The sequence below is a fragment of the Pseudochaenichthys georgianus genome, chromosome 18, assembly GCF_902827115.2.
Source record: "Pseudochaenichthys georgianus chromosome 18, fPseGeo1.2, whole genome shotgun sequence".
In the NCBI taxonomy this organism is placed as follows: domain Eukaryota; kingdom Metazoa; phylum Chordata; class Actinopteri; order Perciformes; family Channichthyidae; genus Pseudochaenichthys; species Pseudochaenichthys georgianus.
This window is the reverse complement of record NC_047520.1, coordinates 15,411,210-15,480,533: the sequence shown is the minus strand read 5'-3', so window position 1 is coordinate 15,480,533 and position 69,324 is coordinate 15,411,210. Positions and strand designations below refer to the sequence as shown.

General features: G+C 40.7%; 4 protein-coding genes and 1 long non-coding RNA gene across 5 annotated transcripts in view; 2 read left to right on the top strand and 3 right to left on the bottom strand.

Annotated features, from left to right (window-relative positions):
* Positions 1-3,078, top strand: part of prox3 (prospero homeobox 3) — a 12,197-nt gene extending 9,119 nt beyond the window's left edge. The window contains exons 6-7 of the mRNA XM_034106269.2: positions 1-54; positions 1,256-3,078. The exon at positions 1-54 is cut by the window's left edge and continues 52 nt beyond it. Coding sequence (XP_033962160.1) covers positions 1-54; positions 1,256-1,429 — 228 coding nt within the window. The 3' untranslated portion in view covers positions 1,430-3,078. The remainder of the gene's footprint in view (positions 55-1,255) is intronic.
* A 2,351-nt stretch (positions 3,079-5,429) lies between these two features.
* On the top strand, positions 5,430-10,316 carry tmem179ba (transmembrane protein 179Ba). Its single transcript, XM_034106197.2, has 5 exons — positions 5,430-5,808; positions 6,585-6,781; positions 7,875-8,012; positions 8,428-8,506; positions 9,122-10,316. Exons 1-5 carry the CDS (start codon positions 5,545-5,547, stop codon positions 9,320-9,322), a joined length of 879 nt encoding a protein of 292 aa, XP_033962088.1. The 5' UTR covers positions 5,430-5,544; the 3' UTR covers positions 9,323-10,316.
* Positions 10,317-18,329: 8,013 nt separating this feature from the next.
* Positions 18,330-22,025, bottom strand: brms1 (BRMS1 transcriptional repressor and anoikis regulator). Its single transcript, XM_034106314.2, has 10 exons — positions 21,912-22,025; positions 20,568-20,781; positions 20,404-20,494; positions 20,196-20,323; positions 19,942-20,021; positions 19,682-19,778; positions 19,194-19,283; positions 19,049-19,113; positions 18,876-18,915; positions 18,330-18,753 (listed from the first exon to the last, which is right to left on the bottom strand). Exons 2-10 carry the CDS (start codon positions 20,773-20,775, stop codon positions 18,746-18,748), a joined length of 807 nt encoding a protein of 268 aa, XP_033962205.1. The 5' UTR covers positions 20,776-20,781; positions 21,912-22,025; the 3' UTR covers positions 18,330-18,745.
* A 1,035-nt stretch (positions 22,026-23,060) lies between these two features.
* ppp1r14bb (protein phosphatase 1, regulatory (inhibitor) subunit 14Bb) lies at positions 23,061-49,481 on the bottom strand. The gene is made up of 4 exons (XM_034106000.2): positions 48,900-49,481; positions 26,353-26,436; positions 26,225-26,257; positions 23,061-26,118 (listed from the first exon to the last, which is right to left on the bottom strand). Exons 1-4 carry the CDS (start codon positions 49,083-49,085, stop codon positions 26,050-26,052), a joined length of 372 nt encoding a protein of 123 aa, XP_033961891.1. The 5' UTR covers positions 49,086-49,481; the 3' UTR covers positions 23,061-26,049.
* A 3,997-nt stretch (positions 49,482-53,478) lies between these two features.
* Positions 53,479-54,255, bottom strand: LOC139435693 (uncharacterized). Its single transcript, XR_011644904.1, has 3 exons — positions 54,099-54,255; positions 53,657-53,717; positions 53,479-53,540 (listed from the first exon to the last, which is right to left on the bottom strand). It is a non-coding gene; the product is annotated as an uncharacterized lncRNA (long non-coding RNA).
* Positions 54,256-69,324: the final 15,069 nt, after the last annotated feature.

Here is a 69,324-nt window from a genome sequence, read left to right as displayed (position 1 = left end):
ACGGAGCTGTACCGCATACTGAACATGCACTACAACAAAAGCAATGTCTACCAGGTAAGCAGAGTGTGTGATTGGGTGGGTGCTTTATAATCGCTGTAGCTGTAAGTGATGCTGTTATTTCATTTGATCGATTGAGTCTGATACGCTTCTAGGTTTCTTTAATGGCAGTATGTTTGAGCATCCCTTTGTAAATACAGGTCCTGTACTGTATGTTTATAGAGACATATATACAAACAGGATGTATTTATAAAACTGTATCTGCTCAAATGTCTATAATGGCAGAGCCTTGGTCTGTCCAGAGCTATTGTATACTTTCATAATTGTTTATATTTAATGGGAAGTTGTTCATTAGCTGATATCATTGTTTGTGTTCATTTGAATTGTGAGGATATATTTCCAACATACATGCACAACCTTTTTATACTCCAATTTCATTTCAATTCCTTGGCAGTTCTAGTGTAAACTGAGATGTTGCTCAATGGCAACGACATTAAATATCTTTCTCAAAAGTACCTTGGCGTTATTAGCACCACGCTCTAACCAACTGAGCTAACCGGCCATGTTTAGCATTATGTCATATGCTGAGTAATTTGCAACTACTTACTGGACAATATCACCTTGGTGAATAAATGTTATTCTTGTAACTAACTAGTGTTTTGAGTTAACTGCTGATTAGGCTCAGGTTAAAACAGGGAGCTTTGCTGCAGACATGTCTCTCATACAGCAGGATGAGCACAGGTGTAATTAATAACCCTAATGATGCCCACGCTCCATTAACAGTTCCAGGGCCTAGGTATTAAGCTTTTCATTAGAGTTATTCTGCACATGTGTTTTTGTTGTTGTTGCTACAATATGAAATGTTGCACATCCTGTTGTGTAAGGTCACCAAACTCTCACTGGGGAGGTATTAATAAGGTATCCAGAGAGATACAATCAGGCAAAAATAAATGCATATGTATTATCTGCTTTCTATTAGGGTCTAATTAAATCTAATTCAAAATAGGACAAATGCAAAATAAAAAATGCTAGAATACTGTATGAATAAAAATATGATCATGTTTAGCAATTATTGATTACATTTATGGTTTCAACTGCTGTCTGTGTAATGCCAGAGCTGACAGGGGCAACATTTCCAACATTTAACTCTGTTTGTTTTTTATGTGAATTGTTTCTCATTCCTGTTGAGATTTCTAAAGTCCTAAATCAGTGGACCTTGAAGTATTTTGTCTTTTGACATTCACATTTCTTTGTGCAGGTCCCAGAGAGGTTTATCGAGATATCCGAGGTGGCTCTGAGGGAGTTTTACTCAGCCATCTGGACCGGCAGAGACAGCGACCCCTGCTGGAAGAAAGGCATTTATAAAATCATCTGTAAGATGGACAGTCCCGTACCAGACGCCTTCAGACTGCCTGGCTGTCCCATCGGCTGAGGATCAAACCACTGTCATCTGGTACAAGTATACAAATGCATGCATACAACACAAACTCACTACAAGAGGAGCATTTTATTAAAGCATTCTCAATCCCATACTGTGAGAACTGGTAATCAATTCTACAATTTCATTCATTTTGAAAAAACACAAGAGTATTTAATGTGCATGTACAGACATGCTCAAAAACACGGACACACACTGGGTGAACACTGTGATAAGAGTCTTGTGACCGCACTTACGGAGGAACGTGACCGTACCATTGAATTACAACGGGACAGAACCATTTCCAAACATTCCTCACTAGTCAGCTGACTCGTGAATTCCCAGTGCTGCTAAACGGGTTTGAAAGAACTGTCAAGAAAATAAGAGTTTCTGCGGCCACAGAACTGGAATACACTGATTTAATCACAAGGGAATCATGGAGATGTGTTTACTTGCTGTGTTACCATGTGATACATCATTAATTCTCTTGAATATATAGTATGCATTCCTTCGCAGTCTCTTGCAGATGATTGTGTTTTACAAGACCATTTAATGCATCCCTCAGTAATCAAATGTACTGCTGACCAATGTTTACCAAGCTGCACAAGTACTTGTTCTAAGACAAAGAGACCACAACCTTAGAACATTTTCTCTCAGATTAGGGGCCCCATTCTCCTCATCATTACTTTCTATTTCAAAGAGAGCAGTCTCAAAAATCTACATTCCTGTTAAACATTTTCCTGATAAAAAAAAAGTAGTAATGTGTTGTCGTGATTAGCAGTTTCTCACTCCCAAATCATTTCGATGCTGCTCTCCCTCAGGGGTGTAGACAGAACATGAAATGTTTGTTTTTTGCTTGAAAATGAACAGTTATTGTTGCCTAGTGTGTGGGCTTCTCTGGAGTATCAGAATTACACTTGTATTTCATTAGTGAGTTTACATTTTGGTTTAATTTTTCCATGTCTTCGAGAATGCTTTCCCCTTTTTTTCAACAACACAAGGCTTTTATATTTGCATTTATTCAAATGTAAAAGAAAAGATGGGGACCAATCTTAATTAATGTTGCATAATATATTACAAATGTTTGGGGAATTGATGTTCAACTTTTAGCGACCTATCAGGGCAGTGGTTTCAGTCAGTTGTGCTTGTATATCCATCTCTTTGTTCAGTATGGAATAATTATATAGCTTTTGTACATGATGGCACAATGTAATCTAAATGTAATTAAAATTCTGCAAAAATAAGGCCAATATATTGAATTTAAAATAGTTAAATTAATGTTTTGTTGTTAACTTGATGTTATCTTAATGTTTAAATATTCACTTTTTATTTCCTTATGTGATTCTTATTGCACAGTTATTATATATGGACATATGTTTCCCAAAGGTATTACAGAAACTTTTACTATTATAGTATGATATGTATATCATGACTCTTTTATGGAGAGGAAACCTGTTGACTGACTGCTATTTGTGACGTGTTTCAGTGCATGTTTCCTACATCACATTTTGTATTGTGATCTCTTCTGTTTCCGTCATCGGTTTTATTGGTCTCTCTTTTATATTGTACACATTCTATTGTTTAGATCTGTGCCTCATTCAGACTTGAATTGACGTGATTGTTGGTGTTTAAACTTATCAGTGAATTAAAGTGATACCAGGCTATAGTGTTGTGGTGACTGGATCCACATTACACACACACACACACACACACACACACACACACACACACACACACACACACACACACACACACACACACACACAGTCCTGCTAGCCAACACTAATACCATCACACTTTAAGCCTTTAATCTAACAACACACTAAAACACACGCATTCTCATTGGATGTTAGCTTTGTAAGAGGCTCAACCCCCCACACACACACACACACACACACACACACACACACACACACACACACACACACACACACACACACACACACACACACACACACACACACTTTCTCTGGTATGCTGGCAACGCATCCAAACCACTGAAATCTAGTAGAAAACAGCTGCTGTTTTCTGACACACAAGCTGGATGAAAAGTCTTTAAAAAAAGATTTATCATTTAATCATCAGCTTTTAAATTAATCACCAATTATCTTTGATAATCCATACATCAGCTTCAAGAGATGAAAATAAAAATGCCCAATTTTGCTTTTCCTGTCTACCCTAAATGTAAACATATCTTTGTTTACAATAGACACACATAAATGCAAATGTTCCCTGTTAAACTATTTTTTCCCTTTTTTCCACTTTAAAAATCATACAGGTCACATTTCAGCTGTTCAAAGAAATGTGCTTTTTATTAGCTGGTATCTATTTCCGCAACGGCTTTTTGAAACCAATTCCATTTTAAGGCTGTTACTGATGCTTTAAATTACATTCAAATTTGCTTTTTTGCACCGCAACAAGAAAGCTATTCAGTTTTCAAAAAACGCTTCACATCATAAAAGAGCCTTTTGTGGCACACAATATTAACTCAAAGCCTAACTGCAGACTGTGTACAGCCTATCAGCCCTGAATAGGGGAACTCCTTCAGTATTCAACTTGCAGAAACTTTGTTCATCGCATGACAAGACTCTAAAGTAAAATTACAGGAACACATAGATGCATACAGTGTAGTGCTGTTTCATTGGTGCAATCTAAGCAGGCATATACATATTTCTTTGAAAAATGTGTGACACATAATCAATGGGTTATACTTTTGATATGTGTCGGTGCCTAATGTTATTTTTAAAGTGTCTTCTTAACGGTCTTGAAAATGATGTTACATATATCAGAATAGCATGGTCATATGACATGAGTCACAAGGTCTGATTATGCATCACACACACACCTATACACAGACACCTATACACACACAGACACCTATACACACACAATGACATGCCTGCTAGTAGCTCAACATTTGACTAAAAGTCTTGCCACCTGATAGTGTAGTAGTAACACAAAAACGACTTTATTATCATACATGAATCCAACCTTATGATGAGCATTACAATATTGCAGTAGTGTCTCTTAATGTGTTATAATATTACTTAATATGTGTGTAAATGTTTGCATTTGCATGAATGAAAAGCAGGTTCAGCATCCCTTCCCACAGCTTTCAGTGGACCTTTCTGGGTTATCCGTAGAGAATTGCTCTGTATGACATTAGTGTTGAAGTTCCTCTGCCCATCAGTGTGACAAATACACGATTTCCACGCATTTCTTTATCTGGTGGCGCTGAAGGGAAGCTTATTGAAGCTAAACCCAGGAGTCTTTCTCATGGGCAAGGTTGTTGCTGCTGCTGGACCAAGAGTGAGGACGTCTGAGACATAAATCCCAGAAATAACGCCGGAAATCAAACCCTCGCACCTTCAAATTTAAAGCGTGGCATTTGTTGCATAGAGAGGAGACAGGTGAGTTTTGGGCATCAAATAATGCCATATAGCTCTATTGACATCATTAATTTGTTTATTTTTGCAACATTTGACAAGATTTAGCTCAGTAAGATCTGCATGGAGTTTTGTATTTCCTTTTTTTTGTAAACCTGTAAACCTTGTATAAGTACAATAAAGTTGTAAAGGTTTAGAAAGATAAGGAAGACTAAAGGGGAATATCAAGACAGCAATACATATGTCTATACTGCCTTGAGTTATCCTATTCGTATTAATATTATAATTAATATATGTTTTATTTTGTATTTACATACATGTTTCTCCGTTGTAATTTAATGCAATTGTTTTTCCTTAAAAGCATGTACTATTGCCCTGTTCTGTCAACGCATTCTTCGATAAATTCTCATTATTTTCAACGAACAAGCTAGTTGCAAGTTAACTACCGTAGCTAGCAGCTGTGCTATTCTTCTTAACATTTTATTTTGAAAAACAATACCGGAACTGTGCTGTATCTCACCTTGTGTGCCTTCACACAAGAAGAAAAGCACAGACGGGATTTAACACTCAGAAAGCCACTGAGTGCGTTTGATTTCAGATTACAGTGACATACACAGTACGAGGTTTATTTTAAAAAAGGGGGGAGATTTTTTTAGGAGTGTGCTCCCTCTCACTCCTGTTCACTGCCCTCCGGATTCCTACAGGACTCCAGAGTCGCGAAGAGCCCATGCTAAATTAAATTAAATGTGTCTACTTGTACTACCAGATGTCATGTGCGGTCAGTCGCTGCAAAAGTTGCCGATTTCTCATCCACAATTACGTCACTTCCGCCGTCTAAAACCCAGGAGGTATACGATCGAGCACCCGTGCCTTCACGCCCCGCGCTGTCAGACAGGAGCTGGCCAGGGGAAGATGGTGTTACCGGGGCTGCTACTGCTGGAGCTGGCTCTCTACGCCAGCTGCTTCATCTGTGGGATTGTCACCGCCGCCTCCATCACCATAGTCCAGGTGATTTTACGCAGAAATGATAAAACTATAAAAAAAAAAAAAAAAAAAAATCTTCACATTTAAAAAGCTGGAACTCTGAAATATTTTTGGACCAGAAAACATTTGAGCAAAATTGCTACTTAAATGATGGTTTACTTTTAAAATCTATTCCAAATAATCTTATTTTGTACGTTTTTCCTTAGTATTGTGTGTCAAAATCTCACTTTATAAAGTAACTAATACAAAAATCTTTACAATAAATGTAGAAAAATAAAAAATGTGCTTCCAAAATGTAGTAGACTAGAATAGGAAGTAGTATAAGATGAAAGTACTCAGGTAAAGTTCAAGTTCAGTACTTAAGTAAATGTACTTAGTTACTTTCCACCACTGTTAACCTTTATAATTGGGTTTAAACTTCACAATACACAGTATAGGGGGGAAACTACAGAAGCACATGCAATTAGCTGCACTGATTTTACGCTACATGCTTCAGGCTCGGTGAAAAACTAACATTTATTTTGAAGGTTAAAACCCCTTAAACACAACGTTCTGGTCTTCACTGATTTGGATATGTGTGAGCTGTGAAATATGTGTGCTCGCGAATAATCAGAGAGTCATGTGTCCGTTCTCATCATGTGACCAGATGGTTGTCATGCCCAATTATTCTCTCTACTCCTTTATGGGAGTCAGATGCTGCAGTGAACATGTGTTTACTGTGGATGTGTGAGACGAAACTGAGAGTATTGAATAAAACTAAGTAATAAACAACTAAAATGTCATTCTTTCTCTTGTCTCAGGGTCATTTTGGAGGTCAGTGCATGCTGTATGGACTTGTGAACTACAACACCACAGCAAGCCTGATCGGGGTGCAGTCCTCCAGCGCCCCCTCTCTGTGCTACTTCGTGTCGGCCATATCAGTCCTGGTGGCGGTGACGTGCTTCTCTCTGTCTCTGTACTGGGTCTACTCTCTGTGCAGCGACGGGGAAATCAGGAGGTGTGTGTGTGTGTGTGTGTGTGTGTGTGTGTGTGTGTGTGTGTGTGTGTGTGTGTGTGTGTGTGTGTGTGTGTGTGTGTGTGTGTGTGTGTGTGTGTGTGTGTGTGTGTGTGTGTGTGCGTGCGCGCGCGCGTACGTACGTGCGTGCGCGCGCGCCATCTCTGTCAAAGTTATCATTTTATTGTCTACTTTTTCAAACAGGCTTACAAAACTTTATTTGTATAGCCCAATATCACAAAACACGTTTTTCTCACTGGGCTTTACAGATTAAAAACAAACAACAACATTGTATAGGATGGAGTTACAGCAAAATGAGAAGAAAAGATAGTGTGTGGAAGACAAATAGAAATAAAACAAAACAAGATGCAACAAAAACATTCAAATGAATTACCATAAAAAGATATGTTTTACGCAGCTTGAATTCAGTTATTCAACTAGGATTACTCGGCTTTTGGATTGAAAGGAAGACAAATAATCCACTTTATTGATCACAGGAATAACTGTGATTCAAAATGAGGCTTCAGTGAATTTCTACACCAATAGAGGCATCCATAATCAATATGATGTGTTAAAGCGGATAGCAATACAGTGTTTTTTTATTACATTACAAGAGCAGCAACACAAAGGGATTTTGAACTGTTGTAAAAAAACGCATAATTCAAGCATAACTAAAACTGAACAAACTATCAACTCTAAAGAGCTGGACTTTTCATATTATTGCTTGTTAAAACATATACATTTTCAATCTTTACTCCAGAGTGTCGTTCTTGTTGGTATGATTGACTGAAGCAGCACTCAACCAAGACTTATTGCATTTATTTTGGCGGGTTAGGAAGATCGCGTAATTAGACTTTTCTGAAAGTTGACACACCTAATGCACCAAAGCTGGTCTCACAATCCATGCTGCAGAACTTGAGAGGAAGGGAAAACATATTACCAAATCAAAAACGGATCAAAAGGGACAGCGGGTCATGCGATTATCAAATAGTCACACACATGCTGTAGTTTGACGTCATCTCCTCATTTGTTCAGAGGATGAGATAACATTGTTTTCCTCTCTTTTCCTTCTCTTGGAAAATAATTGATCTCGCAGGGATCGCCTGTGGATGAACCTGACGATAGCTGTGAACGGCGTCTTCCTCTTCTTCCTGCTCATCACAGGCTGCATGCTGAAGATCGGACGTGACTCGCTCTGCAACTCTGTCCTCCAGAACGTGCCCAACATCACCAGGTGACACACACACACACACACACACACACACACACACACACACACACACACACACACACACACACACATAATTCAGCCACATGCACAGGCATGTCTGCACCAAACCTCTCACATGCAAGTCAGAAATGAAACCTAAAACATGTGAAACCCTGTGAGCTTCACTTCATGTTTTAATGCTCCTTTATCACCATTAATAACACTTTCAGTTGTTCTGTCAATAGAAGCTACACTTCCCTTTACCTTGACATGAGTAGCAGATGATACATTACTTTAGAACTCTTGAATTAAAGAATGTAATGAGGATTTTAACGGAAGTCTGCCAGTGAAGATGTCTTCTGTAACTGTTAACACTGACTGAAATGAGGGGTTAATGATGTGTAACTTTCTAACATGCAATCTGCTTCTGTTTCCCAAGATGTGAAGAGGCCCAGGATAGAAATTGGGTCAGTCCGCTTAAAGGGGAAAGGTTCTACAACAGTCTGTACAAAGCCGAGGTCAGTGGACTACTTTCAGATTTATATTTCATTTATAGGACACATTCACAAAGGGGAACAACAGAACTCAGTCAACATACAAACTTATAAAAGCATGTGTAATCATTACTAATGACTAAAACATTTAGCTCAATTTGGGAACCTCAAACTTTCTATGTGTTCATAAACCGTATAGCAAAATATTAGAATCATTCAAATGTTAGTTTTCATTCGAATAAGGTCAAACTCTTGTCTTAGTAGTACAGGTACAAGAGGATGTATTTACAAGATGTATGAATGAATTGTACATAGATGCTACAGAAATGTAGATCAAAATAATGTCATTACTGTTCATTCTGGCAAGACACTATAAGTATGCACAACTTGCCCTCTTTCTTATTAATGAAAAGAAAACCACGAAGTACAAATATAGGTGTTTATTTGACCAACTTAGTCTTTTAGTGTCAGTAGATTCCTCCTAAACTCACCATAAGTTCGTTACTCACCACTTAGCATAAGATGAAGCCTAATTGCATATAATATTTCAGAAAACATGTTAAACAAAAGAATAATTGTCTTAATGTTAGAAATCAGTGCGTGTCTGTCACAATAAAGCTTCCCCCCTCCCCCCCTCAGACGGCGGTGTGGGTGAACTTCTTCTTCTGGATCACCATCGGGGTCCTGGTGGTCCTGCAGAGGCGTCAGAGCTCCGTGTCCAAGATCATCGCAGCAGGGTTCCCAGGGTACGGGGGGGCGGCGGGGGGGCTGTTTGGAGACGCGGGGGTCACAGCTGCCGAGACGGAGCCTTTCTTTAACAATCCTGCAAGTCCACAGTGATCACACAATGATGACATACAGAACACGATAATGTGGGAGGGGGTACATATATGTACTTTGTATTGTTATATCACTGAATATATTTGTGAGACAACATAGACCACAGTATTTTGTATATTTTGCTTGAGGGTGTATTTAAATGTGTGTGCAATAGAAATGAGGATGGGCAGACTGACCACATTGTCCAAAGATATGTATGTTTACCCGTTTGCCACATTTAAACACTAACGCTAATACAATACAGTAGTCTTTCACTGGATCACTCAGAAATGTGTGTTTGTTGTATTTTGTTTACATAACAAGAACTCTCATTTAATCAGTGTTCTGATTATCATTTTTGATGTGACAGATTTGTAAGACATATTTTAACTAGTTTTATACATTTTTTAACTACAAAGCCAATTTCTTTTGTATAGCCTTTAAAGCTCTAATTTTTGGAACAAGCCTTCTTGACTCGGCACTGTCCAACATTTCCGTAGTGTTGCCTTGGATGAAGAGTTTTCGAGTTCAACGCCTAGACACGTCCCCACACAGCGAAACAATTCCCAAATCTAAAACAATTTCCCAATTTGGGATCAATAAAGTTGATCGAATGGGATGGAGATATAAATGTTGACCTGTGTTGCCCTCTGCTGGCTGATAATAAGTACTCAGCTGTAGCAGAGATACATTACTAATATCTTGTTGTATGTGTTAAATGAAGTATTGTCATTTAATGTGAGGTATTTTTTGTTAATATTTGAAAAAGGTGTATATGTGATGATGAGTCATGATTTTATTAAGGTGGCTATTAAGGCATGTAATAATGTATGTGAAAGTGTTTTCCTGCATTGCAATGCATGGTGGTCCTTTTCAACTGTTTTCACTTACAAATAAAACAAAAATATTTTGTATTCTGAGACATGACAGCAATTTCAAACTGCCAGCTTTAACCTAAGCTTGTGTCTCATTGTTAGCATGACATCTCATTAATTAAAGCTGTAACGTGTTGTAATTTGTAGCCACTCCATCGCCTAATTACGTCATGATGCAGAACGTGGCCGGGTAGTTCAGTTGGTTTGAGCGTGGTGCTAATAAAGCCAAGGTCGCGAGTTCGATACCCGTACATAGTAGTTTTTCGGTCTTCACAAGAGGGAGGTTACCTGTGTGACAAGTTCTATGAAAAACACCTTTCCCAAATCATCCCTCCATATAATAGTATATATATATACATATGTATATATGTCCACCAGAATTGATAGTGGGTGACTATTGAAATCCTTAAATTGGTTAATTACACAGTAACTCCAATTGGATTCCAATGTGCTCTACCTCCAGTCTGGAGTCAATTGAGAGCAAAAGTTTAAATTAAATTATGTTTTACCATACTAACAAATAAATACTATTTATTAAACATATATTTGATTAAAAACATTGAAAAAAACACAAGAAAATACTGAATTTCTGATTTTGATTGAACAAAGTATGACTGCAGGAGTTAAACGCCATTGCCTGACAGACCAAAATAGACAGATTACTCCTGCTATGACAACATAACTCCAACACTGTCCCTAACTGTCTAATCTGTGGGGATTACCTGACCTCGTCTGAGCTCTGAGTTATACAGAGAGAGGAGAGACTGGACGTGAAAGAAGGAGACGGATGGTGACGGAGTGGGATAAATAAGAATATAGGGAAGACTTACCGGGACTGGTAAATTAATCTCCAACAGCTACCTTTACCATACACCTACTGTAATGCAGAATCCCTACGTGGAATAACGTTTTTTTATCATATATGTATACAGGGAATCTGTAAAGGACATCCAAGAAGAGAGATAACTCTGGAGAACGCTGAGGACTACCTTGACTCTCAGAAGCCCACCAAGCTTGTGATAAAGTTGACTTTGGAGTCCATGGTAAGACCTTTTTGGCTATTATAAAAATAACCTGTGTGTATTCAAACATATCTAAAGATATAGAGAAAATAGGTTAGAGTCTGATAGGAATAAAAGAGCGTCATAGACGAGCAGTAGCCATTGCAGACTAAATTGAGCCTTGATAAGCCTCTTAAAGCCACTTCACGTTCTCGCAATCAAATGTTCTGAATACAACCTGTTGATAGGACTTTTGATTAACTTGATCTGCTCTTTTTGGTAGGATACTTTACCGCCAAACTAGACAGTACAGAACAGTACGAGTCTTTCAATCTCAAAGTTCGATAATAAAGAGCCTTTAAAATGTAAAAAACATAATTGAATTCAGCGTTTTTCAAACATCTGACTGCTTAAAAGTCACTAAGCCAACATCACGGTTTTGACCTCTGACCTCCCTCCCTCTGTCTGTGCAGAAAATGTCTGATAATCAGTGTGAATCTGTGGCGCTGAGCGTGGAGTCCCTGCTGAGCGATGCTAAGAGGATGCAGCTTCAGTGCCGTGAACGAAGCGAGCAGCTCTCCATGGCCGCCACGCAGCTGAGGGTGGAGTCGGCCTCGCTGAGGGAGCAGTGCGAGGCCACGCAGCTCGACATGGTCCACATCCGCCGGCAGCTGGAAGAGCTGATGGACACCAAACACGCCATCGAAGCCAGGGAGAGGCAGACGCGGAAACTCAGCAGGCTCCTGTGAAGAGACACGGGGAGCATAGAGGAGTCATGAACTGTTCTGCACGATCTGCACTCAGGAGGGAAGTGGGCTGAGGAGGAGACGAGGGGAATGGGTTTGGAATACGTTTCAGTTTTAAATGTTTTTTTGAAAGTTAGTGTCAACTTCCACAGACCCCAGAATGTAGTTTCAGACAGAATATTGTTTAAGATTTTACAGAAAAAGCTACTGAATTTTGAATCTGAAGAAGAAAGTAGAACCAGAGCCTAATAAAAAAACTAAACTGTGTGTGGTTTGCTGGAAAAAAAAGAAAAGAAAGCACTTTATCAATGTTGACAGCTTTAGGCTTGATGTGAAACAGATGCACTTGTGAAAATACACAACAGCATTTCTTCCAAATGTTCATGTCAAATAAACACAGTCTAAATACACTTATGTGTCTTGCTATTCTCTGGGTCTTCATGTCTTATTTGGTCTTCATTTCCTCACTTTCTCACTTTAACTCAATTATTTGTGCATATGTGGTAGTGGTCCAAGGTTTATTGGAGTAAACTATTTGAGGACGAAACAGCGTCCACAAGGTGGAGAAACCCTATAACTGCAGCTACTGTGGGATGACCTTCAACCAGCTGTCACAGCTGATATCATGCCAGATATTTATTACAGGAGAGAAACCGTACAAATACAAGCAGTGTGAGTATGTCTCAGCACTTGGTACACCAACAGATGTCAGGTCACCGGAGTAACACCAGGGGAAAACCGAGCTGAGGTTCACTTTGCAGAGGGGAAGTCCCGCTGTTTTCTTAAGGCAGAGAAACTATACAGATGTTATGAGTGTGCCAACAACGCTATCACTCTGAGCTCTGCTGGAAGAGCTTTGCCAAGAAAGGGTGTGTCATCATAAGATAATGCACACAAGAGAGAAACCATACCACTGCGATAATTGTGGGAGGTACTTCAAATGTTCCGCTCAGAGCAAAAAACGAAGAACTAGTCAGTGTTTTTTTCACCTTGTAGGCCGCTATGGTTTACATTCTCAAGTTAATGTGGTTTATTTGTATTTAATTTTAAGTTCCATACATTTGTAATTCTTATTCCCTATCTATTCTCATTTTCCTGTCAGTAAAAAAGGCAAACTAGTGCTTTGTATCTCTAGTTTTGACTTAGCTAGTCAGTGTTCATGTTTAAACCAATAACATGTTTGGCCACTAGGGGCAGCAGATAACTGTTGCTAAAGTTGCTAGCTAACATTTATCTCGTTACACATCCGGTATGGAACAACGGTAGACTTTAATTGGCGGCGTGTTTCTTTTGATTGAAAGTATGTCTCCCAGCTGTTATCACGGTTTTCAGAGCTGTGGCTGAAAACAAGTTAGTAAGAGAAGAGTAAAGTAAAACAGTGTAAGAAACGGTCCTAATTTTGCACCCCCCGGGTAGCACGCTATGTGAACGACATCAAACACACCTGTACCGTACGTCACCAACAGGTGCATTCCTGGTGGATCTGCAGAACCTCGTTAAACCTTTTTAGTTATCTGAAAAGTGCAGAGGACTGGTTGTATAATGTAGGTCTACTGAGAATAAAGGAGTAGAGCAGATAACTCTGGGGCACAGAGGAGGACTTCATACAGGAGTGCTACAGCAAATTGTTTTTAATTTCGGTACTTTATCATAGAAAATAATGGCTATATGAGTTTGCTGAATAAATGAATATGTTATTTTTATTGTTGGGGAATAATTTGCCCTGCATGTCCTCCTTCGCCAGATGACCAACCTTGAGCAGCCGTTATCTCCCATAAGGAGGGGCTGCCCTAGCATTTTGTTGATGTTGCCAGTGGCGTTTCTATATGTACAAAAGTGGTGGGGCACAAAAAACTCAGATGTCTATATATAAGCTTCTGCAGAGAGGTTCATGGCTGGTGAGGCACTGGCACTGACTCTTCAGGTTTACAAATATATTAAATCAAAATATAATATTATTTTCAAAAGCTTTTTTTGTCTGATGCTTCAATTACTTTTAAACAGACAGTTCAACAGAAGGATACCCACAAAAATGTAATTTTATCATTTAAATATTGAATTGTTCTCTCTTAGTAAGATCCCATTTTCAATAAAATTGCAGTCTTACCTTGACTTGAAGATGAAGTCCATTTGCCTATCCTTCTGGACAAAAATCTCTATTACTTTTTTGTAAAAGTCCTCCTTATCTTCTTGTAGTTTCAAAAGTCTATCATAAATCTAATCTAATCAATAGATTTATGATTCGAAAATGATAAAAGTAGGGTAGACATGTGGATATTATCCGGCTGAACAAAACGTACATTTATCTAACAGCTACATTTCCCACAGATCTTATTTTGAGCTATTTTCTAAAATCCTATGGAGAAATCTCGTTGCTTTTTTGTGGAGGGAAGCCATGCGCAGTTTACTTCCTGGTTTTAGGACGCCTCACTGCAGCTCTCTCGTCTCCTCTTCACACACCACACTTTTCGCGGCACACGTACTTACAGCCAATCAGCTCTGAATTATGTGAGATGACGTATGGTGGGGATGGCAGCACTTTGCCCCTATGGTCATTATTTTTTGCCACACACATTACATAGGAAAATACTCTGAGCATGCGCAGTGTAGTTTTTGCAGTCACCGTTCACTCAGACAGAGAGAGGGAGGGGCAGGATCAGGTTTTGTCCCACATGGCTCTAAACAGCTCAATAGGCACACACTGTAGACACTAATCAGAAGAACACAGACTAAAACAGCAATGAGACGAATCAGATGATTAAACATGATCTTAAAATATATTTTATATATTTTTTAATTTATTTTTTGCATTTTGTTGTAATCATTATTTTAATACTTTCTGCTGACACTAGGTGGGGCTGTGCCCCACCTGCCCCTAATGACCAGTCGCCACTGGATGTTGCCAGTTTATGACCAGGCAACTCTCTGTCAGAGATAGTTATTGTTGTGGGACACCTGGAACACATCCTTCTCGGGTGTAGATGACCCGGGGGGTATACTACGAAGCAGGATTTTCGCTTAGCCGGCTAAATTCAGGGGAAACTCCGGCTTTCCGGTCCTACGAAGCTGGTTCTCTTTTTAGCAGGCTAGATCTCCATGGTAATTTATGCTTAGCGGCTAACCTGGGGCCTATACTACGAACCTGGTTCAACCTAACCTGGATATGTTTGAGTTAGCCGGTTGGCCTAATCCAAAACATACGCGCTCTCGCTAAACTGTACTACGACGCTGGTTATCAAGTGGATCGCTCAAGCCAGCCGTGTCGCTTTAAACTCCGCACACTGAGCTCTGATTGGTCAGCAGGCGGTGCTTTCACTGAGTTGAGCTCTTAGCCTGCAACCTAACCTGGTCCCGACCAGGGGGGTATACTACGAAGCAGGATTTTCGCTTAGCCGGCTAAATTCAGGGGAAACTCCGGCTTTCCGGTCATCCGAAGCTGGTTCTCTTTTTAGCAGGCTAGATCTCCATGGTAATATATGCTAAGCAGCTAACCTGGTCGGGACCAGGTTAGGTTGCAGGCTAAGAGCTCAACTCAGTGAAAGCACCGCCTGCTGACCAATCAGAGCTCAGGGTGCGGAGTTTAAAGCGATCAAGTCATATTACAGGAGAAAGGAAATACAGAAAAACTGCCGTCGCAGGAAAGACGGCCGGCAAAAATCACCGACTGTGTGAACGTGAACATTAATAGAATATCACCTCCCTTCTTCAGAGCAATCTGACTATTATAACATTAGCGTTAAGAAAGCTTACTTAAATATCGGCCACAACATAAGTAACCGGATCAGAGTACATTAAGTACAGTCCGCGGCATATCACTTCATAATGTATCATATCTCTCCTTATCTGAGTCAGCTGAGCCGTATCTGGCCGTGCAACACTCACAGCGTCACATACTGTATGCAGAAGTATTATTTTAAGCAACACATTAAGTTGACGAAACACTCGAGACAAATGTAATTAAAGTCAGATCGTGTTTTAGAGACGGGGCAGTGATATCATAAACCTGTTAATGTACGCATTCAAACACTTTTTCTTTTACCAGCTGTATTCACCTTGCAGGTGCAGCTATGTGGCTTTGATCCTGGATAAAGTGTTTAAATCATGGATGTTTAAAGTTTAACTTCTTCATTTTTGACTAGTATTAAAGTTCACTTTTCATTCAGGAAGTATGACGCTGCGCTGTCAGTACGCTTCTCCATGTTTGTGATTGGTCAAATGCTCCAGATACCACCCCTTTCATGTGAACGCGCACCTAACTAGATAGGAAACGGCTGGCTTGAGCGATCCACTTGATAACCAGTGTCGTAGTACAGTTTAGCGAGAGCGCGTATGTGTTGGATTAGGCCAACCGGCTAACTCAAACATATCCAGGTTAGGTTGAACCAGGTTCGCAGTATAGGCCCCAGGTTAGCCGCTAAGCATAAATTACCATGGAGATCTAGCCTGCTAAAAAGAGAACCAGCTTCTAGTTAGGTGCGCGTTCACATGAAAGGGGTGGTATTTGGAGCATTTGACCAATCACAAACATGGAGAAGCGTACTGACAGCGCAGCGTCATACTTCCTGAATGAAAAGTGAACTTTAATACTAGTCAAAAATGAAGAAGTTAAACTTTAAACATCCATGACTTAAACACTTTATCCAGGATAAAAGCCACATAGCTGCACCTGCAAGGTGAATACAGCTGGTAACAGAAAAAGTGTTTGAATGCGTACATTAACAGGTTTATGATATCACTGCGCGTCTAAAACACGATCTGACTTCAATTACATTTGTCTCGAGTGTTTCGTCAACTTAATGTGTTGCTTAAAATAATACTTCTGCATACAGTATGTGACACTGTGAGTGTTGCACGGCCAGATACGGCTCAGCTGACTCAGATAAGGAGATATGATACATTATGAAGTGATATGCCGCGGACTGTACTTAATGTACTCTGATCCGGTTACTTATGTTGTGGCCGATATTTAAGTAAGCTTTCTTAACGCTAATGTTATAATAGTCAGATTGCTCTGAAGATGGGAGGTGATATTCTATTAATGTTCACGTTCACACAGTCGGTGATTTTTGCCGGCCGTCTTTCCTGCGACGGCAGTTTTTCTGTATTTCCTTTCTCCTGTAATATGACTTGATCGCTTTAAACTCCGCACCCTGAGCTCTGATTGGTCAGCAGGCAGTGCTTTCACTGAGTTGAGCTCTTAGCCTGCAACCTAACCTGGTCCCAACCAGGTTAGCTGCTTAGCATATATTACCATGGAGATCTAGCCTGCTAAAAAGAGAACCAGCTTCGGAGGACCGGAAAGCCGGAGTTTCCCCTGAATTTAGCCGGCTAAGCGAAAATCCTGCTTCGTAGTATACCCCCCTGGTCGGGACCAGGTTAGGTTGCAGGCTAAGAGCTCAACTCAGTGAAAGCACCGCCTGCTGACCAATCAGAGCTCAGTGTGCGGAGTTTAAAGCGACACGGCTGGCTTGAGCGATCCACTTGATAACCAGCGTCGTAGTACAGTTTAGCGAGAGCGCGTATGTTTTGGATTAGGCCAACCGGCTAACTCAAACATATCCAGGTTAGGTTGAACCAGGTTCGTAGTATAGGCCCCAGGTCCCCGAGCCATAAGCGACAACAAATGTGATTCAGTTTCACCTGCTGTTTAGTCTATTGAAGAATGTTGATTATTACACTCTGAACTAGTTAAAACCTGAAGCTACAGAAGAGTTCTTCAGAATTGATTGTGGCATCTCTACCGTGTGGTCAAACCGTGGCCCGTGACATGTCTTGTGAATTCTCCGGCCGAAGCTCCAAATAAACCGTCAGTGTTTGCCATCAAAGCTCCAGCTCTCCATCGTGTCTCTCTTTGAGTCCTGACTCCAATTGCTTCAGAAGTTTCCCCCACAACTATCATATTATTTGACTTTGTTGGCATTACAATCTATTGCAAACAAACCAAAACCTTTTATATTAAAGTGAAGTCAAGAGTTTATATTATTAATAACACATCTATAGTGGGTATTGTGCCAAAATATATGGAAATGCATCACACAATGATAACATAAGTTAATGTACTTGACAAAATATTGGTCACAAGAAACTATTGTCAACAACCACTGCTAGCATTAGTGTTTTGTAAAATATAAGGTATATATAATTAATACATCTGTGGTGTCTTCCTTGGCTGTTTTATTCTGCCAAGAACTATAAATGGAGTGTTTCGTTGTATTGGAGATCGGGTTACGGGGTCAACAAGTGTATCTGTTGACATTCAATGCTTCTTATTTAGCGTACAGACACAAGTACATCCACCTTCTCACTTAATTCTCCGCATTAAGCTATATTGTAAAATGTCAAACCTTTTCTTAAGAGCATATATAGTGTGTGCGTGCAGTCATAAAACAATCACATGAACACGTAAAACTTTGTGTCACAAAATATTACAACTTTAATCACCATTATAAATCGTTCTATAAATACATGGTTTTCATATCATTAAGAATTTATTTTAAATAGCAATAGATAAAAACAATTAGTCGGTGGTTGGTCAGTGGGTTCAAGGACGCGGATTAAACAACACGACAATCTTCTGGGTCTTAATGAGACAAAACTGTAACAATTAGTGGATGTCACTGTGTGTGTGTGTGTGTGTGTGTGTGTGTGTGTGTGTGTGTGTGTGTGTGTGTGTGTGTGTGTGTGTGTGTGTGTGTGTGTGTGTGTGTGTGTGTGTGTGTGTGTGTGTGTGTGTGTGTGTGTGTGTGTGTGTGTGTGTGTGTGTGTGTGTGTGTGTGTGTAGTTTGGTTTCTTTGCCCGGGTCTTCAATTCGATCCTCCTTCATCACCGCTCTGTAAGAGAGAAATTAGAAAGGCTTACAGGAAAGAAATCTAAACAGTGTGAATATTGTTGTCCTTTTTTTACCAGTTAAGCTAAATATGTTTAATTGCAAGGAAGTGTCAGGAAGACTTACTTTCTAATTTCATTTTGAGTGGTGTCAGTGCTGCCGTTGCCTGAAAAGCACACAGAAACAATACATGTAGCTGCTGTGGGTGGCTCAGTGCTGTGACATGAAGGTCTTAAATCATTGTTATTTTGTGTAATGCCAAACGCGGAGAAATGGAAGAGCAGCTTCTCTTTTTGTACCTTCTTGATAGCATTCCAGTCTTCAAGGATGTCGATTTCCCTCAACATGTAGACGATGAAAGGCCCTGTGAGACAGAGAGGTGTTGGATCAAATCACAAACTACAAAAAGACTCTGTCATATAAATATGAAAGAAGAAGTTTTACCTGAAACCAGAGCCACTTTCTTTTTCCTCTCCGACCGGCCCAGCAGGTTCTTTCTTTTACACTTCTTGCCCCTCGTCTCATCACTCCACTCTGGAATGAGACAAATAAAACGTCCATTACTAAACTCATCTCACTGTTAGATTGATTTATTCAGACGAAATAGGCCCCTTGAGGCAAATGTGTGATAATGGGCTGTATACATGAGAACAAACTTCAATTAATGGATTAACAATCATTTAGTACACAGACTTAGCATAATGTATTCACATTTTTTTTTTCATCTTTCTAAAGTTCTAAAAGTAATGACTTCTTGATGGAATGCAAATGAAGATACATAATATGATCTTTTTATGGGCATAATTCAAGTCATTTACTAGATGTATTGAAGCCGAAATAGATGTAGTAGTAATTGTGGGTATATAGATGTAGATAGGGGAGGTCTATCAGCAAACAGTCCTCAGATGGCAGTGAAAGATACTGATTTGTACCTGAGGTGAGGTCTGTATTCTGTCTGTCCTCCTCCAGTCTTCTGATCTTCTCCAGCAGTTCAGACTTCATGGCATCTAGCAGCAGCGACCGCTCACTCTGTAGCACACAATCATACACAAATACGTACCAAGTTTGTTCAATAACATTGGCTAAAGTGTATGTGTGTAGTGTATTATCTGTGTGTGTGTGTGTGTGTGTGTGTGTGTGTGTGTGTGTGTGTGTGTGTGTGTGTGTGTGTGTGTGTGTGTGTGTGTGTTACCTCCAGGTGCTGCTTTGCTCCTTGTAGTTCACACTCGTTCTTGTGTTGGATCACCTGCAGACACAGCTCTCTGTACACTCCTGCAGTTAAAGACAGAGAGGATACTTTTAGAATTGTTTTGACAAAGTTACCATTTATCGATTATAACACAGACATCAACAATTGGTTCCTCGGTCCAAGCGGCTTGCAGTGTAAACCATGAGAGAGAAATCACTGCTCATCATAATTTAGTTTTCTTTGTGTGTTTGACGTACCGGCCACTTGCGTTCGTATCTGCATGCTCTCCTGCAGAGCGACCAGAGGTTCTCGGTATTCTCCAGCCTTTCCTGTCAGCACCTCGTCCAGCTTCACCTTAATCTGATTCTGCCGCTCTCGAAACAACCTGCCATCACATAGGAGTCGTTTTGTTCTTCTGTCTATCCTTCATATGACGGATTATTTCACACCAGAGGGACAACTTACTTTTCCTTTAGCTCCTGAAATTGCTTTTCCAGATCCATCATCTCATCTAGACATTCTCCTCTCCTCCGCTCACAGTCTTCATCGTCCATCTCTTCACAGAGGAAGACAAGTGAGAAACAGTGCATTTACTCATGGAGCAATTTAGCAGAGCACCTGGATCTTACCTGAACTCTCCTCTTCGTCCTCTTCCTCACTATCCTCCAAGTCGCTGTCCCTGTCCTCTGCGCTCTCCTCCATGGTCTCCTCTCCGTCTCCACCTTCTCTTCCGTCCTCTCGTGGGTGCTCCACCTCTCCGTTGGCCTCAGGGAGTTGTGACTCTCCTTCCGCCTCCATCTCCTCCTCCGGCTCCCTCTCAGGGGGCTGGGCTGGCATGGCAGACTGAGAAACATGCACACACAAGTTTAAAAGTCAGCCTTCTCTGGTGGACTGATGGTCGTTTTATACACTGGCTAACTCATTCGGACTTTTATACGTTTGCATTTTAGTTGAATAATGGTGAGAGAAATCACAACTGCCTTCCACACACTGACACTGTTGTATGACGGGAATTATATATGTTTTCCTTATCGATTAATCTTCATATTATTAGTTGATGAGTAACAACACTGCAGCTGGGTTATAGTAATAGGGTTACTAATAGTAAACAGTTTACTGTAAACCACAACAAAGAGCACAGAAAGCAGATAAAGGGATGACTCATATTATTATTTTGGTGAAAGACCAACTTGTCAACTGAATTGTAGCTGATAAATGAAAATTTTTTTTTTTTTTAAACACTGGGACATCGCACTACCGCTCCCGTGTCTGTCAAGCCAGATAACAACACGCAAAACAGAGAAAGACCGGAAATGACCCGGTTTTGTTTGTTAAAAATCAAAAACAGATAATTTATCTCACAGTTCACTATGAGCGCTTTGTAAAAAACATATTACAAATGAAATAACATGAGGTTATGTCCTTCAACATGTTGCGTTGTACATTAATAGGACCTTTATTTTGTAGCATTACCGGAAGTACCATTTCCATAACTTGACCACTGGCAGCTTCCGTGATGTCATATAGTAAGAGACGTTAAATCGACGGAGGTATTTACAGTAAAAATAAAGACCAGAAATATGCCTAAACCATTTAAAACTGCCTGTCCATTTACCTACAACCCACAATAAATTAACCGAGACTCCTCTTTGCATTTGTATATCGAATTCGTGGCAGATAAAGCACAGTGAACTGAGTGAAGTCAAGTGCAACACTAGCTAACGATTGAAACCACAGCGAGGGACAGACTGTCTGCTCATCACACTGTCCGACTGTTGAAGTTCATTTATCGGCACATATTCCCTCTATTCGTAGGAACAGCGTTTAGATGACATTAATCCCAATGAAGAATCGCCTCATTCTGCATCCATCCTCCAATTGAACACGGATTAGCAAATAACGTTATCTGTTCAAGCAGGCAGGCGGAGCTGTTAGTAACAGAAAGTCTTCCCTTCTCCGGACCCCTCACTCACCTTCTCCCTCTGCTCCGCTGCACAACGTTAAAGTATCATTTTCTATATTTACAATTTAAAAAGTACTTCCTCTTCACTTCAGTACCCAGTTCGACACTTTGCCGGACTCTACAACCCGTCAATCCAACCAATCAGCGCCGAGCCGTAATGCTGTAGGGACCAATAGGAGAGACCGCCCCCAAACGTAGTTTGTCCAATCAAAAAGCTCAAGCAGATTCATAAGGCCAATCAGAATCAAGTTCGATGCTGTAATCCATCAGAGTTGGCCAATAGGATGGACTTTATAGAAAATACCGCGCATCTCCTTTTTTTCAATTTTAAAATAATAATAGGAAGTGGGATTACACATGCATTATAATAAATACAACGATAACAGCCGTGAATTATTACAATAATACATGTTTTTTTCACAAAAATGGACGTATCCTTTTTAATTTATAATATTAAATCATGTTTTAACAAAACATGTTTTGGTTCAATTCATGAAGTTTCAATCAAATTAGTGTTGGTAGATTCATTTTAAGAATAACTTATTTATCGCAAAGGAAAACAAATCTGTAAATGTCATAAACAATATGATGCACCTCGTGTTAAGCATTCTTCTTACATTAAAATACAAATATAATTCAGTTTTTTCTTTTTATACAGTGCAAAATCATAATATCATTTATCTCCGGGTCTTTCTCATATAAAGCAGGTATAGACTGTACTCTTTATCATGAACAACAATTCCTAGACATATTTTGCTTCCCACCATGGTATAAATAATTTCTTCAATTAACCACAAGGTGACACTAAAGTAATACACCATGTCTAGACAGCTATTCAATTTATGTCGGAATTCATATCATCTAGGCAGACATTTTGGCCTGTTATTGCCTGAACAAATTGTGGATGGAACAAAAACAACATTCATGTTATTAAAGCATCTGTGCAACCTACTGGGGAAAATGTTTTCTATTCAAATAGTCCTATAAAGAATGGGTTTTAGTCTTTATTTATTCATAGAAGTTGTTAATAAAGCACATAAAGAATATAAAAAGTAAATTAATTATTTGTTGAACTATGTGCAAGCTAATATTCTGTTGTATAATTGTAGGTAAGGCTAAGGTTTTCTGAAGCAAAGAATGACAAATGAACAAAACAACAGTATTTCCATTTATGTTTTTATTAAAGTTGCATAAAAGTGTAACAAAATTGGGCAAAAACAAGACCTGTTGTTGATATTGCTACATTTGTTTGTGGTTTCGATCTAATCATTGTCCAAAAAAACACCTTCACTCCTTCAATCTGCACAGTTTAGCTCTTGTATTTAGCCTCAATGATGATAATCAGTAGGCCATATATAATTTTTTTTTGCAATTTTCTCCAACAGTAAAAAAACAGACTCCTCAATAACAGTCTAAGAAGATATAATCCAAACCTGGATTCAGACAAGAAAATCCACTCAAATTCACCGACTGATTGAGCGTGCCTGGTACAATCCGATATCTCCGAAATAAAACGCAGACCGTGCTCGATTTGGAAACCCCACTAGGAAGGCAAAAGCAATCGCACCAAGGTGTATCTGAGTGGATTTGTGTTCAGCTATGTTAATCCAAGGCATGGCATCAATAAGTGTCATGATCACAATAAAAACAGCCCAGTATTCAAATGGTAAATGCAAGGAACATTGTTTCATCTAAGCAAAATCACTGTATCAAGGCCTAAGTATTAAACACTCACTTCTAAAAAGAAAAAAAAAAAAGAAATCTCATTTTGTTTTCCAAAAAAGGAGCGACAATATATTCTCCACATGTCGCAGTTCTGCTCACGTGTTTAGCAGTTACCTTTTAAAAAATGAATGTCTCCCCTTTATTTGGTTTGTGTAACATAAATAATACCTAAGGCAACATCTGTTTTTTTTTTTTAAAAGGAAAGGAAAAAGGATTGAGGGAGGGAGGGTGGACAAAAGGATGAATATGGGAGGGAGGGAGGAGGAGGAGGAGGGGGGATGACAGGCAGGAAGGACAGAGCAGCAAGATGAAAATGGGCCTGTGTGTGTGTGTGTGTGTGTGTGTGTGTGTGTGTGTGTGTGTGTGTGTGTGTGTGTGTGTGTGTGTGTGTGTGTGTGTGTGTGTGTGTGTGTGTGTGTGTGTGTGTGTGTTGGCACTGAGAGAGAAAGACAGACAGTGGAGGTCTGCTGTCTCCGCAGGTGTTAGCAATTGGCCACAGGCATCACAGCTAATGCGTCTCCGATTGGCCGACGGGCTTCAGCCTCTGATCCGATTGGCTCAGATTGAGAAGCAGATGGCTTATCCTCGCAGATGATTGGCAGCTGCGGAGGGGGAACACACACAGGTCCTGTGACAGCTCCCGACCTGTCTCCCTCTCCCTTTCTCTCTCAGTGTGTGTGTGCACATCTGTGTGAGAGGCAGCTGTGTTTGCTAGTGTGTTTCCGTTTTCTACGCCCCGAGGGTGGCGTGTGTGTATGTGAGTGTGTGTGAGCGAGAGAAGAAAAGGAAGGGTGGATGCATTTAGACAGCTTCAATGTAAAACAGAGGCCTCCATCCATCCCTCCCATTGGTGGGTCTACTGGCATGCAGAGGACATTACAAAGTCTCAACACCAACGTGGAGCTTTAAAGACAATTTCACAGCTTCCACGTGTGTGTGTGTGTGTGTGTGTGTGTGTGTGTGTGTGTGTGTGTGTGTGTGTGTGTGTGTGTGTGTGTGTGTGTGTGTGTGTGTGTGTGTGTGTGTGTGTGTGTGTGTGTGTTCCAAACTGACGCCTGCCAAACACAAAACAATGTGGCGGACTGAGTAAAGATAAAAGAATAAAAGTGAGGAAGAGACACAGAGAGGGGATGAAAAAAAAAAAAACAAGGCAGCTTTGTTCTGGGACCCCCCTTTCAGACTGTCAGTGTGTGTGTGACAAAATCAAGAAAAACAAAACCAGGAACCAGTCCTATTTAAACTAAATCTAATTTGTGGAACTGAACAGCAGAATATACAGGCCGGAAAACACTCCTATTATGTTTGTTGCTGTACATTATGTAGCAACATGTAGCATTTAGCAACACGGACGCACAAATGCATGTATGTGCTTCTAAAGAGCCTCTCTTACAACTGCACTACGCATTGAGGAAAGAAAATAAACTGTTCTTCCTCAAAAATGTGTAATTCAAGCACACCCACCCTAAAGAGAACCTACTTCTACTCTAGCCTCAAAGGAAGATTTGTAGTCTATAATTAGTCGAACCGTTAAACCACCACAGCAACTTTTTTTTAAGGTTCAACCACTATTTCCAGGATCAGATTTCTCTTTTTGTTAGACTAAAATGACGTCCCATTATTTCTCGTGGTCAAAGGGTTCAGATTTTCTTCCATAAAATTACATAGTGCAGATCCACACACAAAAGGACAGTCTTTAAATGCACCAGTGTAACAAATGCCTCTGATTATGGGAGGAATTGTCTGAAAAGACTGTACTGACCCCGCCAACAAAGTCAAGTGAATATCCGCCCTGCACTGAAAGCATCACTAGAATCACGGTTGGTAACTCATCTAAAAGAGTAACCCCATTACAAAACAAGGAATCTCATTATAGACATAAGCAGTGATTAGGCCCTGCTTCAAGCTGATTGGCTGTTTCCGCCTTCCACTCTTTTTTGGCAGTCGGAGACTCTTTCCCTTGTTCCTCTTCCCACTCTCAGCCGCTCCTCTCAGTAATTATATGACTCCTCTCCTCTTTTTCTCTTCCTCCTCAGACAGATGTAGGGTGGTTTAAAGGGAGGGTGGGAGGAAGAAGAGCTGGAGGAGGAAGAGGAGTCAAAGCCAAAACAAAGGGTGAAGGACGAGGAGTGGAAAGGGGAAGGAAGGAACGTGCCTGGATGAAGCCCAATGAAACACTTGTTGCTAACTTAACTTTACCAATCTTCGTTTTTTAAGAAGAATGTCCGACTAACAACACAGGAAGGTCACAACACATGGAAATCAAGCTAGGGCTGGATCCAGGCAAGAGGAAACAAGAAGACCCTCAATGGATGGAGACTGACGTTAAAACAAAAAAAATAGAAAGCAAGGTAGGAAGACGAGAGGTGGAGGGGAGGGTGTGGGTGAGGAGGAGGAGGAGGAGGAGGAGGAGGAGGAGGGACGCATCATTTCTTCTGAGGCGTGGAGAGCTTCTGCATCCCTCGGATCTTGTCCAGCAGCTCTGAGACGAAGTCCTACGGGGAGAGAGGAGGGACAAAACACATGAGTCAGAAACAAACAGTACATAGATATAAGGGTAAAGTGGAGTGAAGAGAGGAAGGAAGGTAAAACAAATCTCACCTCAGTAGGCTTAAAACACTCGACCACTAAGTCCTGAAAATAAATAGAAGACAGTCAGGATATACATCTCGCCTTTGGCACTTGTGTGTCTTTGCATGAGTTGACATGAGTGTATATTTGTGTCCTACCTTGACCCTGGCTCCCCGCTCTACGTCACTGGGCATATCCAGCAGCTCGTCCACATCGATCTCCAGCTCTGGGATGGCCTCCTCCTAACACAAGAGAAGAGGAGGTACATTAGCCTCTGAACCACACCACCCAACACGGAATTACAAACGCATGATTTCTTCTCATAAAACGCCAAAATTAAACCATTTGTCATAGCTAGAGCATTTCAAAACAGATTTCTTTGGTCAGATTTTCCACTCTGACTGCCCTTGAATGAATCATGTGGGACCAACCGTTGTGTATAGAAAAATAACCAAATCTGAGCTTGAAATTGTGAAAAAATCATCTTGTTTTACGAGTCCCATTCAACAATTTACCAACAAAATAATTGTTTATATTAATCAGATCCTGGAAAAAACCCTATTGATGTTGCCCTGAAAGCATGAATGAATCAGCTAAGATGTCATTTCACGAAATAATCAGAGTACAATGAACTGAACTGCAAGTTGATACACAGATCAGAATCTAAAAGGTTGTTTAGGTGACAGCTCTCTTGCAGCACAAACACACACACTAGTCAGTCTCTCTTGATGGATTAAGAATAGAAAGGATGATGCAGATTTCTTTCCCTGTTTTATGTTATGTGGTTGTCTGCAAATAGCCCAGCAGAGGCTCTGTCTGTGTGTGATGTAGGGCTGCTCGATTATGGCAAAAATCATAATCTCGATTATTTGGGTCAATAATTGATATCACGATTATTAAAAAACATTACTTTGAAAACATGAATTTATTGGAGAAAAAAAAACAGTTGATTAACTCAACTGAAAAACCAAAAAAAAATTATAATTTTTTTTTTTAATTAATAATAAAAAAATAATCGTTTTATTTCGATTACGTTGTTTTCGTAATCGTTGCCAACCATAATCGTAATTGCGATTAAAATACGATGAATTGAGCAGCCATAGTGTGATGTGGTGCAGTGACTGATGAATGTTCATCACTGAACACTAGAGGGAGCCGTCCTTCTATCACAAAAGACAGGAGAGACAAAGACTTGGATCCAAAATAGGAAATCAAATTGTTCAATTCAAAACGTATTTGGCTAGATGCACACAGCCTGTAAAAAAACGTGTTCTGTATAAATAGCAATGTTGTTTTTGTTGTAACCCAATGAGCCCTGGAGAGGTGTTTTAGGGTATTTAGTTATCTTCATACAGAACCAGGCTAGTTGTTTCCATTTGTTTGCAGTCTTTATGCTAAGCTAAGCTAACTAGCGACTGGATGAGGCTTCATATTTAGCATAGCCTACAGATCTTCAATCTCAATCTTGCAAGATATCGAATAAGCATCATATTTCCAAAATGTGGAACAGTTGCTTAACTCATCACAGTGCATTGTTGAAGGGTTGCCTGTAAACAGCTGACTGTCACACTGTTGCCAAAAGTGAACACACACTCCTGTTACTCCCATAAGCGCGCTCCTTTGAAATCAACACAAAGTCAGAGAATAGCTTCCTCCATTTGAAATTGGCCTGTATTTCACATCCAACCAGAAAAAGCTGCAATAATTGACAATGCACACTTTTAATTCCAGCAAAGCAATTATCGGCTCAGACTGATACACTGACCTCTAATAAGAAGAGCCCCCTTGCCTCTCGAGCAGAGATATCTAGCTCATTAAATAAATGAAAGTGAAAAGTGAGTTCACTGTAAGTTTGTCTTTGTGTCTCTCTTCCTCTTCCTCGCCACGCCTTCTCCCTCCGGCCAATCAATTCCCTTGTTTTCCTGATGAAGTGCTTTAATAGTCTCTCTCTGTTTCTCTGTTTCTCCATCCGTCTCACTCAAGCACACAGGCTCAGTGTGTGCTATCAAAGCCGCCCACCACTGGCAACAAGACACACACACACACACACACACACACACACACACACACACACACACACACACACACACACACACACACACACACACACACACACACACACACACACACACACACACACACACACACACACACACACACACACACACACACACACACATACTCATTTCCCCCTCTTTTGCTGCTCAATTGCTACCCTATATTCATGTCATTCTCTAGGAATCCCACCCTCTCTCCCGTCCTCCCCCTCGGTTAGAGTTGCCCACACCAGCTGTCTCTGCACCTGCCCGACTGCCCCCTATTCCACACACACACACACACACACACACACACACACACACACACACACACACACACACACACACACACACACACACACACACACACACACACGCACGCACGTGTGCACATTAACCGAATGTTACTTTTCTTTTTAAAGTGACAAGTCTCTCACATCTCACACACACATGGATTAAAGAATTATAAAATTAGCTTTAATACGTCTGAACTGGATGTGTGTGTGTGTGTGTGTGTGTGTGTGTGTGTGTGTGTGTGTGTGTGTGTGTGTGTGTGTGTGTGTGTGTGTGTGTGTGTGTGTGTGTGTGTGTGTGTGTGTGTGTGTGTGTGTGTGTGTGTGTGTGTGTGTGTGTGTGTGTGTGTTATGAGGATTTATGAGCAGGACAGCCTGTGTGTGAGAGATAGAGACTGGAGGTGACAGATAGACTAGATTTTTACAGAAGTTTTGATTTTAAGCTCCTAAAAATTGACACAAAGGGGCAGACATGCTTACACTGCAGACACACTGACTGCTGCACACACACACACACACACACACACACACACACACACACACACACACACACACACACACACACACACACACACACACACACACACACACACACACACACACACAGACTGATCTTCACAACATGTGGGCTCCATGTGCTGCTACGTGCAGTAAAGAGAGGTGACAAAAAACGTGAGAAAGACAAAGAACACAAATACAGAAACAAAATTCTGTACGGTGAACTTACTCATTTTAGGATAAGAAAAACAGATTTGACTTTTCTTTATGTCTATTTTTCTATATCAACAACATTTCATTTTTTTTTTTGTGCCATGCTAAAAGAAGTTGTAGATGTTGTAGAATCTCCCATTGCTCATCCTGAAAGCGATACACATTGGCTCATATTTAATACAGCTTACTTGAAAATGATTTTAGAGACGGACTGTTAAATATGCCGGGGGGGAAGGGAACGCAGAGAGGAAGGAAGGTAAGAGGTTAAGAAGCATCTCGAGAAGAGGGAGCAGCTGAGGGGAGTAAACCGAGGGAGGAGGGGGGAGGGAGGAGGGAGGAGGGAGGGAGGGATGTTAAAAAAGGCCGGAAGACAGGCTTCAGAGAGGAGACACAAAGAAAGCGGAGAATCACGAGGGAGGGTTTCCAAAACAATCCTCAGACTGACTCGGTGAACCCGTCTGCAGTCTGCAGGGTTTACTGCCGGCTGCAGATGTGATCTGAGAGGTGCCTGCCAGATGTTGGCACACACTGCAGGCTGGTAAACAAAGCAGAGCCGTGTGCAACTATTGGAAGAGGCACATCGGATTTAGACTTGTCTTTTCAGTATTATTATTTTTGAGACCATGTGAAACCTCTCGTGTAAGAAACAGATAGAGAGAACATGGAAGTGGTAGCTTCTCAATCCTCATGGCATATAGTATTTAAATGGAAAGCCTCCAAACTGATCATTTGTTTATCCGTTTATGGCATGTGTTACCTGTCTCTTGAAGAACATTTCTCACAGGCATCCAAGGTACAAAAATAAATCTAAATCTGAGGAAATTCTTGATAGATGTAAGTAAATAGAGGGCATTTTTAACAACTGTATCAAAACATCAGTGTACACACTCACACACAAGGCAAGGAGTTTAATTCAAGTCTAATTGTTCCAGTCGTATATACTTCCCAAACCTGTGCCAACTGCTCTGCAGCATGTTTACTTCATCAGACCTGGCAACAAGAAATAAAAATGATGCCCACTGTTTCCTATTACTTAGAAAAACCAAGTCCACAGACTAAGTGCAACATTTTGGTCGAGTAATACTCATCAGGGATTCATTTCTTGTCTTCAGGCGTTGTTGTTCACAGTGTCTGTTCTTTGTCCTTGCAGAGATAGCCTTACTTTACTTTTGAATAGTATATCTCCCTTGCAAGAGAGGTTATGTCTGTTATATCTCGTGTCATAAGACTTCTGTTGATGTTACATACTCGGAACTCTCCCTTTTCAGTCCGAAACAGCCTCATCTTAGAAACTATCTCTACAAACTGCCATATAGACGTTTAATTGTGGCCTCTAAATATAATTATACTCTACTGGACAACAAGCGTGCAAATATGATTCAGACGGCACCACAATGAGACTGAGACAGACAGCCGGACGGACACACTGTCTGTCTGCAGGCTGCCCGCAGAACAGAGCAGATGAGATGTGACAGTATGAGAGCGTGTGTGTGTGTGTGTGTGTGTGTGTGTGTGTGTGTGTGTGTGTGTGTGTGTGTGTGTGTGTGTGTGTGTGTGTGTGTGTGTGTGTGTGTGTGTGTGTGTGTGTGTGTGTGTGTGTGTGTGTGTGTGTGTGTGTGTGTGTGTGTGTGTGTGTGTGTGTCATAGTACTGTTCCTCTCTCACAGGGGCCGGCTGCTGCAGCCCTGGACAGATCAAATGGCAGCTACAGATTCTTCGTAGCTAAAACATAAGCTACTCTCACACACACACACACACACACACACACACACACACACACACACACACACACACACACACACACACACACACACACACACACACACACACACACACACACAAGTAGGTCAGCGTTCTTCTATTGCAGGAAAAGGCCGATCATCGTAACTGTACATATTTCCGTAAAGGGAAGTGATGACAGAGAGCAATGAAGTAAAGTCAATGTTTCTAAAGGGAAGTTTGGTCAGACTATAATAAGGAGTAATGACTCAATATTGAAAAAAAGACAAAATAACAAAGAAAATGTAGCTAAAAAGTGTATTTTTAAATACATTTGCAGTTACATTTGTAAAATATATGCTCACAGAAAAATTCATAATATAAATGATTCACCAAATAAACTTTTAAGTCAGTACTCTAACTTAAAATCATATGAAAACTTCCAACACCGAGACAGATTCTCCGGTGAAATGACACACATGCAGCTACAGGCTGCGAACAGGAACAGATTCAGAATGCAGATATGAAAAGTGAAAAAAGGGATGTGAGTGTAAAAACGAGAAGCAAAGAAATGAAGGTAGGACAATGTTTGGGGCTTCAACTAACAATTATATTCATTCTTGATTAACAGGTTAGTTATTTTGTAGATAAATCAGTTAATCCTTTGGTATATAATATGTCAACACATATCTAGGCGCTCTAGATCTAAGGCGTGGTCTTTAAATGTCTTGCCAGTCATAACCTCGAATATATTGACTCTAATATGATATTAATCTGAGACAAAGAGGAAAAGCCTATATTTTGGAGGCTTAAACAGCTTTTTGTTAAAAAATGAATTGATTGATTAATGGATTTTCAAAATAGTTGTTCTCTGTACATCACTTAATCATTGCAGCTCTATGTAACTAGCAGATTCACTGCTAACGAAACTACAACACAGGTCCATAGCAAGTGGATATAGAAGTTGCTTCACAGTGTGGGAAGCTTGGTGTGTAAGTAGGTCACACAGGACACCTGCAAGGATTACACAGCACGTTTCCCAGTGACAACATCGGAGCTGATTCCTGTGATAGGATCTGTGTAAACTACAGGTTAGCGTGTGTGTGTGTGTGTGTGTGTGTGTGTGTGTGTGTGTGTGTGTGTGTGTGTGTGTGTGTGTGTGTGTGTGTGTGTGTGTGTGTGTGTGTGTGTGTGTGTGTGTGTGTGTGTGTGTGTGTGTGTGTGTGTGTGTGTGTGTGTGTGTGTGTGTGTGTGTGTGTGTGTGTGTGTGAAGAGGAAAAGGGCTAGACACCATAGAGGAAAGTGATGAAAACATAAAGCAGAGCTGCAACTCTTCGTTTCAAGTCAAAACGCTTTAAGAATTCATTCCGAATGACAAGATTTCCTGTTTTTCTTTGTCACATACTATCGATTCGTAAAATAAATCTTTTTGGCAGATTAGTAGAACATCATCTTTATCGCAGCCATCAAAGCTACTTCAAGCTGGATGCTGAGTGATGAATAGCCACTTTTGCTTTCCTTACAGCCACGGTGACAAAGAAGGATACAAATAGTCAGCGTTCAGGGTGGCCAGTCGCCTGTTTTGCAACAAAAACAACGTTTGGGCTGAACACAATGCAGGGATGAGGACACAGGGAAGTGATGGCTGCAGCAGGCAGGAAGGAGGAAGGAGGAGGAGGAGGAGGAAGGAGCGGGAAAAGTAGGCCGTGTGTCGCTGAACAATGTCCACACGCACTCCAATTTCCTGGTGTGTGTGCCTGTTTTGACTGAATTCATCACACTGCCTTTACTCTTACTATGATCTATCCTTGCTAATTCTGAAAGTTACTTAGTTGTGATAATTAAATTCTAATTTAACGTTGCTGCACTTTCCTTTCCATTCCTCTCTGTGCTGCCTCACTGTATAGGGGTCAGTCCGAGCAGCAGTGTTTCTGCTGAGTGTTTAGGTGTGTGTGCATTATAGAGTGAGTGTATGTTAATGTGCAGGCTCCATTAAAACTATGACCTCATGCTGGTTGACTTGGCACTGGGACCCAGACGTGTGTGTGACGATGACAAGTTACAGACTCTGAGCATAGCTGAGATGGTGTGGCTGTGAGGGTGTGTTTCGGTTCTCACAAGTTATCAGAACAAAGTGTTCACACGCCATCTTCTCAAGCCCACATCACGAACACCAGAGCAGGAAGTCAACTGTTTAAATGAGCTCTTGTATAATTGACCCAATCTACGAGTAAAATGTCTTTAATGCGGAAAACTGGATTGTGCTTTTAATCGTCTTTGTTTAATTGTCCGAATGAAAAGGCCAGAGCTATAAATCATTGAGTGCTTTGTCGATACTTAAATCTCAGCTATCGTAATTAGCTGGGATATGTTTTATTGTTGCATACATCAAAATCATCACTGACGTACCCTAACGGACAGAAAAGAAGATAACAGCTGACAATCACTACTTCTGAAGAAAACAACTGAAGAAAACTTCTTCATTGCTACAGGTTAGGATCCACTTCAAGACACTGGTACTTGTGTACCATGCTGCGAATGGATCTGGCCCTTCCTACATCCAGGACATGGTTAAACTGTACACCCCAGCACGTGCACTCCGCTCTGCATCAGCCAAACGGCTCGCTGCACCCTCGCTGCGAAGGGGACCCAAGTTCCCATCAGCAAAAACACGTGGGTTTGCTATCCTGGCTCCAAAATGGTGGAATGAGCTCCCCATTGACATCAGGACAGCAGATAGCTTACACACCTTCCAGACTGAAAACTCATCTCTTTCGACTCCACTTCAAGCGATAGAACTATTAACAAAGCACTTATATACTAATAAAGGACTGGCTTATCTAAAGCCAGTTGAGTAGCACTTGAAATGTTTTTTCTCTATGAAACCTGATGTACTTATATGATTCTGTTTTCTTCAAGTTTGTATCTTGTTGGTCGAACGCACTTATTGTAAGTGGCTTTGGATAAAAGCGTCAGCTAAATGCAATGTAATGTAATGTAAGGATAGATAGCGGTGACTTGGAGATTAAGCATGCTTCGGCAAAGAATCATGTTATATTTGATTTATTATGCAGGGGAGGTTTTAGGTTACGACAGTTTGCAAAGACTTGGAGATGATCCGATTAGCACACCTAATTACTCCCACATCGTATTCATGTGCATGCCTGTCTGTTAAATAAACACTGTGGCAGAAATGATGTGCAAAGTTAGCAATGGATGTGACTTATGAATAAAAAGTTACATTTCCTCTCCATCATTTCAAAGGTATTTTACATCTGCAACGATGAGTGCACCAAAGGATTCAAATCAATATTTTTGATAATCGACAAGTTATTTGATGTAAGTTTCATGCTAAAAAGTTAGAACCTGCTGTTTTCAAACACTTGAATATAGATATTTCCTTCCTTTCAACCCATCTCGTTGTCAAAGTACAAGAAGATATTTTAAACTTAAAGGTTGCCTGAAAGCTACTCGGAGGGACAATACATCTCCCTCTTGTGACTGATTTGCTTATTCGTTCTACGGTCCTCTGATCCACACACACACACACACACACACACACACACACACACACACACACACACACACACACACACACACACACACACACACACACACACACACACACACACACACACACACACACACACACACACACACACACGACACACACACACACACACACACACACACACACACACACACACACACACACACACACACACACACACACACACACACACACACACACACAGGAAAAGCCCATTGTGGAAATAGTGGAAAAACACTGGGCTTGAACCTGCTTCCTGTCATGCCCCCCCTCTCTGTCTCCGTCTCTCTTTATCTTTACGTCTTCTCTGATGCCCTTCCTGTCTGCTTGGCATCAGTGCTCTTTGCTACCGCTCTGCTATAAATCACTCTCTCTGTATGTGTGTGTGTGTGTGTGTGTGTGTGTGTGTGTGTGTGTGTGTGTGTGTGTGTGTGTGTGTGTGTGTGTGTGTGTGTGTGTGTGTGTGTGTGTGTGTGTGTGTGTGTGTGTGTGTGTGTGTGTGTGTGTGTGTGTGTGTGTGTGTGTGTGTGTGTGTGTGTGTGTGTCAGGGCAAATCATAGTATTTGGGCCACCTTGCCGCGGGCTCTGACGAGGGGAACTATGCATAGTGTCAGTCATCGCCTGCTGCTTTCCATCTTCTTTCTATCTCCCTCATGCTTATCGGGAATCTGCTTCTCTTACAAGAACGCACATTGTTTGCCTCCCTCTCTTAGCACGTACTTTCCCTCCGCCCAGAACCAGTTTGGCTCCCATAATGTGTCACCGCCTAAAAAAAACATTCAAAAAGCTCTCTCTTTTTGTGAAGAAGGGGTTAAAAACACAAGAGGAGCAAGCAACTTCCTGTCTGGTCACGTGACCTTGGAGATTTCTGGGCTGGGGATGGAAAGCGAGATCTGTGGGAAGTGTGTGAGAGCAAATGTGTGTGTTGGCGTTAACAGTTAGTTAAGAGAGCAGAGTTGATTAAGTATGTGTGCACAATTAATTGAAGTGTCTGATGTACACACAACCGTAAACCACAACTGCCCATAATCAATGCAATGTACTTAGTCCAGTCTGAGTAACAGTGTGTGTGCATGTGGCTGATTTGTGCCTCTATTACACCTCCTATCAGTTGAATGTACTATAATATGATGTCCTGTTTTGAATCACACAGTTCAACTGAACTCACCTCTTTCACAACCTGGATGGTGGCCAGAAACTAAATGGTGCAATACAAACTACTTTTCACACACCTTGCATTGTTAGAGGGAGTAAGGATTTCCAAATGATCTACACCTCTGTAGAGACATGTCATACACAGTGCATCCAACCAGAGCCTCCATACGTGTGACTGTAACCCTTCCTGCTATCTCACTACTGATAAAACAGCTCTGTCACGTAATGTCAAATAAACCAGAGTGTGGTGGTAGTGCTGTGTGTGTGTGTGTGTGTGTGTGTGTGTGTGTGTGTGTGTGTGTGTGTGTGTGTGTGTGTGTGTGTGTGTGTGTGTGTGTGTGTGTGTGTGTGTGTGTGTGTGTGTGTGTGTGTGTGTGTGTGTGTGTGTGTGTGTGTGTGTGTGTGTGTGTGTGTGTGTGTGTGTGTGTGTGTGTGTGTGTGTGTGTTGCTTCAGAGAACAGGAATCCAAACTAAACAGGCTCCAAATACACAGAACGTATCTTCATAGGATGCCAGGAGACATTAATCGCTATTAGAGATGTCCCGATCCGATCACGTGATCGGGTATCGGAGCCGATCACGTGATTTTCAAAAGATCGGAATCGGGAGAAAAAAATCGGAGATCGGCATTTTTTTTTTTTTTTTATAAAATATTTGTATTATTTTATTTAATGTTACAAAACAAAAATGACCATGTTCACATCTTAAAGTCATCCTGAGGCCTTAGTTTTGGTTTCAAATACACAACATCATGTATGTGTTGCTTTCTTTGGGCTTGTTTTCAGACCTTGCTTATTTCTCTGAAAGCTGGCAACAGAGTGGGCGCAGTGTCTAATAGTAGCAGTAAGCTAACGAGAGGCTACGTTCAGCTGGTGACCCGGGAGTCGGGACAGAGAAAATGTCAGGAGTTTTGAAGTATTATAAAATTGAAAGCGAAGGCAGTGTAACAGCCAGATGCAATGTTTGCAAGGAAGAGGTTCCGCGTGGTGGAAAGAACAGAGCTACGTTCAACACGACCAATCTAATACGCTACCTGAGAAACAAACACCATCAACAACACGGCGAGTACACAGCGGCCACTCAGGTAACGGCACTGAAACAACCGACACTTTCAGAGACTTTTAAAAGGAAAGAGAAACTGCCCCAGAACAGTGAAAAGGCCAACACAATAACAGCCAAGATAGCTGAATTCATCGCGTTGGATGACCAGCCGTTATCTGTTACCTTTTTTTTCTCTTAATGCATTGCATAAAGATCGGATCGGGAAAAATCAGTATCGGCAGATTGTCAAAATCAAATGATCGGAATCGGATCGGGAGCAAAAAGAGGTGATCGGGACATCCCTAATCGCTATAATTAGGATAGTATTTTTGGTAGTTCTTACACGGTAATTAGGCAACAATAGTAAAACATATATAGACATACATACACTGACTACTATTCATTTGTATACCTTAGTATTTTCATTTTAATCTATTTATACTTCTACTTGAGTAAAGGATCTGAGTACTTCGACCTCTGCATAATAAAGAGCAACATCATATCTTGGTAAAGAAGAGAGTGGCTAGCTGAACAGATCTGCTGACACACTCTGATTGCTAAATAAATCTATTTGGAGAGTTCAATGTAAAGTTTCCCCCAACCTTGACCCCACCACCTTCCAAAGCTGCCCAGAGCCCCATCAGCATGCGATACGGTTGAATGATTCCCTCATCGGCTTGTTTGGTCTGACTGAGCGCTTCGGTGCTTTTTGTGTGTTGACTGGACATGTCTTTTGCTGCAGCTGCAAGCCTAGGGGGGGTCGGGGGCGATTGGCTGCTCCCTCAGGGAATCAACCAGCTTGAGAAGACTTGTCCTGGCATCAGAGCGGGGCCACGTGGGGGGGGGGGGGGGGTGCTGAGATCTGCTGCTGTATCACGCTCTCTAACCACTACACGAGGGCAGCAGACTGGCACCGCTGCTGCTGCCCAGTGTTCACCCGACCGTGAAGCCAGATTTAAAGCAAACATGTTGATATTTACTTATTGCCCATTGGTAGCGGTTTAACACACAACCGTAGCTATGTAGGTAAATGTAGCACTTCAAATGGTTTGGCTTATTGATAGCTAATGTTCCCGTTTATGTTTAGGGTTGATTGCACTAAAGATGCCAGCTAAATACAGCACAAAGGAAATAAATATATTTCCAGCCATGGCAACAGTGGCATAGCGAGAGTTGATAGAAAGATTAGGATTGGCCACATGGGTGTGCAAAAAAGCCTCACCTACACACACTTGTTCAAAAGGGAACTAAACTGGAAAGACTTCTCTGTGCCACCATTGTGATTGGCAGGTGGTGTGAGGGAAGTGCAGAGCAGAGGCAGCGCAGGAACTACCGGTTTGTGCCACAAACTGTAAAAACATCCAAGATTTCAGGATCATTTCATCCAAGTCTTCCAATGTTGGTACATAGATGTAGTTAGGTGAGGGCAAATACAGTAAATACAACATGAAAAGTATGTCAGAAAGCCAAAACTGGGAGACAGAAGATGTATGAGCGGACTTAAACTGCTAACTTTGAACCTTTTGTAAAGATTTGCATAAAAGATACTGCTTTTTTCTCTCACTTACTCTCTCTTCAGCCCACTCTAATTACAAGAGGCCCCGTGCCTCCATCTAAAATAAATGATCCAGGCAGCATCTCAAGTGCCCACTACTTAAGTCTGTCACTACTGAGGGTGGCGCTCTGCACATTCTCACACACACACACACACACACACACACACACACACACACACACACACACACACACACACACACGCACACACACACACACACACACACACACACACACACACACTGATATCGATGTGTGAAATATTGGGGGAGAGGTCTTTTAACAATTCAATTTTTCCGGTTCGTTAATCGGACACTAATTACCACGAGAGCAAACGGGTAAAGATACAAAACTTGGGGACAGATACATGCAAAAAAAGAGCCACAGTGAGACCACACACACCTCCTCTTCAGTAATTACCGATACAATTGGACTGAAAAATGAGATTAAATGCAGATTAAATTAAGAATCCACACAAAGTAGGATTATAGCACATTACCATTATTTCACTCTTGGCAAGCAAAGGGCCCAACATTCATTTGTTCCTTTGTCATTCATTGAATTACTTATTTCTTTATTGTGGCAGTTTAAGGCAGGAGTTTGGCAAACCTAAGAGGTAGTTACATTCATATTTAAATATGATTTCCATTCATTTTCACCCACGTTTATTTGTGGCACCATCAGGTTCATTCTGCTTTCATTAGGATGTAATCCCTTTGGATTTCAAAAGGGATTAGATGAGATTATAACTCTTTCCTTCAGTATAATCTAATTCTCACACAGAGACAGAAACAGACTGACATGGTCTGAAACAACAACCCTAATAAGAAACCGTCTGTCCCAACATGAACATCGATCTGATCACTATCTGATTACTTCTTTAGTCGCCTGGCAATTCCTTTTCTCTCCTCTGAAGTTTGTTCTGTCGTAGGATCAAACCGTTCTGATTGGTTTTATGGCACCAACAGAATCCAACTTGAAGTAGATTCAAGTTGTAATCCAGCCACAATCTTTGTCAACAGGAAACACACCCTGTAAGCTTGAGTAGTGAGTAGAAAGGACGTTTCTACGGACAGTGGTGACATCATGGAGGATATATGAAGCCAGCATGGCACCGTGCTCTTCATCAGCTAACACACAGTGGCACAGCTCTGAACTCAGTGAGACAACCTGAGTGCTGGGTAGTAATGCGTTACATTGACGTACTCAAGTAGTTTTAAATTAAATTCTAAGAGTATTATTTGAGAAGAAATGTACGTCTATCTTATAATTGGCTACCTACGTCTTGCTTGTTTTACTGATACATTTTACTTAAAATAATTTGGATGTTAGGCTGAGCTAGGACGTACACCTGATTTTATGTCTTGTTTTTTTATGTCTTTAGGTTATACTGTGCAGTACCTATTTTCATTTATATTTAAATATCATCATTTAATGTACACTTCACATTTGTTATCACCTGTTAAGGAGCTAAATGCATTTATGTAATAGTTGCATCTAATAAAGTAACCTGAGAAGGTCTTTTTATTTTTGTAATCCTACTCCTTTTTTAAGTACTTTCCTTTCTACTTGAGTCAATGTAATTATAAAGTAATGATGTTTTTTCTCTACCCATTACTGATACTGAAATCTACTACTATCTTCAAAAACCACATCCCAAGGAGAAGTCATCCATCAACTTCTCTTAATATGCAGCATTAACAGGGGAGATATTGTGCACATCGCAGGTAAAGTCGGTTATTTGTATATTCAAAAATCCAATAAACACATTAAAGTCCCACGGCACAAATTGCATGTATACTAACACCTCTTCCCTGCAGTCAGTAACTGGCCTGTTGTCTGCTCTGAAGCTCCTCCTGGGACTGAACACTCCTTTTTGGATCTGTGTTACCTCACACAACCTGCAGACCTCATGATGATAACAACTCCTCTCAGAGATGTGTGCCAGCTGATGTCTCCTCTGTTAACAATGGCTTCTTTCATTGTTTTAATATGGTGTCAGTACGGAGGCCGATAAAACACCCGGACCTCATATTCAGCTCTCATTTAAAATCACTATAACAGCAACAACACCCGGGAGTCATATTCTGCAATAACGCTGGCCTGTGTGCCAAAATCTATCACTATTATACCATGCTCCCTATGCAAAGCCTCCACAGGGGTGCTGGAGCTTTTCACAGAACAGAAAAGTACGTGCGCAGCCTAAAATGCTTTCATTTAATTGGTTTAAAATGCAGAAAAAAAACAATCTTATGAGAATATGAAGTCCAAGGGTTGAAATTGTTCTTTCTTTGATTACACCAAATAACTTATTGATTAAAAGTGAATATAATTGTAAAATAATTAACAGATTAACAGCTGAAAGGATATATAAATCGCTTATTTCTCAACTACTAAATTAAGCACAAAATATTTTTGACTGTCTTTTTATCGGTTAAAGTTGTGTTATAAGAAAATTGTGAATATTTTCGTAATTTTCTCCCATTTAATAGACGGAATAACTTATTAATTAAAAAATAACATATTAAACAGACTGACTGACAATGAAAATAATCGTTACTTACAGCCTTACTTTTGTTAAGACTCAGTTAATGCTTGTCTGAAACAAACTGTATATACCTCCCTGCTCTTGAGTAACGAGCAGGGAAGCAACGGGGAATACATACATCATGTTTATGGAAGATAGATATGTACAGGATGCCTGTTAAGTGTTTACACACAGTATACACAACTGCAGGAGAGTGTGAATGAATACAGTCTGACATTAAACAAGTTACTGCTTGCTGCCGTCATATTCACTGCAGGCATCAAGCGCTAAAGTGCCACGCTTGACTTGTGAGGATGAATGTAAAATGGTTTTGTTTGAACCGATTACCGTTGACTGACGGACGCTGGAATGACGAGCTCATCAGGCTTATCTGGAGCTGAAACGTAACACTGAAGCGTTTACGTGGTGGAGCGCTGTTAGACAATCAGTGCTGTATGTGCAGGCCGACTGACGCACGACGGAGCATGTCCCGAGGATTGTGGGAAACAACAAAAAGACTGGATCACGTACAAGAACACTTGCCTTTATGAGGTACCAAAAAGTCAAAACCACCTTTCTCACCTAAGTCTATCATTGAAGCCTAAAAAAATCTGTTTAATGTCTTTTGGATCTTATAAAAATATTTGATTAGCCAATTTTTGTATCTCTATGTAACTATGGAGCCAGCAATATTTACATCCAGGTTTACTAGCTTGTTGTCAAAAGTCAAGGTTCACTTATTTAGATTATTATAAACTATATAACATTACAAACACACTTATTTAAAGCTAAACTCTAATGTTTCAATACATTTAACCAAGCATGTTGTTTTAGATTCAATCTACAAACTCAACCACATGTTGAAGACTGCAACCGTTTGCCTTGAAGCGTAAAGCAGTAGTTCGTACGAGGATGTGATTTATTTTTAGAGACAGGGTTGTTTAACTGGTTGGTGTGGGTACTAAACTCATGACGCTCTCCACAGCTCCATCACCTTCTCAGTCAGTCATCACCTTCACTAGTATTAACTGTAATCTCTTAATAGGTGCATGTCGACGTGGCAACGTATGTTTAAAGTGGCCAGTAGCATCATTGGTGTTTCACCTGATCTGACTCGTATGTTCCGTAAAAGAACGACAATAAGCTATTAAATGCTCACGCTGATCATCCAACTGATGACACGTTTGTCTGGTTGGTGATGATGTTTTTTTAGCTTTGGGTTTCCTGTTGAGGAATGCATGCCTGTGAGCCAACGTCTGTGTGTTCTAAGTGTTACCTGCTGTCTGCAAGACAAGCCTCTAATGGACTATAAGTTGATCCGATGCATTGTTGAGTTTCACAACAACACATTTATTAGAAGGAAGCACTGTGACAAATGACCCACGGGGGAACATTTTGACTTCCTGTTGTTCTTGTCAGCTCAAATGATAAATGGGCCAACAGACACATCTCCCACACATGCAGTGTACTTCATTCCTTTATCTCTCATCCTAACACTAAGCACACTTCAGCCTCAGACCTGACTCACAGTTTAAAACAGACACTTTTAAAGGTGACTCACAGCCTAACCCGAGGGCTCAATGCCCAAATGGTGTGTCCATGTGCCCGGTGAAACTCCCCATGTGAGCGTGTGAATCAACAGGTGTGTGTATCGATTGTGCTTTTGGGGGAAAGTAATGTTTTAATATTGTCCCTTTCCCTGTGTTTGTCTCTGACACACTTCCTGTGACCGCAATCTAAACATTCCCCTGGATTACACACATCCCGCTTTCCCTCTCTCTACATCTTCACCCATGCCTTCTTACTTCCTTCCCATCTTTCTCACACACTTACGCAAGATCACTCACAATCCTCTCTGTTGATGTATCCCCTCTGCGTCGTCTAAACGCTCCCATGGTCAGTCAGTGGGTCAGCTACAACATGCTGACTCACCCCCAATCCAACAGGAAGAGACAGTTTAACATGTAGAACCGCATGTAAGCTGTTAACGAGATCTGTGTCCGCGTGCTGTTGTGGGGGGTTTACAAAGACACACTGGAGTCTTTCACTACCCGCTGTGTAACAACCACTCTTTGTAGTCACCCTCTTGGAGTGAAACAGGGCAAAGCTGATTGGTATTCAGACCTTTAGGTGAGTGGTTTAAGCACATGTTGCACACTCACCCTCACACTACACGGGGTTTGTTTAATGGATTATCAAAATAGTGCCGATTATTATTTAGTGGGTAGCTCTACCAGGGTTTGTGTGTCCTGTCTTCAACCATATCTACAATTTTCTTTAGTTTGAGACACAAGCTGAAAATGAGGCAATAGGAATAATCAATGTGAAAGATTCCTTTGTAAGATATAATCATTGTTGTTCATTTGTTCGGCATTCAGAAGGATTGTTTTCAGTGTCTGATTGTGTGCTGCTACAGTCAAACTGGACTTTAGGCACTGCTATAATGTTAAAACAATAGCAGAGGACACATGTTACAAAAACATGTTCCGCCTCTGTGACATCCCTGCCTCCTCCTACTCCTTTTTCCTTCTCTTCTTGCCATCCCCTCCAGTTTTTCTTTCCTTCTCTTCCCCCGTTTATTGCATTCCTGCTCACCAATCCTGCCTCTGTTCTCTCTCGTATCCCCTTCTGTGTTTGTGTGTGTGTGTGTGTGTGTGTGTGTGTGTGTGTGTGTGTGTGTGTGTGTGTGTGTGTGTGTGTGTGTGTGGTGTGTGTGTGTGTGTGTGTGTGTGTGTGTGTGTGTGTGTGTGTGTGTGTGTGTGTGTGTGTGTGTGTGTGTGTGTGTGTGTGTGTGTGTGTGTGTGTGTGTGTGTGTGTGTGTGTGTGTGTGTGTGTGTGTGTGTGTGTGGATGTGTGTGTGGCCACGTAGGGCCCTGGAGTTTGGGGGATTGTATGGCCTCCCTGCCCCACTGTTAACTATGTAGCTACTGGTCACTACGAGACGATAAAACAGACGGAAAAATAATTTGTTATGAAAACGATACCGGCTGGTGTGAAATGTGATCGTTTGTACTTTAGGTGGACTTGATGTGTGTAACCCCCACCTTCCTTTTTCCCTGGAGTGAGCTCAAACTCACTTAGGAGCTTTATATATACACAGCCAGTAATAGAGTGGAAGCTCAATAACAACAATTTAAAAAGGCATCTATCCTTAAAGAAACACTCCCTGCTTTTGTTCTCCCCCTCCTCCAATCCCAACACTTCCTGCCAGCTCACTGTTTGTGTTTCCAACCTAACACCGTTTACAGTTGGGTTTATGATATAAACTGTGAGAATATAGGGTCTTAAGATTGTATCGCAGTGGTTCCCTGAACCCTATCAGATTAACTCAAGTAACCTCTTCACTAACACTGGGAATCGCAAAACCACGGAGTGTTTCTTTAATAAAGCAAATGTCACATTAACATCGACTGCAGGGATTATCTGAAGCCAAGAAGGCGGAAGTATTCCGATCCTTAAATAAAAATAAAAGTACAAGCATCTCAGTATGGACACAAAGTAACCATGATGCGAAATGTTAACCTCTTTTGTTGTGTTTTACTATTTTAAAATGATTGTTATTACTCATGCATCATTTGTAATTAGCATTTTACTTCTGTAGTTGGTTGAGGTGGTGCCGATTTGAACTATCCCATACACTATTGCGTAGTTTATAATATTTTACATACAAAACGTGATGTATCGCTTTGGTATTTTCTGAAATTATCACATGTTTTGCATGTTAAGTGAGAAAAGTAACTAAAGCTGTAGAAGTATCAAGTAGCAGGAAAATGTAAATATTAAGTAAAGTACCTCACATTTCTATTTAAGTACAGTACTTGAGTAAAACTACGTTCCAACAATGCTAAACCACGCTGCTTAAATAGCTCTAAATATAATCTTGCAAGAAAATAATGAGGGGCTTTTTGGAATTTGACTACTCTTTCCTTGACTGAATGGACTCTTTTTTTCCGACTGCACGGTTAACCAATACACATTTTACCAAGCCTTGTTGCCATGGCGTTATATTAAGGCTCGGATCCTCACTATAGCAACTCCCTGATAGACGGACTGAGTGGCTGGATGAATATCTGACATGCTGGCTGGCAGAAATGACTGCTTGTAGCAGGTTTAAAGGATTATATGAATGGGAAAATGGCTCATTATGAATTCCCTGAACTCCATGCTGTTTTATGAACAGCAGAAATAGTATTCATCAAACAAAGGAGTGAAATAAAGGGGTAGGAAATAATGATGGGTGAATATGTGGATTACGGCTTGAGCAAATATACGGACACAGCAAGAGAAGGAGTGATTTAGCAAACGGAGGTGAAAGAGAGGGAGTAAATCCCAGAACACATGCTCCATATCTTTTGTCAGTGAAGAGGGTAACCCTCCCTGCTCCCTGCTCTCCAGTTACACTGTTGGGGAGCACGTGCTCCACATCTCCCCGTCTAAATGAGCCCAATGTGTCTCCATTAGTGAACCGACTGTAAATTAATCTCTTTGTTGTCTAACAGCCCCGGCAGAGAAGGAATCAGAACAATGAAACCTCTGTGGATAAAAGCGGAAAAATAGCCATTATTATTAGAGAGAAATGAGAGATATAGGTGACCAAAAATGTGAAATAAATCAATATACCATTTTCACGAGTATAATCGGATACACGACCTGATCTGAGAATAACAAAGGATAACAAATCAAGTCTCACAGCACCTATTTGTTGAGCTGTTGGCACAAAAAAAAGAAGAATAACAATAAAGATTGAGTGCTTTAAAGCTCGCATAACTGTAATAATTAGTGCGTTATTGAATAAGAGATGGATGTGGGTAGAGCTGCAAAAATGTGCCAATCGACAGAAATATAATGATGGTCATTCATTTTTTCATGCAAAGGTGCAATAAAATGCTGTTTTCAGCCTCTCAAATATGGAGATGTCCTGCTTTCTGTTTCGTATCATATTTAAGTGAATATATTTTGGTTTCTGGACTGCAAAACCAGACATTTAAAGATATGACCTTGGACTTTGAGTTTGATGATCGCATTCTCCCTATTGTATAGACAAAGGATTAATCAATTAATCTAGAAAATGATCGATAATGAAAATATGTGTTGGTTGCAGCCTTAGACCCTAGCCACACGGAGACGGTAACGAAAACGAACCAAATTCGATATCAAAAAAGTCTTCTGTCCACGCGCAATCGGCACCAGAAACGTGTCCGTCCACACGAGACCGCTCAACCCGCTGGAGAAGCTGTAGTACATATGCCGGGCCTGTAAGTGGCGCTGTACTTCCGCCACAAAATACACCAAAAGCAGCGAAGAAGACTTCACAAGTATGCATGGTTGCCATGGTTGCCCTTCTGTTTATTCTCCGCGGTGTATTTAGCAGCAGAGGTGGGGAGAGGCAGGGGCCAGAGCTCTGGCTCTTTTTCTCCCTCCCCGAGGCAAGCGTGTGCTCCTGCTGTAAATCTCCCCGGTAGTCCATCAGCAGATGAAAATGTAATCTATCTGTATGTCATGTATGTCATATATGTTATGATGAATTAAAATAGGGGACCCTGATGTAAACAAGACGAAAGTCTTTCTCTGGTCTGCATCCCCTTAACAATTGTGTGTATTGAGCTGTACTGTATTGTACCCATTCTGCAATCTGTTAATAACATGTTCAATCAATCAATCAGAGGAGAAACACCCATCTCTCCGCCTTTTCCAAGGGACGAGGGAACCCTGCGGCAGAGTTTCTGTTAGAATTTTTTCTAGCCCTCCAAAATCGTGGTTCTTTCCGGGCCAACAACCGGGCTGAAAATTATGCTAAACTAGTGACGTGAGTGGTTACAACTACAACACAATGAACATATTTTACCGTGATTTAATTGTAATACACGTTTCAAAATGATGCCGAAGTAACAACATACTGATACCGGTTAGTAAAAACCATGAATTAATGCTTTGACAAGTTTGCAGACAGACGGCAGGCGAAAAACCTTTTAAAATGCGTGTTTTTGAATGGAGATCGGCTCAGCTAACGCAGTATATGCTCCGACCGTCCACACTCACAACAACGGCCTACAGACATAAATAAACCAGCGACTGTATTCGCCATGACACAGGCAGTCTGTGGTTTGTACTTGTTTAACTTTTGTCTAGTTTCTGAACAGATATGAGGAGCTGTGAGCTCTGAGTGCTAACAGCTAACGGCTGTGTTGGTTTTGTGGTTCGCATTGAAGATGACGTCACGGCTCCGCCTACACTGCGTTACCATAGTTACTGCCCCAGCTACTAAACTGTAATGGAAACGCAGCATAAAGTGAGCCTGGCCTACCAAGGCCTAACTATACCGTACTAAGCCGTGCGAGGCCCTGCAGTGGAAATGCGCCATTAATCTCCTCTGCTGGCATAAAAGTCTCTAGTATCTCCGCTACTTTTTTGTTATTATCCAAATGTCACAGGGTATCCCTGCAACTGCCTTTGAAATGTCAATACAAGTCAGATACAATCTTATTTTCACAACAGATTAAAAAGGAGGTATCCGTTTTCCATCCTCAGTGGCTTTGAATAGCATCTGGTTACAGTTAGTTACAGATTGTCAGTGGATTAGATTTGAGATTTACAGGTGCGAGTGTGGAGACAGCCTCTGTTGTGTCTGCAACAACACAACTCCACAAAGCAACAGCCAGACAATCCCATTGTATGTCTGTGTGTGTCAGTAGGGTCAAAGGTCAAGTAGTAGGAGAGTTTTTGGAAGCTTTGCTCAAGTCTAACTCTTTATCCTCTTTAGAATAGCCTAATTTAGTTGTATTATGTGCACATTTTCTTGAATCCTCCTGCCTTTTTGTCTCTTTTAGCCTTCTAGGAACCTTCATACCTGTTAAGTCGTTGTATTGCTAATAGAATATGGGTCAATGCTAGCTCAGTCGGCATGGGCTTACCAACTCCTGACGGCAGCAGCCAGACAGGAGTTGGCGTGGCTCTCCGTGTCGCCCAGGGTTTGATGAGGGACTCTAAAGTTAGCTTCCACTGATACTCAGTCATTACCACAGCCAGGCAGGTCATACGCATGACCAGACCCCCCACTCAGACTCATCAGTCACACCTCATTTATCTCATTTGCCAGCACATCCCCTTCCTGAAGAGAGTATCCCTCCTTTCATTTTACTTAAAACTTTTCAATTAGCATACACCAAAAAAGAGAGTAGGTGTGCAACAATGGTCTTATTGTAGATGAGACAAAGACATAACCTAGGGCTAGGATGAAATACTTATAATGTCAACTTGCAAAGACAACGATATTGAACAAAGGGATTTTGTTAGTTAGTTGAAAGAGTATTTGTTAGAAACCGCACTTTGATATGTAAAAAAACCCTTTTTTATTGGTGCCTTTTGTGTTATAGAAGTTATAAAATAATATTGTTTTTTTGTATTTATTTAATTTTAACATTAAGTTGTTGTACTGTACTTAAGCACTACGTTGAAAGCAGACGGCAGAACTTATATAATAATCGAAATAAATTACATAGTTTCCTTTTTTTGTGCATCCCTAACAAGCACGTGAACATTTTATTTTCGTAAATGATTTTATGAAATTTTAACTTTTTTAAAACCAGATTTGAATAGAAAAAAAACGTTCCCAAACAGCTGCTAAACAAGAGTAGTCTACTGTCTGCCATACTTGATTTAGTGGATTCACAGGTGTGCTTTAAAATCTCTTCAGCCAATCAGAAGAGAGAGATCTCTATTCCACGATAAGACAGTAAAGCTGCATCAGCGCATTTAGCTACCTGTAGGTGGGGGTGGGGGCTGAAGTTAAACCACGAGGTCTTTAAACATTACTAATGTCTCTCATGATGGAGTCTTTGTTTCTTGTCACACTCTTCTTATGTCACGTCTTTCATTACCTCATCGTTTTGCATATGGCCCAGATACTAAAGGCTATAAGAAGCAAGTCTAGGCCAAAAGCAGCCACAAAGGGCCTACATTTAATGTTTATTTAGTAACAGTTTGCCTTAAAAGAGGACAGACAGAGGCTCCAGATCTGATAAACTGACTTATTACGCTTTACTGTAGAGCTCTATTACTTATAGAGCCCCGGATCGATAGGATCAATCGGTTTGCAGGCCGGTTATTGATAGGGTATTTACCTCACAGTCGTAGAGGTCCGTTAGCTGGTCGATAATCCACTCCTCCAGGTTCAGTCTCTTCCTCAGCTCTTTACGGTCATATTTGACGGTAACGCGTCCCTGCTTCCGAACCGGAATCTCGGGTTCCTCCGCGGTGCCGCCCGGCGTCTGGAAATATACCCGGGGTTGAGGGCTCGTATCAGCCATCGTCACTCGCTTCGGGATACTAAAATCCCCCCCGGAGGTGTGAAGTGTGAAATGGGCGACAGTCAGGAGGCGAAGCGGCTTTTGTTGACGTGCTGGCCTTTTCCTCACTGAAAAAAAAAATCCCGGCTGATAAATGTGTGACTTGGAATCCCCCGAAGAAACAGCGCTGGACCTGATGCTTTTGTTGTCCAAAAATTGCTCAAAGAGACATTGGCAGTAGCCGGACGTTTCCACAAAACAAACCGGAGCGACCGTTACGGTGAAACGTGAAGTGTAACCGGCTTATTGGGCTATTTACAGCATGTAAACTCTGCTTATATAAAAAGAGAAGAGAGAGGAGCGGAGCTGGCTGAACTCTTCATTCAGTACAAAGAGAAATCACACGCCTCTCTCTCTCTCTGTCTCTCTCTCTCTCTCTCTCTCTCTCTCTCTCTCTCTCTCTCTCTCTCTCTCTCTCTCAGCCCCACGAGAGCTGCGTGCGCGCGATCTCCTTGAGCTCGAGCGCATCCGACGTAGCCCGACTGAAAAAAGAGAAAAGCAAATGTTGATTTTTTCCAACTTTGAATATCAGTTCACTCCCCCTCTTCCTTCTCATGCATTTCCCCAAAACTTTCCCATGTGACCCCCTGGAGCCCACTGTAACAGATGAGCTTCACACGTGCACAGATGTACAATATTGTTCCCATGGTGCAAACATAATGGACTGAGCATTCCAAAATTAGACTGTAATGTGAGTTTTTATTTAAAGTTTAGTATAGTTGCACTGATAGATGTGCTGGTATTTTTATTTCATACATCTGCACTTGAATCTGTCTCGATTATTGTTAGTGTGATAACGATTATGGAAACATATTGATTTAGTTTGTGTGCTCTTACCCTAACTTAAAACAGTTATGTTATTTCCTTGCTGTAGGAAAGTCAAATCTATATTTGTGAACATGAGCACAACCCAGAAACCAAAAAAATAAGTTTAAAATGTACTTCCTGTTCAGGATCTGCCCCATAGACAATAAATGGGAGACTTCATTGACCCACAGATTGTTTTGTCCATTATAGTTCCCTCAGTTGTAATTCAGAAAGTCTCCATATACTTATCCCTGGCTATTCTGTGTTTCCCAATGATTTGTTGAGCTTTCCAGACTTTATACAAATGTAATTGTCCTCACTTTTTTGCCTTCTTTTTGGATTTTATTTTTCAAAATGGCTAAGAATTCATGACTAATATGTTTTAATGTCTTAAAGTTAAACCATATGTACTGTACAGAGTTTTGAAAATGTTTCACTTTAAGTTTATCTCCATAGTGAACCTATTCAGAACTTTTCAATCGCCCAACCTTTGACAAATATTGTGACTCTTTAAATAACCTATAATTGCTCTCATCATTAAAGGCATGGGCTTTTAGTGCATTGTGCAGCACTTTGTCCTTACACGGTAATTGCACAAAGTGCCAGTTTGGCCCAGGGCCAAACAGCTTCAAACTCTTGGTATTTTAATGCTCATTTGACTAGTTCACAACAAAAGTGTCCTCTGGAATGTGTGAAATGTATACAGATAAAGATTTCACGCTTAGATTTCACAGTTTATGAATAGAGAGCTTATAATTCACAGTATACAAAAGTGTTATAGTATGTTTTGCAAGATGTCGTTCTCTTTTAAGATTACACAATTTGAGTGGATAGCAACTGGATTTACTAGTTTGGATTCAGTTGGAAATTAACTTTTACATTGCAAAGATTACAAAAGAAACACTGGAGGTGTTCCATCAACAGGAAACCAGTCCCATTTGTTCACAGTGTGTCCATTGTGTGTCCACAGCAGGGGTCCTACACCCGGCCAGGCTGGTTAATAAAAGAGTTTTAATAATAATAGGAGTGTGAAGTAAAGGGAGAGGCAACTGAGGGAGAGCAGATTCATAATGCCTCTCTCCTTCTATCTCTTCTTTAGAGTGTGTATGTTGGTGTTCACATCTGTCAACATGCTCATATTGGTGTGTGTGATGTGTCGTACCGGCCCATGCAGGCATTTCACCGACAACCATGGCAACAAGACATAAAAAACTGAATTATTCAGTGAGCTTGTCTGAAACTTACAGTTGAGTAAGCACAGTTGGACACACACACACACACACACACACACACACACACACACACACACACACACACACACACACACACACACACACACACACACACACACACAAAGTAACGTAAACATTCACATATAGCAAAGACATGCAGTCACTGTTACACACGATCCTTTGCACAAACCAAATGTGTCACCAGGTTATAGAGTAAAATGCATTATGCAAACTTTGTTTTTTCTTTGATATTTGAGTCTTTCCACTATATGTCAGACAGACACTGCAGAAGAAGTCAGTATGATGTACGCATGCAACATTAAAACTGTTGTGGCCATGAGGAGAGTGAAAGAGGAACCATGCACGGTATGATGTGTGAGAAAATGTAATGAGCTCAAATAATCTTACTAAGAAGCTCAAGCTTGCAAACAGCCAGAAAACTGATTTTATTAGATTGTATATCCCTAAGCTTAAGCACCGTGAGAGACCTATACATCACACAGGTCAGATATTATACTGTACTGCATTAGACTATAAGATTATATTTCACAAATATCCTGCCCAGAATCATTTTGATGCATGATAATGTCCTGATAATCATCACAATGTGCTTGGAACTCAAAATAGTGGCATCCTGTTTTCACTTTACCTTAAAAGCTATATTTATATTGCATACCAGATATAGATCTTTTTAAGTGAACATCCATTTTAGGAAAAAACAATCTTAAATAATTAAACACAAATAAATCGCAATGTCCTCCTGAATGAATTGTAAATAAACAAAAAGCAACATCATGTGAGTCTGAAGGGAAATCTATTAGTAAAGTAAGCCCTCCATCGACATATACGGTAAGAACATAAGCGGAAGAGACTTATTTTCTTCTAAGATGCTTCCATATGAATACATCCTCAGGAGTTGAGGAAGTCATCCTCCCACAGGGGGGAGCTGTTCCCTCTTATGTCATCACTGGGAGAAACTACCTACAGTCCCTATACTACCTGAACACATTGTATCCCCCTGCGTTGTTAGCACTCAGGAAGAGCGCCTCTTCAACCCCTGTTCCTACTAGGAAACAGTCGTGGACAGCTGCTAAAGGGAGAACTACAAAAAAATCCACCTAAACCACCGAGTGTGCCAATCCAGAACAGATACGCTCCGCTGACCGAGAACCGGAGATCTGATGACCTGGATAACCTGTCCTCTTCACACAGCAGGGTAAGGACCAATACTATGGGGTAGGGCAGCGCCATATAGATAGAAGAGTTACGACACCGGAAGTCCAAAAACGGTTATCGTCACGTGGTTCATGTAGACGAGGATCGTTCCCCGGAAGTTCATGGCGGGCAATGTGAATGCATTGATAACAGGAGATAGAACTACGATTTGTGTTAATTATTAGTGAATAAAGGTTTTGATTTGCAATATTTATACAACAAATCGATATGTGTATGTATTTACATCAATATGTTTTAAAAAATAAAATCGAATTTGCTAATATTAAGTGATAATATTAGGATTAGTGAGAACAACTAGTTTACATTTTACTAACAGTGCCTTGTTAAAGAGCCTGTTGCTGTTTATTTATAGCTTTGAATTATTTCAAACCAATATTATCTTCTTAAACTTGTATGGTAGTCAGGAGCATCACTTTCTAATGTTTATTGATACATTTAGAGGGAGGGGATCTAAAGTAATGCTTTAAAATTCAGATTGGATTCATTTCTACCATTTTCTTAAATTCATGGTAGTTTCTGTAATCCCCTGGTAATTGAGGACACAAGTTTTCTAAATGACTAATGTCGTCTTTATGGCTTTCAGAAAGTACAGGAGACCGACAGGTGACTATCAAAGGACTAGCAGCAGCAGCAGGACTAGCAGCATATGATGATAATGATGATGTTAAATGTATTGTTTTAGGAACATCCATTGCAAATACATGGAATTCAATAAACATTGAATAGCATATCATGCAGTTTGTCGGTGCCTTTTCCTCCGTGTTGTCCTGGTTTGCTGTGCTGCCTCCTAGTAGCCACCATGGTTTGCTCTGCTGCCTGGGGATGCTCAAATCGCTCAGAGAAAGGAGTACGAATGTACGGCTTCCCCACTGACACAGAGCGGAGGAAAAAATGGCTGGCTCAAGTCAGCAGGAGCAATTTCACGACCAACAGCAACAAAATATGTGATGTAATTATATACAAACACTGCATTTGCACTTTTTCACAAAACGAAAACCACACCATTGAGAAAGCTTAATGTTTTGTTTAATACAAAAAAACAGGGAAAGGCTTGAAAAACACAGAGTTGAGACTCAGGGTGCAGGGTGAGGGTCTCAGTGCAGGTATTCAGGCTCCATTGAATCCCCCTCTGGTTCTTGTGCTGAAAGAGGGAGTAACAGACAGGAGAAAGGGTTATACACACACAGCACACCTATTGGATGGGAAATGCCTTGGGGAGATAAGGTGTTTACTTATATAAAACAGTATTAAACGTACCTTGTGTTTTCACTCTCACTTAAGTCCCTCTCCCTTTGCCATCAATCCAGAATCAGCTGAGCTGCAACATTATACAGACAGGTAATAATCAACAGAATCACAAGGACACAATATGGCTCTGCTAAAAACACTCACTCTTACACGCACCAAAGTTATATTTATCTAATATTTAACTCCCTCCATACAATCCCGTTTAGAAGCCCCTCTTCTCTAATTCAACATGTTGGACGAAATGACATTAAGAGAACGGAATTTACAATTAAAAGGCTGTTCAACGTGTGTTGCTAACTTGCTTCGGTATGCTAGCTTAATCTGTTATCTGTAAACGTTCCCTAAATCTACTAATTTAGGGATAATCCACTGACATCCTTTAATACACATGTTCATTTGAATCAGATGTACTGATAATATCCGCAATATAAATCTTTAAACTTCTTCTTACCTTTAAAAGTCCGTCACGAACGGTCTATTATGCTGCAACTCCACAGCTCTGCCAGCCTTGGCGCTAACTTCCGGGGAACGATTGAGAGGCTCCACGATCCGCCATTGCTGTAAAAAAGTGGTCCATTGGAGTGAACGGAGATGTCGTAACTCTTCTATTAAATAGCTCTGGGGTAGGGCTGTGCGATTATGGCAAAAATCATAATCACGATTATTTGGGTCAATAATTGATATCACGATTATTTTGACGATTATTCATTGACCATTTATTGAACTTTAAAACAAATAATATTTTACCAATAAACAAGATCAACAAATATATTTGAGCGCACTTCCAAAACCATACTAAACATATATTATTAATATGATAAATAAAAATAAATTAGACCAAAATAAATTAAATCAAATATGATGCAGTGCACTGTCGCAACCTACTCCTTAACATATAGCCAACATTTTGGTAAAACATATTCAACATATTCCACTCAGTTAAACGTTGAAAGCTGGCCAACCGTCATGGTCCAGAAGTAACAGGAAATAAATGTTGAACTACAATTTAAGATCAAATAAAAATGTTTAGGCCACCATGGCAAATGCTGGTAGGGCTGCTCATGTCATCTCTTAAAGATTTTTTGCAAGAAACACCAGCCTGTTGACATGGTCTGGTTTCAGAGATGAGCGCAGGCAGGTGACAAGCCACCTGTACTGAAGACCCTCAGCCACGCCCCGACACATGGGGTGACGCCGGCCAATCACAAAACTTTGATGCGTTCAAGTGCATTATTCTGGCACAGGAAGATTATTTTACAGGACATTAACGATAAAACAGACTATTGTTGTTCTATTTTTGGACACATCTCGCGATCGACTGGTTGGGCACCCCTGGGCTAGACCATAGGTCCGTTGTGGTCGCAAAGTAGTCAGCTGAAGCCATTTGTCATATAGTGCAGGCAGCGCAGACCTGCTGAAATAATACCGAGACGGCATCGCGTAACGCATGTCCAACGTGTTGACAAGTTGCCCTGGTTGCTAACAGTGCTAACTGGGCACATATCTTTAGCGATGTGAAATGTATCTCCAGGTCTCCATTGAAAAAGAGATCATTGATCTCAATGGGATTTTACCTGGATAAATAAAGGTTTTTAATTTTTTTTTTCATTGTAAAGACAAAGTACTTGCAAATAGTGGAAATAGTTTTACCCTTCTTTTTAACGAGTTGCTGCTCTTGTTCTGACATCTTCGCTCGCGCTGAACACTCACAACACATGTCACTCGCACGTGGCCGAGTGGGCTTTTAGGCAGTGTTGGGCAAGTTACTTCCAAAATGTAATATATTACATATTACTTATTACTCTCTTTTGAAAGTAATAAGTTACATTAAAAATTACTGTCTCTGAAATGTAATGAGTTACACTACTTTAGTTACTTTTCTAGTTACTTTCACCAAAATAACCGCAAAAGAATGGCTAGGTATTTTAAATGCTCAAATGTAGTTCAGTGCAGCTCATTATACATCAAATGAAGGGCAATGTGGTATAGCATAACAACTATGTAGGCCCTTAAGGCTACTAACAACTTGTATTACACGGGTTAGTTGAATACTCGATTCTGATTGTAAATTCTTAACATGTGACACGTTGTTAATACAGTCATACAGACCGCTGTCAAGGACTATAATGAAGGTTGCTAAGGAGGATCAAGAAAGAGAAAGGAAAAGAGGTTAAAAGACGGAGCGCTGGACGTCAGATAAATCACCAGAAGAAGGCAGAGAGGAAGTGAATAATAACAGGACACGGAATGGGCTCTGTAGTTTGTTTAGTATATGGCCGTGTACAGGCACGGTTCCAGGACAAAATGACTCAGGGTGCCTCTGAGGTTACAGGGGGCGGAGCAGTAGTAGGTTTACATGAGCAATAGTGGCCGGCAACAGCAATGAAAAATAGCATTGATGGTCCCAGTGAACAGATTATGGCATTTGTTATGTTTTGAAACCAAGCAAGTGAGAACATTTCAAGTGAGTTAAAAGTGCAATCCTGAAATATCTCATACAGTCCAAAGTGGACTATGGCAACGAAAAGCACAAAAGCTTAAAAGCTGTACTGATAACACAAATGAGAACATATTGTAAATCAAGACACATATTATTTGAACCAGCTCATGGTTTGAAATGGCAAACATTGAAAAGCAAAAGTATTATTAAAACCATGTACTAATCATCACTTTGGTCCCATCATATACTCTGGGAAGAAAACATTTACTGTGCTTGATAACTGGTATCACATCATCATGTGAGGTTGAATTTGTGACCTGGAGATCATTTCAGCTGCAACATTAGCTTGTTGATAAGCTTGGGATATGAGATATTTTTGTAGCCATTCGTGGTGAAGGCATCTGTGCTATTGTATGCATTATTTTTTGACCCAACATTTCTACAGGCATGGCAGAATATGGCACTATTTTCACATATTCTAGCCCTTGTCTATTTGTATACCACGAGCTGCAAAATGACCACCTAACCCCACTGTACAGGCGGGTACTTGTTTAGATATACCTTGGCATGCTCTGTTTTGCCGTGGTATTCTGGCACCTGCGGGCCGCAGAGGGGCGGCGGTGTTTCGGGCGATGAAGACACTGCTCCGGGGTTGAGGGCGGCGAGTCAGGCGGGAGTAAGCTAGTGTCCACAACGGAGAGTAACGTGATGTCCCCATCTGACCTGTTGCTACGGTCTGCAGTAGATGCAGTGTTGCTGGCGTTTAGTGATGGTTGCTTTAACAATGTTCGTATAAATGATTATCCACAGATGTGTGTCACTGCTGTGGAAGCACTTTGGAAATGATGCACGCGCAGCGGAGCAGGTCACGCGCACCTGACACAATTTGTTGTTAGTATTTTTCGCTCCGTTCTCTTTTTTGAATAGAGGGTGCATAACATTCAACTGCCCGAAGATCCCGGCGCGAAGCCTGAAGGGTAAACACACCAGGTTTACTAATCTACCCGCACAATTTGTCTGGTGTCGGAATGTCTCGCTATGTTAGTACATTGTTAAAAAACAAAACACCATTTAATTTCGGGTTAAAATGTGTTATAACTGCGTTACTGAGCATTGTAACGGGTAATATATTACCCACATTTCATTAGTAATGCGTTACATTACTTCGTTACAGCAAAAAGTAATATATTACTGTAACTCCGTTACTTTTGTAACGCGTTACACCCAACACTGCTTTTAGGGAGGGGCGAAAGCGCACCCAGCAAAATAATCGTATTTTGTCAATTATGCTGTTTTCATAATCGTCGCAAGCCATAATCGTAATCGCGATTAAAATACGATTAATTGCACAGCCCTACTATGGGGGTTATTCCCTATCTTTATTCAAGAGCGTGGTATTTAAATTTGAGAGCATAATTAATGTATTTATTTCCCTCAAACCCTGTCCTCGCACTCAAATAGTGCCTGCTTGCACTTAGATGTGCTCTGCTTGTGCTCAAACTGTACGCTTGCACTCAGATATATTGCTGTTTACAGATTTTTTCTGCTCTCAGATTTATTCTGTGCGCTCGAAACTTTTGTGCAACAATCCTGTCCAAATCCCTCAACCAATAGGAGGCCTGGTGTCCTTGCGGGTGCGTTCGCTTTACTTATAGAGAGGCGAAGTCCCTCCCTTTCCGGGAGCCTTCATGGGACCCCGGAAGCGTAAAATTATACATTGAAGTCAATGGAGAGAGAAAGGTTATCTTTTGATCCCGTTTGAATTGTGCCACGAATGACACATATGATGTTTGTCAATTTAAAAGAACATTTTGCAAGTCAAAAAAATTAAAATGTGTCGTAAAACTGTGAAGTTACACATTTTTTTGTGTGAAACCGCTGAGTGAACTACAGGTCTCTTGGTCTCGCACAATACGCGTCACCATCACAAAGATGGCCGTCACGTTAGCAAATTTCACCTGTTTCTTTCAGAATGAGAATAAAAGTATAAAACGAGGTGACTACAAGTCTGGACACGTTGAGAGCTGTACATACACGAAAGGGGAGTTATTCGGTTCTGTAAGAGCAGCGGGACCGGCTTTACAAGATGTTGGTGAGTAATATGAGTGCAATGTGTAACGTTAATGTCAGCTAGCTAACATTAGCTAACAAGGTACACTAACGTGTTTTGTTTCAGTAACTAGTGTTCTCCTTTAGAACTTCGTGGTCTGTGTGTGCTGTGGATAACATTAGTGTTCACAAGAACAAGGTACACTCCCGTGTTTTGTTTTAGTTGCTCTTCAGATTGAAGCGGCCAGTTTTATATCGACTATACTGTATGTGTGATCTCCTTTTACATCTCGTTGTGTCATTTGAGTTTATTTGCTGTGTGTAGATTCAAGGGTTTTGGTTATCTTGTCAATTTGTTTGGTTATCCAGGCACAGCTGTGCGTGACTCCCTCGGGTACACTGGTATGTGTTTTCCTAATGTAGAGAGCATTGATTAATTAATAAACTACACACTGAGTCTAGATCCTGACCAAATCCTTTTTTATTGTTGATCAAATGTTTTTCAAAAATGTATTCATACACATTTAGAAAAATACAATGTACAATCACAACCAGTACAACACACATTACAAAAAATACAGAAAAAACAAACAATAACAACAATCAGACAAAACTATGGAAAAATAACCCCTCCCACCCCCAGATCCGGACCATCCTTGTATTATTGCTCATTCAATCTATTATAGCATGCTAACAAACATGGTACTTACTTTATTTGTACAGATCTGCATGGGAGACAATGGCGCGATGCAGAGCGCTGTCTGTGATTGTGCACGGGGGATGTACAAATGCAGCCACGCTGCAGCATTGGCAATATGTGCCATGTGGCAGATCAGCTCCACAGATGTTGAGTGCCAGTGGAGGAAGCCTGGCACTTCCAAAGTAATCCAGCCGGTGTCTCAACTCTATCAACAGCAAGAGGAGACCTACAACCCACTGGCCAGAGACATCGCCACTCAGGATGTAGACTGGTTCAGGTCTGCACTGAGGGGCGCACAGTGTGGCATGGCATGGCTTCACCTGAGCCAGAGCCGCGGCTTCAACATCAGGCCATTGTCACCGTGCCGGAGCTGGTGAAGGGGCATGGGGGTCGGTGGCTTGAGGCAATTCTTGCCTCAATGCGACTGAGCAGAGACCAGCAAGCTGCCATCCAGACAGCCACCGGAGGACAGCGGACAAAGTGGCAGGTTGACAGCCAGCAAGTTTGGTGCTGTGCTACGGTCGGGACTTTCATCCACTCCATGCGCGTCCCTCATGAAGAGGGTGCTCGGGGTGTACAACTTGGACGGAGTCATGGCTGTCAACTGGGGGGTTGTAAACGAGGCCGAAGGGGTGAAGGCTTTTGTGCAGGCCTATCAGGAGACAGTGTTCGAGTCTGGTCTCTTTGTGAGTGAGTCAGTGTTTTGGGAGCATCCCCCGATGGACTTGTGCAGCCATCTGCCCTGCTGGAGGTGAAGTGTCCACCATCATTATATAGGATATATATATATATATATATTTGTATACATATCTGTAAATTGTATAATTTTATTTGATTTAAAAGTATTTTTGATCTCTGTCTATAAACACAAACTGAGTAAGATTGACAATAAAGTTGACTTGAAAAATATATATATTCTTTATGAAAATAGTTGACTGTTGGAGAAATGAATCCAGATGAAACGTTGGACTGAACTACAACTACGCCTTTAAATCTCTACGGACTGTTTTTCAGTGGGATGGCAAGTTCCTATCTTTAAACATTTATTAGTTTTTTCTCAGAACAGATTTGATTTTCTGAAGTTAATTTAACTTAACCATGTAAGGTCATTATTAAAAAGGTACAATCAATTTGTTTAGGGTTGAATAAAATAATGATAAACATTTCATTTGGATAATTTACTGACAGAATAAGAAACTCAATGATGCTCTACTCACCTGTTCCTTTTTATAAAGTGAAACAGTTGAAACGATAGATTTTAGTAAACTTAAAAACAACCTTCTCCAAAAGCTATCAAGGAATATACCTAATACTTGTTTTAGAACTTTATTACATATTTTTATATAAATAGTTTGAGTGATCCATAATTGACAGAAGCTTGTGTTTACACTGACCTGTTACTCATATATTAATGTCTTTGTAACTTATTTAAACCACTACCTCACTAATTTCTTTCATTCATCACGGTTCAGTAAACTAAGTGACACATGAACCAGTTTAATAATTATAATAACGTAGGATTGCAACTCTTTGAAACTGTAGGTGGCTCTTAAAAGAGCCGTTGTGTTTGGGTGTGCTGGTCTCAGGTCAGTTTAAGCCCTCTCTCCGCGGATGCAGCGGGCCAGCTGGATGTCCTTGGGCATGATGGTGACCCTCTTTGCTTGGTTCATCTTACTGGGGGGCAGCTACATGGATGTCGGTGCAGTCCACAATCATTGTGCAGTTGAAGGCAGAATGAATTTATTATTGACTCCGAATGAAGCACAACTTCATGTCATACAATACATTGACTTTATTTGTAATTGTGTAAAAACATATGAGCATTGATTAGCAAGCAGGACCTGCAGGAACAGAGCACGGTGATGGATGGAGCTGGGAAGAGAGAAGAATAAAGAAAACAGATCAACTTCATTATCGGATATTAAAAATTCAATTTCAAAACAAGTTGCCGCTCCTACAGTTTTCTAGTGTGTAAAGATGATTTCACTTGACCTATGCACAATATCACACTCAATACATGTGTGTCTCTGGGGGGTGCATTGTGCCTTTGATGTATATAAATAATATACCATAACCAAATACTATTACGTACAGTGGAAATCAGGTTGCCAGAGCAGGTCAGTCCAGTGTGCATGTTCCTCAGGGTCTCAGCAGTTACAGGTGAGGTAAAGAAAATAAAAGAGAAAAAGGTCAGTAACAACACTTTGAATAATTATCTCTTTTAATAATGTTCTATCAGTAATCACTCAACTACTGTCTTTCCAACAAACAGATTGACTCACTATCATCACAATGAAACACGTCCAGAAGAATGGACCACAGATGGAAATTAGCTATTAGCTATAATCTGGCATATTGCATCTCTTCTCTTTGCTGAGATTAATGTTTTTGTATGCATGGTCCTTCTATAAATAAATACATGTCATGCAAAGCTGCCTGCCTGCCTTCCTTCCTTCGACTCTCCCTGAACTGCCTGATCTTTTAATGTTCAATGTTAACCATTTGAGCAGATAGCATTAAGTAGAAAAGATCGCAGATGCTAATCTGCCGTTAGCCTACCTCCCGCCCCCTTAGCACCTGGTGGAGGGGGCGATAGGCTCCTCTTCAAATGTTTCACAAAATACTTACCATCATGACTACTCTTACTGTTTAACATTTGGGTTCACTTCATGTTAAGGCTAATACAAATGACAAGGCTAAGTAATGTGATGCTAACTAACGTGCTCGCTACTAGCTATGTAGCTAGCTTGACTGTGTTCCATGCACAACATGTGTATTACCTGATATGTTTGGTCCAACGACTCCTGGTCCTTTCATCAGACGGGAAGCGATAGAACGAGCTATGATCTATAAGTATGATCACTTATGTGATTACAACCTGGTACAAAGCACACAGGCATCTTGTAAAAGTGAATTTATTTTTAGCAATCTCTTATTTATTGGAGGGAATAAATCAGTTATGAGATCTTCTTCTTCTTATTATTCTTCTTCGCTTTAATTACGAGTCGCAACCACTTGGAGCATTATCGCCTGTGACATCACTTACGCGAGCCAGAATGGGATTTGGGATTTGTAGTCTTTGTAGTCGCGTATTTTTCATAGTCTTATATTTCAACAGTTTTACGACAAAATGTGACTTTTTTGGAACTTATTGTTTAAGATTGACAAACATCATATGTGTAGTTCGTGGCACAATTCAAACGGGATCAAAAGATACGTTTTCTCTCTCCATTGAATTCAATGTAAATTTTTCGCTTCCGGGGTCCCATGGGCCGGAAGTAGATGGGCGTGACTTCGCCTCTCTATTACAGCGTCCCGTAGGGGCGGTTACTCTTTGGTTTATAAACTCCCGCCCTCCACGGCTTTATAGATGTCACTACCCGATCCGTCCCCCTGCCCGATCGGTACTGCGCATGTGCGAGATGGTCCGCCATATTGGACAACTCCGGACGGCAACCCAAGATGGACACTTGACACAGTGGCTTTTAGCAAAGCTCAAAAAGGAAACTCGAGAGATATGAGTTATTGTTATTATAACGTGACTTCACTATTATTTAACAACTCTTTTTATTGGGTTCTTTTATTTGGGGTTAAATACATTGTCAGAATAAGTGAGAAATGGATTTAACTTATGTTAGACAGCTATCATACTGAATACATATTTACTGTGAACGTATGCAAAAATGTATGGCATATGGCTGTCTAAAGCCACTGTGTCAAGTGTCCATCTTGTGTTGCCGTCCCGACTTCCGGACCATCTCGCACATGCGCAGTACCGATCGGGCAGGGGGACGGATCGGGTAGTGACAGTGACAATAACATAACATGTACTTCACTTCGCTGTACAACTTTTTTGTTGGGGGGGGGGTTAGCACAGTTAGTATATGTTTATAAAACGGACAAGTCAAATCAAGCAATCTGATGTTTCTTAGCCGTGATATAATGAGTGTATATCCCGGGTATAATTGTAGTTACTTTTCAGAAGTCAGGATCCCTCCGCGTCTGAGAACCGTTACAACTGTTCCATTACGTCCGTCACAAAACTAACTAACAAAGCTTAAAATGGAAACATTTAAGGTTAACTTCGACCTCCGGGGTGGCCTTACTATGGAGGAGTGGATTGAGAAGCGCCTATCTCTAGAAAAAAAAAGCACCTAAACGACGACAATGCTGTCTGTCCAATATGTTCTCTAGCTGTTATTATTGTTGCATAGCAACCACCTCGCACTATGTTTTGTGCAGAAGGCAACGGAGGGACTATTTTATTTTGAACATCATTATTTAATAATAAAAACTATTTAAATTGGAGTGTGTATTTTTCTTTCACATTGCCAGCCACACGTGGTAACCGTTTTATAAATGCAATAGCTCACTTCAGGCCGTGATATACGAATATCTATACAATATGGGGTTGTCGCTCATAGAACCTTGAAAATCTATCACTGCACCCGCCTGAGGAATGTCTTGATTATGGGAGACAAATGGAGGAGTCTCCACCGCCCTTCACCCCCCCTATCACCTCTGAGGATACTCTTCCTTCACCCCACAGCTCTCTCTACTCTCCGTTCACCCTTTCACCCTCAACAACCCTCCTGGAGATCGCTGAACACACAAAGGAGATACAGAGGGTTGGCACCGATTCCTTCCTGGAGTTCAAAGACCAAACTAAGGCGATACGCAGGGTTGGCAGCATGTCCTTTATCCCCGCTCCTCAACGACGCCCACCAAAATCACTGCAGAGATGCGCACCATCTCCCCCGTCTTCATCACCGTGCCTACGTCAACCACCTCCCCCCCCTGGCAGCATGTCCTCTACCCCCGCACCGTCTCCATCACCGTGCCTACGTCAACCACCTCCCCTCCCTTCAAGAAAGCATCGCAGTCTCCGAAGCCTGATAGATAGAGCGGTGAATCAGCTTAGAAACAGGAAGTGCTCAAACGTTCGTGTGAGTTTATCAAATTTAGCAGTGATTCCATGTCAGCCACAGCTTGTCACAACACATCTTACTGATGGTGTATCTAACAAACTTAAACTAGCTTTATTAAATGTCAGGTCTCTGGCAGGAAAAACATTTTTAATCAATGATTTTATCACTGAGCACAATCTTGATTTTATGTTTTTAACAGAAACTTGGATTGAACAAAATAACAGTGCAGCTGTTCTTATCGAATCAACCCCTCCCAACTTTAGTTTTATGAGTCAGGAAAGAATGCATAAGAGAGGAGGTGGAGTTGCTATTTTGTTCAATGATTCCCTTCAATGCAGGAAGACATCTTATCTTCTTTTGAATATGTGGCCCTTCAGCTGAAATGCTCCTCTCGAGCTCTGTTCCTAAATATCTATAGACCACAAATACTGTGCAAGCTTTTTTGATGACTTTACTGAACTGCTGTCTATAGTGTGTATTGACTTTGACCGTCTAGTCATTGTTGGTGATTTTAACATCCATGTTGACAACCCCCAGGACAGAGGGGCTAAAGAACTGTTTTGTGTTCTTGATAGCTATGGACTGACTCAGCATGTGACGGAGCCCACGCACAATAAGGGGCACACTCTGGACTTAATTATCTCAAAGGGTCTGAATATCTCTAAGGTTGTGGTGACTGATGTTGCACTCTCTGATCATTCCTGTGTGTTTTTTGAGAGCTCTATTTCTGTTCACAAAAATGTTCAAAAAGAGGTAACCACAAAGCGATATTTAACTGAAAATACTAGGGAAATGTTTACTCAGAATTTTTCTTCCACACTTGCCCCTGCTAACATCTCAGTAAATGAGCTAGTAGATCATTTTAATTCAAAAATTAAAAATGTTATAGATGCCATTGCTCCAACTAAAGTAAAGGAAGTGACTGGGAAGAAAATATCTCCATGGAGAAAGGCCATGACCGTGAGAGCAGAAAAAAGAGAGTGTCGAAAAGCTGAACATAGGTGGCGAAAAACAAATCTCCAGGTTCACTTTGAAATCTATAAAGAGAGACTTGGCCTTTATAATTTGGAATTGAAAAACGCACGACAGTCTTTCTTCTCTGACATCATTACCAAAAACAATGCACGTGCCTTGTTTGCTACCGTCGACAGACTAACTAACCCCCCAGTGTCAGTAGCCTCTGAATTTCTATCCACCAGGGCATGCAATAATTTTGCCTCCTTTTTCACTGACAAAATTCAGAAAATCAGACAAGCAGTCAGTGCCTCTGCATCAGGTACAGCAAATGTGTTGTCCCTATGTCCACCTAATATCAATTCAAACACCATGACACAATTCCATCAGATTAATGATAAAAACCTAGAGGACATTATTCAACTTCTGAAATCCTTCTCCTGCTGCCTTGATATTATTCCAACAGGATTTGTCAAAGATGTTTTAGTTGCATGGCCTCAGATAGTAAACAAATCTCTTCACTCAGGTATTTTTCCATAGGCCCTGAAAACTGCAGTCATTAAACCACTCTTAAAAAAGAATAATCTATGCTTCAGTAATGAACAATTACAGGCCCATATCAAACCTCCCATTTCTAGGTAAAATCATTGAAAAAGTTGTTTTTCAACAGTTGAGTAATTTCTTGCATTTAAATAGTTGTTTCGATGTGTTCCAGTCAGGCTTTCGTCCAAACCACAGCACTGAGACTGCTCTTGTAAAGGTCTTCAATGACATCCACTTAAACACAGACAGTGGCAGAACTTCAGTGTTAGTATTACTAGATCTCAGTGCTGCGTTTGACACTGTTGACCACAACATATTACTCGACCGACTAGAAAACTGGGTGGGACTTTCGAAAACAGTTCTAAATTGGTTTGAATCCTACTTAAAGGACAGAAACAACTTTGTTTCTATAGGTAAATACACATCTGAGTTGACAAATATGACATGTGGGGTACCTCAAGGCTCCATCTTGGGGCCTCTTCTCTTTAACGTCTACATGCTACCACTGGCTCAGATAATGAAAAACAACAAAATAAGTTACCATAGCTATGCGGATGACACACAAATTTACATAACAATTTCACCAGGAGACTATTCTCCAATTCAAACACTGAGTAAGTGCATTGAACAAATCAATGACTGGATGTGTCAGAACTTTCTCCAATTAAACAAAGATAAAACTGAGGTAATGGTTTTTGGAGCCAAGGCAGAACGTATAAATGTTAGCGCTGAGCTTCAGTCTGCAATGTTCAAAACAACAGATAAAGCCAGAAATCTAGGTGTAGTCATGGACTCTGACCTGAGTTTCAACAGTCACATTAAAACAGTTACTAAATCAGCCTACTATCATCTAAAGAATATATCTAGGATTAAAAGACTAATGTCACAGCAGGATTTGGAAAAACTTGTCCATGCTTTTATCTTCAGTAGACTGGACTACTGCAATGGTGTCTTCACAGGTCTCACTAAAAAATCTATTAGAAAGCTGCAGCTGATTCAGAACGCCGCTGCTCGAGTCCTCACTAACACTAAGAAAGTGGATCACATCACTCCTGTTCTGAAGTCTTTACACTGGCTTCCTGTGTGTCAAAGAATAGATTTCAAAATACTGCTGCTGGTTTATAAAGCTTTGAATGGTTTAGGCCCAAAATACATTTCTGACCTACTGCTAAATTATAAACCATCCAGATCTCTCAGGTCTTCAGGGACTGGTCAGCTTTCTGTTCCCAGAGTCAGAACTAAACATGGAGAAGCAGCGTTCAGTTATTATGCTCCAAATATCTGGAACGAACTCCCAGAAACCTGCAGGTCCGCTGCAACTCTTGACTACTTTTAAATCCAGACTAAAGACTTTTCTTTTTGCCGCTGCTTTTAATTGAACTATTCACATCTTAAACTGCACTGTAACTTTTATCCATGTATTTTTTCTTTTAATGTTTCTTTTATTATCTTTTCTTTTTAATGACTGATTTTAAATGCCATTTTCTTAATGTCTTTCGTTTTTTGTAAAGCACTTTGAATTGCCTTGTGTTGAAAGGTACTATATAAATAAACTTGCCTTGCCTTGTTTCTTGTCAATGCATTTTCTTTTGAATAAATTAGAATCGGGTTACATGTTGTTTATGATTATAGGCATACATAAATGTCCTTTGTCCTTTTTCCATAACGAGGTCAGAGGTCAAAGTCTAATAACCTCTGAAGACCAACCAACATCAAAAATAAAAATACATACAAAATGTAATAATAATCAACAGCAAAACGTTACAAAAGCAAGAACACATAGTATAGTATGAGAGGGACAAGGAAATGAACAAAATGAAAGAGGTGGAAAAAAGGATCTGTGACACAAAGTGGTATTGTTTAAATTATTTGACATATGACAGGATGGATGGAACCTATTCGATAAATACACAAGCACATGACGTCAGCATTCATTGAAAAAAATGTGAAATCCAAGACTGTATTTTATTATATTGTATGTTATGGTTTCCATTTTATTCACTCTCATTATTTTAGGATGTAGATTTAAACAATCTTCTTTTAATTGTGTAATAGACTAGAGTCTTGCTTTAGTTTATACTATTGATTTGACCCTGATTCACTTAAGAAGAAATCCACTTTCTCACTGTTGTGCAATCCAGCTAGCACCACACTCCACTCAGCCACTAGATGGCAGTATAGGAGTGTATTGCAGACATGTGACAATGATAAGGAGTAAAAATCATGCTTTCAGTTCCCTTTTGTGGAGCATTTTTGGGCGGCAGGGGGGAGTACTAACAGCTGGATATAGACTCATTTGGACAGAGTGAACTGATGAATGGAGCTATGAGGAAATAAGTGTATCATATCCATCTTCAAGTCTATCAAACACCTCTTCTGAGGAAACTGTTATCAGCACATGTGATATCTATGGTCGACACTAACCTTGCATTGTCATGGAGACGGATGAGTTCAGTCTGCTGTGAACTGTCAGAGTCTCTGCAGGCCAAAAATCTCAGCAGTAATCTGATCAAGTTTGTATTGCTACTGTTGACTGAGTCAGGCCTTTCTTATTAAAGCCAGTGTGTGTACTGTACATGTGTGTGTTTCTGTGTGTGTCAAGGGAGGGGGCAGTGTGTGGTGACACAGTGAATATGCCTGTGTTTTTTTATACAATGTGTCTTTGTGAGTCCTTGGCTCTGCGTTGGAGAGAAAGAGCTTTCTGTTCGGGGGTCTTCCCTTTCTCCCCAACATCTTGTCTCTCACTTTGTTCCTTTTTAACCTCTTGTCCCCCTTTTTCATTAACTGTGGCTTTTTTTTTTTAACACCCCCTACCTTTTTTCTTTCTTTTTATTGTCTTTCTTTCTGTATGTGTTACAGAGAAAATAATGACTTCCTCTGTAAATACCTAAACATGATTAGATCTCACATTCGCTCCAGTTACATTTCCAATGAATATAAACAATCTGTCCCTTTTGCTCCTTTCCTTCCCCTCACATCCTCTTCTGTTTTGTGCCTTTTTTTATAAAATGGTCCTTTCTTTTTGCTCTCTGTACTTTATCCCAGTCTTTTGAGTTCCTCTGACGAGGGCTTTTTGAGGACACTGCAGCTGTTTAATGGCAACCAGTCTGATATATAACAGCACATGGCACTCAATGGCATAACATAGGATTCTTCTTCTGAATTTCATTACACAAATGTCATGCAAATCCATCGATAGAAAGTACAGATTCTCCACAGTGAAGTGAAAACGTTGACATGATGGTGGTTGCTAGAAACTCAGAGAATCACCAACGTCATAAGGGTTCATCCTCTGGGGATCATGGATAGTGTACCACATTTCATTGCAAACTATGCTTAGTGGTGAAGAAATGTTACTTCAAAATGTCTCTTGGTTGTTCAAGAGGAGTAGTAAGAATATCAGATATTAGAAAAGGCCAGGAGTTCTTTTCATTGTCGCCATCTTTATTTGACAGGTCCCTGTTATAGGAACTATTTAGTGGACTGACTGACAAATATGAAAACCACATATACAATGACAAACTTCTAATATGGACACAGTTATTGTACATTATATCCGGTTACACAGCACTTTTTTCAGAGCAGAGCCGAAGTAACCTCACCAAAAACATATTTCTGGGTACAGTCAGAAAACCACTGAAAGTAGAAAAATGAAACTGAGTAGGGACGAAAAGTGAAAAAACATCCTGCTCGTCTGAGTGTACTTTTTCTTACAAAGTGCAAAATGTTCCTTATTCTATGTTTATTCAGATGAGTACACTGTCAGATAATCCAAACTAAGCTGGACACCTGTTGGAATGAGTAGCAGTAAATTAGAAAAACCCAAAAGAGGAAGAGAACGGCTACGAAATAGAGACCTTAAGAGGGAATCGAATGGTAAAAAGGGAGAAAGAGGGGTGAGGGGAGCTGTCTATTGACACCACAGGTGCCTGCACTTCAAATGCAGCGAAAAAAGAAGTTCATTTGTGTGTATGAGACAGGAGAGATACTGTGTGTGCATGTATTTTATTATGCACGCAGAGAAACACAATACCCCTGCTTATGCATGTGTGCCGTGCTGTTG

Bases quoted from the DNA above. Each gene is read 5' to 3' on its own strand.
- ppp1r14bb (XM_034106000.2), bottom strand. From the start codon at position 49,085: ATGGCTGATACGAGCCCTCAACCCCGGGTATATTTCCAGACGCCGGGC. The intron at 26,437-48,899 runs GTAAATACCCTA...CTCTTGTGTTAG, and splicing joins CGGACCTCTACGACTGTGAG to GAGGAGGCCATCCCAGAGCT. The intron at 26,119-26,224 runs GTGAGATTTGTT...CTCTCCCCGTAG, and splicing joins AGTGTTTTAAGCCTACTGAG to GACTTCGTCTCAGAGCTGCT.
- tmem179ba (XM_034106197.2), top strand. From the start codon at position 5,545: ATGTGTCTACTTGTACTACCAGATGTCATGTGCGGTCAGTCGCTGCAA. The intron at 5,809-6,584 runs GTGATTTTACGC...CTCTTGTCTCAG, and splicing joins CCTCCATCACCATAGTCCAG to GGTCATTTTGGAGGTCAGTG. The intron at 8,013-8,427 runs GTGACACACACA...CTGTTTCCCAAG, and splicing joins AACGTGCCCAACATCACCAG to ATGTGAAGAGGCCCAGGATA.
- brms1 (XM_034106314.2), bottom strand. From the start codon at position 20,775: ATGCCAGCCCAGCCCCCTGAGAGGGAGCCGGAGGAGGAGATGGAGGCG. The intron at 20,324-20,403 runs GTAAGTTGTCCC...ATGTGATGGCAG, and splicing joins TTTCAGGAGCTAAAGGAAAA to GTTGTTTCGAGAGCGGCAGA. The intron at 19,779-19,941 runs GTAACACACACA...TGTGTGCTACAG, and splicing joins GAGCAAAGCAGCACCTGGAG to AGTGAGCGGTCGCTGCTGCT.